A 72,089-nucleotide genomic window follows, 5' to 3' on the forward strand; every position below is an offset into this window, starting at 1 on the left:
ATCAGGCCGGAGTTGGGCTCTTTCAACCCGTACTCATCGAGCCACGCCCGAAACTACTCATCCGGGATTATTGATGCAGATGATCCTACATGAATGCAGTGGTGGTCGTCACCAATAACAGAGGCACTACTGTTAAATCATACTGTACCAAATCATTTCGACCAAATTTGGTAATTCAATACGGTATGTTACGGTATATGGTATCATACCATCGGTAAATACCGTATACCGTACTGTTAAACCGATTACCATTTTTTGTACCAAATTCTCCCGTATACCGTAAACTTTACACTTTAAACCCTAATTTGGAAGTTATACATCTTAGCATTGAACACAATTCACAAATAGCATTTTCTAGCCAATCTTGAAGTTTCTTTGCTATGGATTCTATCATATTGCTGCTGCAAAAACATAGTAATTGTAATTTAAGTACTGAATGAATAGAATCTCAAAAGAGTTCGGCCGGGGGGGGCGTCCCCACCCCACCGGGGGGGCAAAGGGGGGCCCGCCGCCCCCCCCCCCCCAAAAAAACAGGGCGCCCGCGTGAAAAACACTTTTTGAAAAATAAATTTTAAAAACTTCAAATTTTCACCTGTGGGCCCCACGTGTTTGTGTGGTGGGGAAGCCGTCGGGGAGCAGTTTGTGCTTCCCCGACGGGGTGAGGATCCGGACTCATCTCAAGAGCTGTTTCTTGGATTTTCCAGGCGAGCGTGGTCTAGATCCTACCCTTTATGTCAGGATAGCCTCAAGAGGGTTAACTCTTGGGACCTTTGGATCTATATTGAGAGTCATGAGGTTGTTGACATGTTTGCAATCTGCAGGGAAAACTTAAAGATATTTATCATATACATAGATAAACTGCCTACAGTAGTTCCAGATCCTGTCTTTGCCACACATGATTATCACATCGGTTGAGGGCTTTGGTTTTGGATGCTGGTAACACACTGTTGTACATAGAAGCCTGGTTATATATAAATGTCTTCCTCTGAAAACTGTAAATGTTGGTTATTTTTTCAATCAGGCTTTATGGTATAATTCCTTCTTTATTGGGTCATTGTAATTGAAATAGATTTTAATGAGTTATACAACACCTTGGATGATGGCTCAGGCTCTAACCACTTCATGCTTCAAGTGCAAGAAAATGTTTTTGGGTGCAGGGAAGAGAGTGGGCTTTATATCGATTTTCATACCGTAGTAAATTCTGAACCGTATACCGAACCGTGCCGTTTTTATAACAGTTTCATACCGTACCGTTTTTAAAATACCGTTTTTATACTGTACCGTATACATAAATACAGTACGGTACAGTTATGGTTTGAGGTTTTCAAATTCAATACCGTACTGTACCGAATTACCGATACCGTATCGAATCGACACCCTTGACCTCTGTAATTTAAGTGGTTGCTTATTCATATGAGTTTTCTTGTTAATCTAATTTCACATTAAACAAAAAAAAAGTTTGACCAATTATATTTGTGATAAAATAAAATTGACATATTAATTATTACTTAATTGATAATTTTGTTTTTTTTTTTTGTCCTAAAAAAAAATCTGACTATTTTCTTTTTAAAATTGCATTTGATGTCACTCCAACTCTTGAACCGCCATCTCGAGCTGGTTTAGTCGCCGGGCGGCCACCCTCCGCTTGCCAACTCAATTGAACGAGAGAGAATCAGACTCACTGCGAATTGCTCGACACCAGTAGAAAATCGAAAGCGAGGTAGTTACTGTAGTAGCTGACAGATCTCGACGCCGGAGGTGCGAGGGAATAGAAGACAGAGATGCTGCCTACCGTCTCGAAAGGGCGCTCGCCCACCAGCCTTCGCCATAATCCTGTATTCCCTCAGTACTTGAGGAGAATCATCAAGGTATATTTATTCTGTTTCATTCCTTTCATCGCAGATCCTTTCAGTTCCAATTGGATCACTCCGTCGTCTTTCAGTTACAATGTTTATATTTTCAGTATTAAAATTAAGTTAACAGAGTGAAACAACAGAATTCGTGGTGTAAAAACATGGATTGAAATTGAATAGGGGAAAATGGCATTTGACTTTCCTCAGTGTGCTGCTTTATTCCCATGTATACTATACTAATTCCTATCGAGCTATTAAGGAAGCTGTCCATCAATCATTTGGGCGTTTGGGTGGATTATGCTACCTGTAGGGTGAAGTCCTGTGATCCGAGAGATATGTGGGAAGGGAGGAGGTGGCTTATTAGCCCCGTCATTTATTAGATTTCAAGAAAGGGTATCCGTCGAGGTGCTGTAGTCAAATAGCATTTTTGTAGACATCATGGTAGAAAGTGATTTAAGCACAAATGCTGCTCATTTTCTATCATCATCTGATATTCAAGATTGGTGTGGGGCTGGAATGATGTGTAAGCATTATTTTGCCATTAGAACTGTCTTGGGTTGGGTTAAATTTGTTGGAAGCGTGTCCATCAAATCAAATTTGTAGATAATTTTTTTTTTTTTGGGGAAATTGGTGGCTTTATATTAGGAGGTGGGGATAGACTATTACATATACCACAGGGAGCATCGAACCTGTGACCTCTTCACTAAGAGGTTCCGGTTATTACCGATTGAGCAAACCTTTGATGGTAAATCTGTAAGTAAGTTGTTTATTATGGTGAAGATTTCATATTATATGTTGTGGTTGTCCATCAAATCCATAAACAAGTTGCTTAAGCAAACCTTTGATGGTAAATCTGTAAGTAAGTTGTTTATTATGATGAAGATTTCATATTATGTGTTGTGGTTGTCCATCAAATCCATAAACAAGTTGCTTACATGTGAACAACTGTGCATGCAATGATACTCATAACTAAAAAAGTTTATTATTGGGTGCACTTCCGACAATATCCCACTCAGACATTAAATTAGTGATCTCTGTATTTTGTTCCATGTTCTCAATGTGCGTTTCAAATACATTTTGTGACAAACTATTTGTCATTATATCTGATAAATTATTTGTTGATTCAATCTTAGCTTAGCTACAGTTAGATCACCTTGCCCCATGAGCTCTCTGATGAGATGATATTTATATTACACATCATTGATCCATATTCTGTTTGCTAGACTTCAAGCTGGATTTCTGGTGTAAATTAAATTTACATGCTCTCTGATAGCCATGATGTCTTCTTAATCCCAAAATGATCATCTTGAAGCGGAGGGTGCCCCCCCCCCCCCAAAAAAAAAAAAAAAACTCCTTATTCCCTTCTTTTTTATTAAGATTATTTAGAGAAGGTAAGAATGGAAGTCGTTCAAATGCTGCTTGAACACTGTAAGACATAGAACTGTCTCTCGCTGTTCACAGATCATACGTGGTAAAAACCACGGAAATGCTCTTTTTTTTGGGTCCATAAGCTCTCCTTGCAACTGTAAGAATTTCAAATGTATTTTTTCCCCCTTTAATATACACTAGTGCAGATAGTTGCCCCCAAAGCACTGATGGACCAATCCCTCTGTCATTACATTTTTTTGGTTCTTTTTCTTTTTTAAAATATTCGGAGCTGACTCTTTTTTGGAACTGGTATAGCAAACTTTGACCGACATTTTGGTGTCCAAGCAAGAGCTTGTGTTTTATAGCATCTTTTTTCTGATTTGTAATTTCTATTTTAAGGACTTAGAGTGAAATTTAGTTGTCCGTTAGTGTATTGGAAATAAAATTACATAATGAGTTTATCTGAGGCTAGCTCCTTGTTTGCCTGGATTCTCTCCATTAGGTGTTGCTAACTTGCTATTGTTATCTCATGTTGCTCTTACTGGTTCATTGCAGTGGCAACAAATGGATATCGAATACACTTTCTGGCAAATGCTCCATCTCTGTACCACACCAAAAGTTGTGTATGCATCTACCTTCTTTTCTGAAGTAAATTGTTTATTTATGCAACAATGATCTAAATAAGCAAGTGCATGCTTCTTTTATAAGCAAATAATAAGTCAAGTGACATGTAAAAAAGTCAATTGGTCAGGAAAGTAATTCATGAGAAGCGATGGCCGTGTCTGTGCATTCGGGAGCCAATGGGAGCACTTGTGTTAGCTTCATGTGGACTTTGTAGGGCCAGGATGTACATCCTTAACAGAGAACTCTTCTCCTAAGCCAGAGTGTGAAATCTGTTTGCCCTACTTAAACCATGTTATCGCACATATCAATAAGTTTTGATTCTTGGAACTACCAAACAACCAATGGGAGACATCCAATCAGAGATTCAGAATTAGACCAGACTCACAACTGACTGAAAAATTGAAAATTCAAAAAAATTCTCCTAAAAAGGAAAATAAAAGTTTTTACTGTTGCTGCTGCTCCCCCCCCCCCCCCCCAAAAAAAAAAAAAAAAGGGTCCAACCTCCTTACTATTGTGCTGTTTTTTTTTTTTGGAGCATCCCAACATTCACTTGTTAACCTTGAATTCCCCAAAAGCATGTAGAAGCTTTAATTGCTGTCTGAATTCAGTTAGTTTATTGGATACAGTTTAAGCAGAACAAAATCTTCTTGAATTAAGTGCTACATAAATGGTGAACCAAGTGCACAAGGCTCCTGCTGCTAAGCTGCTGAGGGTCTGGGAAGGGTCATGATGTACACAGCATCATTACCTATGCTTCCACAAAGAGGTTATTTACAGATTCAAACCTGTAACCTCTTGGTCACTGTGGGGCAATGTTTCCAGACCAATTGCTACATGGTTTGATTAAATTCCGAGGTTCATGACAGGTTCCTATATTCATTTATTTTTTCATTCAAGGAAATTAAGTAACAAGACTACAGATCAAGGGCCCCTTTATGTAATCAGAGATGTTGGTGTCTACAAATAAGTCATAAGTGTTGGGAAGTTTCATGTAAAGAGATATTGCAAGTGTTTATCTAACACTTCTATTGATTATCTTGTTTGTCTCTTTTGCATGTGGAACTGAACGATGGAATACAGCTACCAGCACACTAAGTTCCATAAGCGTAAGTCTGGCTGTTGTCCTTCACTTGTTATTTGGATTTGGTTGGACTTGATAAATGTTAATGCCTGTACTGTTTCCATCCTAACCTTTCTGCCTGTAAGTCTATATCTTCTGAATGCAACTTTTAGATGCCAAAAGATTCTGTACATAATTACTTATACATCTATGAACATCCCTTTTTTTGTTTCTCACTAAAGCTTTAAGCAGTCCTATTCAAATTGTAATTTCAGGAATGGGAAGGATATTGCAATTTTTTTGTTATGTTAAATTATTTATATGATGGAAATTGTTATTGCCAATATCATTATACTAATATAGTAGTTTCTAGATTCATTATACTCTTGAAACATACCAGTAGTATTATCAGTAAATTCAATACTGCTGTAGGAGAGGATTGAATATCTCAATGAGTCCCAAACAGGACCGTGGACAGGAGAATGGTCTAGCTCAATGAGGATAGTATTGGAAGGGCAGAATGCCTTGAGAGGCAGGTATAGGGTTTGGTTAGGGTGATGGAATAGGTTTGAAACACTAGGGACTCAAGGGTTTAAACAAGAATCAAATCAGAAGCAGGTTTCCCCTCTGCCAATTTCAGTATCAAGCCAGAGAACTGGAGTTCTTTATTATCATTTTTGGGGCATTTTTTTTTTTTTTTTTTTTTTTTTTTTGGGGGGGGGGGGGTGTTAGAGAAATCTGCACTGAGTAGGGTCTTTTGGGTGGTTGAAGAAAAGTAATGGTGGTCCTGATAAAATTAGAAGGTTAATTCAAAATGGAAACTAACCATGTCATAGCAGAATAGGCAACAATAATTCGTTTGAAGGTGGGACTTTTAATGACTTGAGAACTTGATTGGGATGGAGAACATCAACTAAATGCAACCCCTTGACTTCCCACTGAAATTATCAGCAGGATCAAACACCAATTCCTTCCTGTATGGATCAAGCACAACGAAAACTGCAAAAGAAGTAGACAAAAATAACAGGTGCCGTGATGATAGAATTGTGGGCTACGATGGCCCCTCTGTGTTGCTCTTATAGGTTACAATGAAAGAGAAATGGTAAGCAATCAAAGTGGATGGTCCCAAAATTAGAAACTTCCAATTTGATCCTTTATTTGGGTTACAAGACACTATCAGTCAAGCTGATGTGAACTGACTAATAACAACTTGTTATATAAATAAAATTCTTATTCTAATAAAATATGGGACACAACTTAAACTTGACCAACTGAACCACTTGGTTCATTGGTTTACTACAGGACTAAAATAAGGAAAGATACAAGGATATTTGCAGCAGATCCAAACTATTAATGCCACTTCACATTTTTTTCAAGCAGTTGTTGAACAAAAGGGAATCAATGAAACTACTTTCATGATAAATTTGCTTACACAATATCACAAATCTAGAAATGTTCTTTTTTTTTTTGGGGGGGGGGGGGGGTTGGGGTGGGCCATTCTGCAGCTGGAGCTCCAGGTGACATTTGCAAGTCAGCTTGTTAGACTAATCTAACCAATTTCAATTTCATAAATCATCACCACTGGATTCCTTTTCATCCACTTATAGTAAACAATATTCCTTGACTCTCCCAAGCCTGCGTCTTTGTGTACATGCTGATATGATCTGCTTGAAAATTTAACATCTGTCATGAATTGTATCATTGTATGATGTTTTAAACATTCTTATTGGCTGTTGATTTCAGAAACCAAGAACCAGTGGGCACGGGATGATCCTGCTTTTGCTGTAATATGTAGTCTACTCTTGGTTGTTGCAACTTCAGCTTATTGTGTAGCGTAAGCTCCTCTTATACTTGTCACTCATAGGACACGTCCATGGTAGAGATGAATACTTCTAATGTAGTACCGATTTAACAAGTTAAAACAGTACCACCACATAATAGTATTCTCAGGGAATGGAGTCCAGGGTTGGGTGAATAATGATATATTGATATGACAAAGTCAAGTGGTCATATTGGAGCAGAACTCCAATCCAGTTCTGTTGTAAGGGCGAGGAATCCTTGCTGAAAATTTCAAATCAATGCTATCGATGGATATGAAATTATGGATCAATCCTAGTTGCACTATAAGGGGAATCTAACAGTAAAATTACATGGCCACTCAATTCTGATAATACAACATATGTCAGCAATACTAAATCAATTGAATCTGAAAATTAATTCACCAATTGGATAGATGGTATTAAACTTGGAAAAGTGGGGCATAATTGGGAGAAATCAATAGAATCTATGAATTGATTCACTAATGAGATAGAGGGTATTAGACTCTGAAAATAGGGGCAGGGTTCGGAGATAAAATTATTTCCAGATCAGCAGGTCTGATCAAGGCCTGACTATGGTTGGAAGTCTCCTCGAGGAGGAATAACAACTCCTCAAAAGTTGAGGTGATCTTCCCCTAATTCATTTAAAGAAACATTTTCATATGAATTGCAGAAAACAAGAAGAATACCTACTTATTTAGTGGGGGAGAAGATGAATGAAGAAGAATAAAGAACAATATCTGAGCTGCTTGCTTTAAGGTGGTAGGAAGGATCAAAAATCAACCAGCATTAATGACACAAGGGGTCAAGGACTGAATCTGTAACTATGACTAGAAAACTATAACAAGGATGCTGACTCCAAACAGGAACTGAAACACTAAATAACAATTATAAGTTTATAATAACAAACTCTTCCTTTTTACAACTTTGGTTCAGTTTCTTTTCTTGCAAATGGTTACTCTAGAGGGTGATTTAATTTGCATATATTGCCTTCTTTTATTTACATAAACATGATTGCCCCTTGCCCATGTTCATAATTTAGCTCATGCTTACATCTGTTTCAGGTATGATCATAGTGTGGCTCATGCTGTTTTCACAGTTATATCAGTCCTGGTTTTTCATTTCTTCATAAGTGGAGTACTAGTAGCAACTTCTTGTTGGTAAGACTTACCTGTCAAGGACTCAAGATTACATCTCTTTTTTTTTTTCTTTATCTATTACCAAATATTGAAATAAATGATTTGAATTGATTCTCTTCTGCATGACTGTCTTTTGTCCCTCTATTTTGTGTTGGATGCTTTTAATTTCTTTTTCTAGATATAACTTGGGTTGATTACCAAACAGAACCTACCATGTGGGTAGATTTATCTTTATGGAGCTAGGGGGTTATCCTCCAGTGCAATAATTGAAAATTTAAGGTGCCACATGAATAATTGGGTTCAAGTATGAAGGTGGCTACTTCATGCAAAAATGCTGATGCTTAGTATCACCTGTAGTCTACCTCTTCTGTGATGCAGTTAAAGCACAATTCCTACCGTCTCACAGTCTCTCTATACCATGGTTGTATACATTGCACATTTGGTTTTGCACATTTTGGTCAAAATCAACTTATTGGGCCTTGCTTCAGACACCAATATAGGATGCGGTTCATTCCATGTGCTTTTGGAAGAACATGATTAAATGTTAGGTTAGTTCCTTACTGGTTGGTCTTTAATTGCTTCATTGCCTGCATCCTGGTGTTCATAAGAGCTTCCTTGAGTTTGAGTTCGACCAGCTTGGTAGCCATTTACTGAAGCTGCAAAATGTATATTGATGTGATTTGATTGGATAGGAGATAAAAAGGATGACATTGGATTAGTAAAAGCATGTAAACATTCTTTAGAAAGGAATCCAATAATTCTAACAGGACTATTATTTGGAGATCCATGCTTCTCGACAGCATTGCTGTTTTTTATCAGAGTCTGTTAATTATGTACCTGTTATCAGTTAATCTGCAAGGAGGAAGAAATGCATCAGACTCCTCTCCAGATGAGGCAGTTCAGAGCATGCTCGGGGATGTATGCGAACCAGCCCAGCCATCGGATGCTCAATGGGCACTCACTGGGCAGTGCCTGAAGAATTTGCTTGGCACATGCTTATACTTGGGAAATGGGGGATCTGTATTGATGATGCTAACACCAGGGGATTTGGCAATCATATTTATCATGAATACACACATAGTTGTTTTCTTCTTAGAAGGGTGGCTTAGTAGCTCATTACATGCTCTTGGCTGGTGGCACATCTAATTGTGCCACCTGGAACAATGATGTGACAATTCCATTCTATGGAATATCTTGGCAATGATTTGGAAATGCCGGTGTTAAATTTCAATCTCTTATTCAATCATTTACGGACGCGCATACATCCATGCACCCCCTTTCTGGTCCATGTAATCCTTTTGTTGGTCCTAGATTCTCATTGGTTTGTTTTTTTTTTTGGATGAAATAAATAATTAAATTAAACGAAACACCGAACTACAAGAAGGATCCAAAAGGGAAAGGATTAGAGAGAGGAATGGAATTGGGAGTTGAGCTCCCAGGAGACAACAATGAGCCCGTTACTTGGGGAATCAACAACCGGGGGATGGGTAATAGAGATAATCATAGCGGAAACATCAAAATGGATAGCATTTCAAATCAAGTCAATAGAGCGGGATTTGGACGACCAACGCCTGAGATTACGCTCCCACCACAGATGGTGGACCATGGCACATAAAACAAGTCTACTAATCCGGTCACAAATAGAGGTACCTGAAAAGTTACTCAAAACCCAAGAGCAATCATGATCAAACCAAAATGAGCAACGAGAGCGGGGCCAAATGGAAGCAAGGGCTTTTCTCCAAAGAGAACTAGAGAAAGGGCAAGAAAAGAACAGATGCTCAATGTCCTCAATACCATTCTCAATGGTTTGTTTTGTAACTTGGCATACTTCATCTGGGCTGATACTGCCATACTGGATACTTGAGCAAGGGGCCCTGGGTATATCTATCCATTAAATGTCAAGCTGACATTCTGCTTGGTAGAAATAGGTTGGGTGGGCCACCCCCAACCAACCAAATTTGCCCTTTAATTGCCTTGCCTTCTATTTGTTGTACAAGCTTTTTTCTTTTTTTGCTTATAGATCAGATGATTCTTTCTTAGTGAAGATCATCTTCATCCTCAAGAATAACAATTACAATAGGTATACCACATAATTTGGTTTGCACATGATCTGCAATGTGCAAGGTGGCAGATATCTGGTCTGCCTATCAAAGTGTCCTGTTAATGAGAACGGTATCTATAACAATACAATAACTATCAGTTGATAACAATAATAAAGAATCAAGTATTTAACCAAACAAATATGCACACATAATTGGTTAGGTTTCTTGAGGACTTAAAAACATATCATGAAAGTAGGTTTACCTCGGAATGATGTGTTTCAAATAATCTGCATTTACAACTGAGTTGAGTATATGCTTGGAACAAATAATAGAACAGGGCACTTCAGATTATATACAACTGAGTAGGAGAATTTTACATAATGCAGAGGAGACAGAAAATACTAAGAACCTTTGGTGATAAAATGACAAAGGAACTTGAGATATTTCGTTTGCTTTCGAAGTTTCTATCAAATCTGGCCACTTTTCAGTTATTTTAATAGTGCCCTCCTTGTGCCTGCAGGTACCTGACAAATGCTTATCTTCGTGAGGAGGTTGCAAACAGTCATGTGGTTGAGCAGCGGGTTGAATGGCAAGTCATGAATCTATACTCTCTTCTGATGCAAAATGTTCTAACTGAAGCAGCTTTTACTAATTTTGACTGAATGCTGATATACAGATAGTTCATTAACTGATGATCGTTTAAGTTTGAATGCATAATTTATTGACATTTCACATAACTTAATCTATGTTTATACACATCATAATTGCTGCTGGCCTTGAAACCTTTAGCTTCATTGTTTGAATATCAAAACTCACTCTAAGCAGTTGGGGTAAGGGAGAATTCAGTTAATTAGTTGCTGGTCAAGTTTTACGTTTATGTTTTATCACATTGTCCATTCCTATGAGATTATTTCCTTTAAATTAAAAAAGATATTGATGAAATAATTCTCATAATTTTTACTACCAAATTATGTAGGGTTATATATAATGCATTCTATACTCCTTGCAAGGATAGGCTTAGTTCATATTAATTGAATTGAAGAAATAGAACTAACATAGACCAAGGGGTACACCAAAAATGAGATAGGAAAAGGTGGTGACATAAGAAAGATGATTTGCTTTGGGTTGAGGCTTGGCCAGTTGAATGGGGAAATGGGGTCCATTTAGCTGAATTGCAAAAAGGCTTCTTTTGGTTGATTTGAACCAATGAAATAGGATTAACATATTAAGAACCTTGATATTTGAATCTCTGTGTTTGAGGGATGACTGCATACCAACGTTAGTGGTACAATATGTAAAGTGGCAGCAGAAACAGAGGAAATGATGAGAAGATAGGAAGAAGAAGAACAGAGGAGGCGGAAGAAGAAGATGGTTGCAGAAAACGTGGCAGCTTCCATAAGCTTGTAAGCCTCCAATCAAAACCCTTTTATTTATAGAATGGAAAGACTGATTTAGGAAACCTCAAACAGGCGAGAGAATCCAGCTACAAAAGAGGAAGCATGAATAAGAAAGGAAACACAGTATCCTAGGAGACTTCTGGCACTAAGTTGAGCTTTCTCTGGTATGAAAATTTTGCACTCTAACACAATATATCCCCCATGGAAAGCTACATAACGATCTCAATTGGTGTGACTCATAATGATGACATTGGTTGGTGAGCTTGACTCATAACGATGACATTGGTTGGTGAGTTTTTCTGTCCCAGTTTTTGTGCCATTCATTTTAATTTTCTGAGCTAGGTATAAGCTTACAATTTTACTGGCTTCCCTTATCTTTGGATTATCACTGTTTCCGTCACTCCACATCTCTTAGTAGGTGGATCTTAATGTGATGTAGGAGAAACCCTAGAAACTAGGGGACCTACAAAGTGGGCTACTAGACTCTTAGAATTAGACGCCTATTCTTGACTGATAGTAAAGAAAGGAATTTGCAGCACTTGAGTTCTGATTAATCATGCATGTAAGACAATTAAAGTAGAGAAATAAACACAATAAGTCCTACTGGTAAGCACAACTAAACAAGAATCAATAGGGAAACAAGAGGATGGGGATCTTGGCACTATAACACTAAATTGAATGCAAGGATATTAAGAAACTTAAAGAAAATAGAGCTGTCCTAATCAATATCAGATTTCTAATAAGGAATTCAATAATTAACAATGTAAAGGGAGTCTTAGGAAGTTTTTGTTTTAAACAAAACTATTGCCAAAGAATAAATGAGAAATATTTAGGAAGAGATAATGTTACCTGCTGATCCTGGCTGCAAAACAGGGGTTAGAAAGCATATAGGGACAGAAATAAGAGAAAGAAAAAAATATTTTGAGGTAGTGGTGAATCCTAGGGAAGGAGAAAAATATATTTTGAAATAATGGTGTATCTAAGGAAAGAGAGGTGGGTGATAGGAGAGAGGGAGAGAAAGAAAAGAAACAAAGAGAAGGGAAGGGAGACTAACAAAAGAAAACTAGACTGCCGTATAAGGGAAAGAGGGAAGAGAAAGAAGAAAAAAAAGAAACGAAGATTTTTTTCTGGAAAAAAAAAAAAAAAAAAAAAAAAAAAAAAAAAAAAGAGAATAACCGTTGGGTTGAAGATTTCCAAGAAAGAAACTAGGTCTTTTTTGAGAAAAAAGAGAGTAGATCTTTGTAGAGGAGAGCAAAGGGAATTTTTCAAGTGAAAAACAAGGGTGAAAAGAGGAGAAAGTGATTACCTGGAGAGAGAGGGAGAAGTGGTGGTTCCGCCAGAGAGAGAGAGAGAGAGAGAGTAGTGTGAGCTTCTTTTCTTTTTTTCATTGATTGCCAAAAACGAATTCCATACAAGGTTTAAATAAAAAAAATTGATTCCTCACAACCCTACATGTTTAATTCCCAAAATAACCCCAACTTAAGTTGTAAATATAACCCAAACTCAAAATAATTGAAAATTGGGCCAAAGTAGACTCTAGGCCTAGCCCATAAAGACTCAAACATGAAATTAAAATATTTCAATAGTAAACTACTACCCAACCCACTAAAACTAAGGAAAATAACATGACAAACTGCCTATGAGCAGTGTTTCTCATCGAACCATAGGATCCTAGCAACTTGATAACCTCCGAACTCATCATCCATCCACATAGATGCTGTCGTGGGATGATCTATATGTTGGCGTCGCTAGTAAACTCGGAACTGCTCACTGATGTCCTCATCATAATGTGTATGTAAAAGTGGATTGATCTAGTTCTAGATTTTGGTAGGAGATTTATTAGAAGCCAGTAGCCAGGATCTGCCATCAACAGTAATCCTGGTAGGCCAAAGATAGGTATTTGGGTCAAATTAGGGGTTATGGGGACTGCTGTGAGGGTTATGTCAAGTGTGGGGTAACCTATCAGTGAAGTTTGATGAAGTTTTGATGGTGGAAACTTGCTGAATTTAAGCTAAAAGAAAAACTATGTTTAGTTTCTGGTTTCAAGAGACAGTTGATGGATTCTTGGGCTTATAATGTGAATTTGGGGCTGCAACTTGGATCAATTTTCAGTTAAGGGATGGGAGTTTTCAGTCCTAATACTATAACAACAACAAGAACTTATCCCAACTAAATGGGTAAGTTACATGGATCCTTGCCTTCCAATCGGCTCTATTTGAGGACATACTAAATACAAGGCCTAAACCATGCATCCTTTCTCATCACTTCTCCTAAGGTTCTCGTAGGGCTGTCCCTAGTTCTTCTAATTCCTTCGATTTGAATTAAATCACTTCTTACAAGGGCATTTAAAGGCCTCACTTGTTCGTGGCTGTGCCACCTTAATCGACTTTCTTGTAACTTATCATTTATTGAAGCTACTCCCAAACCAGCTCTAATATGCTCATTCCTTACCTTATCCTTCCTAGTTTTGCCACTCATCCATCTTAGGCAATATTAGCATCCTCATTCTGCTACACTGAGTTTATCTATATGCTGCTTCTTTAGAGCCCAACACCATCACCATAGCTGGTCAACAACAAATTACTTAGCCTTACTGAACTTAGTGGGGTTGGCAAGATGGAACCAATGACAAAGTTAGCCTTAACTTTTCTTTTTCTTTGGATGAATGAATAATTAAATTAAAAGCCAAGAAGGAACAAAGGATGAAAAGGGGGGGGGGACCATCCTTCAAGGAGGAGACCGGAGAGAGGAGCAAAGACCCCAGGAGAGAACAATGAGCCTTAACTTAGCAAGGGTCAAAATTGATTATTGGTTTGGTTTGGGTCAAATCTTAGGCTTTTGAGGGAATTACTAAGATGGGTTTTCTAGAGTTCGGAGGGATGGATGGAGGGATGGAGCTGAAAAGTAGATTGAGTTCTCCGAGGGGGCAGGTGAGTATTTGATCCAAATATGGTGGTTTGATGGCTGGAGTGGTCTGTGCAGGTTTTGGGTCTTGAGAATGAAGTCCAGATTGATGGCAGGCCAGGGTTTATGGCTTAAAGGACTGAGCAGGAGAAGTTCAAACTTACTATAGTTGAAGATCTTCACTGCTGGTTTGAACTTAAAAATTGAATCTTCAACTTGAAGGAGGGCTTCCACTACAATTACTTGGGCTTTATGCTTTAAGTTGGGAATTGGATCAAACACCAATCCAATTTATCTTGATCAAACACAAGACGGACAACCAAATGAATGGCAGAGTTGCAGAGCAGGCAATTTTAAAAAATTCTGAGGTCGGGGGGGGGGGGACAATTCTCTACTTAAATATGGCCTTATAGTTCCTATGCAGCCTTTGAGCTCTTAGGCTGTTTCCGGAAACAAAAAATTTCCTTCGTAAATATGTGGAAGGATGTGGAATCTAAGGACAACTGTAACATAATAGTCCCCAAGTAAAAAAGGAAATACTTCAAATAATTTAAATTGAACCACTGGTTCAAGCCTGCAAAATTTGTCCAACTTCTTATATAAATACGGAAGTAATACTACCAGTGCTACTTGTAGTACCACGACACTTGGACTGCATTTTCTTGTTGTTCTTCTTGCGGATTCAGTGGTTTCCTTGTTTTAGGCTTTTTTAGAATTAGCAATGAATAGATTGTTATTTTCTGACTCCTTGCCTCACCTTGTTTCCTTTCTCTGAAGGCTGTATGCATTTGATGTGCACTGCAACTCTTTCTTCCCATTCTTCGTCACGCTTTACGGTAATTGGTAATTGGTAATTGGTATCTGTTTAATATGAGAAATCTGAACTAATTTTTTGTGCCATGATGTTAATTCTCTTTTGGTTGTGCCAGTGATCCAATATTTTTTATCGCCTCTCTTGGTTGCACATGGTTTCTTCCCGGTGTTGCTTTCGAACCTGCTTTTCATGGTGGCAGCCACTTATTACCACTACCTCACCTTTTTAGGATATGATGGTAAGCAAATCCCCTGGGGTTTATTTATACACTTAGGGGAAAATACTGGGTTAAGCTGGGGGGATGGAAGACAATGAATTTTGCCTCAGCCTCTCCTTGGCATGGGCTTGTACCATTTCTTGCCTTCACCTATATAGTTGCAACAAAAGTTCACCTTGGTCGGATGATCTATTGTATGACAGTGAAGGCTCAAAGAAACTGTGTAATTTGGGTAATATAATCAGTCTAGATGGGCGTTGCAGAAGAGATTTCATTTATCCAATCTGCCCAAGAGTGGGTCTGGCTAGAGAAAATTGCATCGTCCTTCCATATTTTGCTCAGGCATTTCTTCTTTAATTAGTTTTACTTTATGAGAGTACTATTGAATAATACTCTTGAGGCTCTGATTGTGGTTTGTTGGATGCACTGCAGTACTGCCGTTTCTGGAGAAAACTACCTTCTTCTTGTACCCGATTAGTCTTATCATTTTCCTTACTTCTCTCAGTAAGTACATAAACTATTGAATTGTATTTTGTCCAGTAACATAAGGCTTCAGATAATCAAACTATTTCTTGCTTTGCAGTGATTGTCGGTGGCTTCAACCCCACAAGATATGTTATGAGCATTTATTTCAGTTAGCAACTTCTGATGTCATCGTTGCCCCCAACAAAACATATTGCCATAGGTAGCTGAGGGAAGTGACTGAACAGAGAACAGAGGGAGCATGGGGTTGGTCTGCTCTGAAAGGAATTTTGTAAGATTATTTTACATGTAAAGAAAAAGTACCCAATCCAAATTTCATATGATTCTAATTGTTACCTTGTGTTTGGATAGATTAGAGTGCCATTGTGAACTTTTAGCATATGAAGGACGAGCAGTGTCTGATTAACCCCTAACTCTGGACCAGCCCCCCTTGCCCAAGGAGTGTAAAATGAAAGAAGAAAGAGCATTGTGTTCATGCCATAATTTGGGATGAAGTGCAGGATACAAATGTCGTGTTTTAAGATGCAGAGTAGCATTCTTCTATGGTTTCATTTCCCAAAAATATCAAATCTAACACTAAGAAAACGTGACCCAAGAAGATTACTGACTTCCTGAATTTAAAATCTCAAATGGTATGAGGGAGGGTTGCCTTTAATTAAATATAATTAGGTTTATACATTATAGGTATATCTAAAACATATAATCCTCATTTGATTCTTAAGAGCGTTTTCTAAGTAATTAGAAGATGATTTAATGAATTGCCATCATAAAAAATTGTCATTATCTTTTTGCATTAGGACAACAAAACCTGTCAAATCTTACCATTGAGAATTAACATGCGTTTAAGGGAAATGACAAAAGGCACAGCCTAGGACATTAGCAATTCAGAGGCAATAACATCGACATTTTAGCTCAAACTTGAGTGCCGGTCGTGGCCGTGCGTTTGCAATGGACCGAAACTACAACCTCGGGGAGGTTTTATATAATTAATATAGGCGGGGCTTCACTCCTGGCTCCAAAAGGATTCGAATTCTAACCTCCTATATGAAAGCGTTGGTCTTTTGCCAATTGAGCCACCCTTTAGGGTTAAGTGTAAGGCTTTGCCTTGACTAATCCAGTGTTCGACCCGAGTTGCACACTTGGCTGTGGTGGGTGAGTCTCCCAGAAAGGGATTTTTACATCCACAAGGGTTCGATCGCACCTTACTTAAACGCGCTTCAAGTGTGTTTTTTGTGGATGAAAATAAGTGAGTCTGCCCCCTAAGTCTCGGCAAAATTCTAGTCCAACCTTAACTTTGTCTATATTACTCATGCCCCCACAAGGTTTCGATTCAACCATTTGGACCGACCTCTTATAGCACCTTACTTAAACGGACCAAGCTGCTTCCAAGTGTTTTTTTATCCATGTTCGATCTTTCTTGTCGCCAGATAGTTAACATAATAACAAATCTCTGAGGAAGCAACAAATGCTATAAATCTTTTTTTTTTTTCGTCCAACAACAAATGCTATAAATCTAAAGAGATCGTGTCCGTCTCCGGCACACTTTCCTCACAATCCCCTAAGCTTGTGGGCCCCACTCTCTAAACTGGTTAGATGATAAAAAAAATAAAAAAAAAAAAAAAAAAAAAAAAAACGGGGGAGCTTTTGGCCGTGCGCAAGGCGGCAACGGACAAACGGATCAACTGAGGGTTTGAAACTTGAAACCTTCACTGGCATTTGAGAGGGAAAAAGAACCGGCAATTGCAGCTATCGAAAGCAGCAGCTGAAAAAGTTTAGTTTATTTTGTACGAATTTTCTTCTTCTTCTTCTTCTTTTTCTAGCCTCCCTATCTGGTGTGGGAGATGGGGAGTTCGAACACGGCGGTGAAGGACGAAGTAGCTTCAGATGGCGATGACAGCAACGGGCAACCCTCCGCTTCAGATCCCGGCAATTTCTCCGAGCAAGAGAAAGTCCTTGCTTTCCATGGCCCTCTACTATACGAAGCGAAGGTACATCTTCCCTCTCTTCGCCTCGTTGGCTCGCTATCACATCTTCCTGTCATTTACCTACTCATCATCTGTTGAGTATGCTGACTCAACGTTACTATGTGTTGATATCCTTGTTTTTGCGTAGCGTTTCACCAAATACCGAATAATATATTCGGTTGAATTCCGAAAACAACATACAGAAGAAAGTTGAATCGATCTTGATTGGAGAAGAATAATAATTTACTTAATAGTTTGCTGCTTGAATTTTGCCCTAGCTTCCCCGAGAATCCATACATCCACCCCGTTAGAAGACGAAGAGCTTGAATAGGAAAGAAAACGCGTTCTGCGACAAAAGAAAGTTCTTCTAGGCTTAAGATTACTGGACATGCTAACGATGAATTTTCTGTGAGTAGTATGCTGCATTGTTGATCTTAGAAGTTTGAAAATTGTCACGAAGAATGAAATATGATCTTGGAGTGAAGCTAGAAACCGAACTAATCCAATTAATTTCTGTTGTTTATATGGAGGACTTTAACCTTAAACTGAATTGATAGTATACAAACAAGAATTAATGCATCCCTGCTAACCTGGTTGATCAAAAAACTTAAGAAAAATGTAAAGTCAAATCAGTATACTGCCTTTTATCTAGAAAGGCCATATGGGAAACAATTTCTTAATGACCGAACTTTCTTTGGACAAGTGCTCATTTTAACATAAGTAACTTAAATAAGCTTGCAATTACAGGTGAAGGGGAGGCCCAAACAGCTTGTCTACCAAAAGCCATTAATGACTGAAAATTAGAAATAAGTAGTGTCCCTCCTGTACTTAAAGATTCAAAGATATGGTCTGATTTACTACTTGCTTTTATTTTCTAGGTTCTAAAGGTTGAGTTTCGAAAGAAGGAATGGAAATACTATGTTCATTACCTTGTAAGTACATTTTCTTTTCATTTTTTCCTCTCCACCTAGTATTTGTTTGAGCACTACATACATAGTCAATGCATTTAATAAGTGAAAGCATTATCTTTTATTCCAAGTTAATGGATTAGAAGTGGTGACAGACGTTCTCATGTCAGTACTTATGTTGTCTCATTTTTGTTTTGCAGGGCTGGAGCAAAAAGTGAGTATGCTTATCTGGTCTGTGCACTATTACTAAAGTAAATGTAGGGTTTTGATTAATGTCCTAGGGCAAGCTAGCATGGGATTTTGACTTTGTGTTGGATATCTGTTGAACATCTGCTTTTCGTGTTCTGATTAATGACCGAAGGCAAGCTAGCTTAGGGTTTAAACTCTGTATTGGTTTTTGTTGAACATCTTTGCCTAAAATACTTACGCATTCTACAATTTGTGTTCAAGTCTCTGCTTTTCTATTCTCCTACCTGAGATCTTAGACTTTTTTAGCTCTGCAGACAAGTATCAGTAATTGTATTTGACAATTAAGTTTAACTTGACAGGCTACTTAAATGTCTGCAGTTGTGATACAGACGTGCCTACAGTTACTTGTCCTAAACATTCGATATAGAAACTGTATGGTTCTAAATAGATCTTGCATTTGGTGAGAAAAATACATTAGGTTTGGATTGATTCATTTTGCACTGGGAATTAGGTCCAATGTGCTTGCCATGTCTTCCAAATCCTTTAACTGCATAGAGTTCTTATTTTAAAAATAAACAATGATTGTTGGTTTGTAAGCCGTAGTGGAATAATAACTAAATGAAAAAAATGGGACAAGAAGACATCCTTCCTACCAACACTCAACACATTGGAAGAGGTAAGACCGTAAGGATAAAAGTTGTCTTCTTGGATGGGGACTTCCACATCCACGGTAAATTGTTCAGAATTTTAGAGAATGGTCCACTAAGCACTTTATTAAGAAAATCACCTGTTGAAACAACCTTTGGATGCTACTAGTATAGAATAAGATCACATAACATCTGATCAGTTTGATTCCTGTTTTCTTACGTTTCAGATATTGATAGCCGGCCTTCATCAGTTTATCTTATAAAAAAAATTTAATTGGTCCTAAATAAAGGTTTTGATAAGAAGGGAGTTGAAAGTAGGCCTTTCTAAATGATGGTACTTTAGGCAACCAGAAGAATAGAGGACGTAGTTAAGAATGTAGAGTTGATATATCTGGTGAACTTGAATGGATGCATTCCCAATGCTTTGCTCCCTCCACAAGTATTTACTGCACTTATGAGCCTGTGGTTTATTTTGTCAACTAAGTGCCGATGGTGAAATATCCAATACAGATTGGGGACTCAAGGCTGGCACTGGTGCAAAATGTGCTTGAGGTTGCCCCATTTGACTCCACCCTGCCCAGGATCCTTTGAAAACAGGATCTGCAGTTGGCTACAAATTTCCCAATTTTAGGGTGTAATATCAACCCTCGTATTGTCTGCGAATTATTGTTTGCTGGTCCCTGGATAACTAAAAAAATATGGTTTCCTGGTTCCAGAAGAACCTAAAGTGTTATGTTTGTTTTGATTTGCAGGAAGCAGTTTGAACTTTGCCCCCCCCCCCCGCTTTTTCTTTTACAATAGTGACTCTTTTATGATTTCTAGCCTATAACATTTTGTGGATTTCAAAGCATACAGAGATACCATAACAGTTTATTTCTATATATTCAATTTATGTGAGAAGATTGTGCCACTTGCTTTGTTTCTGTTGGTTTTTTCAGTGACAGGCTAGTGTACACACTGCAGTCTAGTAGCATTATTTGACCAGTACTCTTCTTACTCTATAAAATTTGTTAACATAATTCTCAAGGTTACTGGGGATAAAAGAAGCTTAAATTGTGTGACTACTGCGTCTGCACCATAATATTGATCTATCATTAACTATTTGTGTTTTGACTTACTCATCAACAGTTGGGATGAGTGGGTGGCTGTAGATCGTTTAATGAAATTTACTGACGAAAATGTCCGGAAGCAGAAGGAGCTTGAAAAAAAATCGGGTACAGATAAGAGTCTTAAGGCAGGACGTTCAACGCAGATTAAGCCTAAAGGTTCTACAGGTTAGCTGTACTCCTCTAAGTTGTTTGTCTGAGGTTGTATTGACTCTTGTGCTCTTTTCCTCTCGATGTTGCATGTTTCTTTCATTTATTTGTTTAACCTCCATTTCACCTAAACATTATTTGCATAATAAGCAAGTCATTACAATGAAAAGGAAGAAGAACCACAAGAAGAAGAGAAGAGCAGAGTGGGCTAGAAGAAGAGAAGAATGAAGAAGAGGGGAGAGGGGTTGCACATAAAACCCTCCCCCTCACATAGCAATTTATTAATGAGCAAGTAGGATTAGAATTTTTTCCTAAACTGAGTTACACAGAAAATAGAGTAGATATTACTTGACAGGAAATATAAACTAAGGCTAAAATGGAAACTATACTAGACTGAATTTACTTGTTAACCGAGCTGCAAAAATTATAAGCATAGGCCAAAATAGAAAGTAATCTCGCAATCTAGTAACTAGAAGCTAAGGAAATAAAATAAAATCGTGGCAAAATAAAATCAGCTCTTATCCAATTTGGAATTTCTATAGCTGTATGAATTATGATACTGAACACTCTACAACTGTAGTTTATTTGCCTTTCCTCCATTGCTTTTATAAACTTTAAAGTATTTAATGTTTTTCCATTAATGCTTTCGATTTGAGTAATCTAAAACTTCGGCGGGCCCTGGAGAACCTAAATAGGGGCTTCACCCTCATGATCACCTTTGTGTGTGTGAGAGAGAGTAACACTAACTGCATTTCAGGCTATGAGTGGCTTGAAAAGCAACATAACAGGAACAATAGGTGGACTGTGGACCGGTGAAAGTGGAAGTTGTGGGAACTTATCTACTGTTACCCATATGCCTTAATTAATCGCCCCAGCTTATGAGTTCATCGAAGTGGCTGATTCTTTTTTGCTGGATATGTTTAATCTTAGTAAAGGGAGAGATATGTGTTATATAACATTGTGCAGGGGCAAATGAAACAGTTTATGAATTTTATCTTCTAGAAGTGTCAATAAGAAAACCGCTTAGTTACCCAAATATTTTCATCTTACTGTATTCATGATCTGCCCATTCAGTCTTTTTATCTATTCCAATTCCTAGGAAGCTCAGATCTGAAACCAATTTGATGTTTTTACATTTTATATTTTCATACCTATTGTTTTTGTGATGCTATATATGTGTTCTTGTTTCTGCAGATGCAAAACTGGACAAAGAGGACCTTAGGAACTATGGTAATTTGGTGTTCTGTACTAAAGAATTTATTTATTTATTTGGAGTTTGGTTTCATTTTATGTTGTTTTGTCTTAATATGTTCATGACTATCCTGCATTACCTTGAAGTACTTTTTTCCTAAACAATTTCCAACGTATCCTGATCTTGGCATCACTAATATATAGGATATACTATCTCAGTTCATATTCCTTGCTGGCTTCTTGGATCTTCATTTATATGTTTGAAAATTAATAATGATTAGCAAGTCATGGGAGGAATAGAATTGGCAGGCGATTGGATGTTGTCCATTTTTTTCCCCTTCGCTTCTTGTTTGTGAGAAAATTATTCCTCGATCCTTGTAGGGTAGTTGTTTTATTGTCTTTATTGAATTGTGTTGTCTGGTGTTATCCAATGTAAAAATTGCAAGTGAAAGAATTGAAATAGCTGATTTATTTCTTGAGGATTCTGTTTACTGATAGTAGATACATGGAATCATATTGCAGTTGCAAGAGGCAAGAAGAGGAAGAGTGACTCTGGTATTGAGGTGCGCTTTGATTGTATTTTTTTTTCTTCATTTAGTCATTTGGTATTTGTGTATTCCTTCAGATCTAATTCCTAGTCTAATAACTTTAGGTAATTTTAACTAGTGCTTGTTAATTATGCATACTAGATAATTGTGGATTTACTAAGGTAGATGTCAAGGTCCTAGGCATTCCAGACCTTGTATTTAGGCCCCCCACGAACACTCACCTAGATACCTTGAAGACTATCCTTATGGTTAAAAACGTTATCCTATGGCTGTCACTAGTGCTCATATCGTCTACTGTAGGTAGGTAGTAATTACATTGATCCCGTAGCTTGAACATTCAATTTAGTGACCAGCCGATCTGTGTGGATTGGTGAGTTAGTGCTAAAATATAATTTTTTCTTAAAAAAATACAAATTGCAGAAAGAGACTAGGGAGATACTGAATTGCGTTATTTGAAAGACAGATTGGAGATGTATACTTAGTAAAGGTCGTTTTTTGGTTTACTTTTTGGGGGAGGGGCGGTTTGGGGTTTGAACTTGAGAGAGTCTTTTTGGCAGAGGAGAGGGAAATGAGGTTGTGAATTTACAAGAGAATCATGACATGCTGATGTTGAGAAGTTGCAGTGATTGAGAGACTCATGAATGTTCACACATGCATATACATGGGGATAGATGTTTACCAGGTAAGGTCTGCTGGTGGAAAGGAGGCTTTTGTTTTGGTAGGGAGGAACACATTTTAGGGGTTAGGATCCCCCTAAACCTTATCTGAGTTGAATCAGACACCCTTCCTAGTAGGTCGGTCAACTTCTCCAATTTACTGGTCTGATCAGCAAAGTCAAAGATCTTATTGATGGGGATTAGATAGGATGAGTTCTGTTAGAAAGCAAGCATTAAATAATCAAAACAGCAGCTGAACTTGAACAAAGAAAAGAGAGAAAAAGAAGAAGAGAAGAGAGATGAAGAACTAGTAGAAGAGGCTTGTGATTCTTGCTTAAAAGTCTAGAATCATAGAACAATTTTATTTATAGCTTCTAATGAATCTAATACAACTTGAGAAACAAGTAATTGTCCTCTAGAAAAAGGAAATAGAATATTACAGCTTTAGTAACTTCCTAACTCCTAAAATAGAAAGTTCTGAAAATAGAAACTACCACCAAAATAGAAACTATACTTTCTAAAAACTCCCAAAACTTATGTAGCAAGACGCCCACATTAGAAATAGAAAATATAATAAAAACAATAGCATAATACTATTCACGTGAACAGTAAAAACACTGTTCACGTGAACAGGAACGTGAACAGTAAAACTCCCAAATTTACATATACTTCAACAAGTTCTTAGTATAGGTTACACTCCATTTAATGAGATCCACCAAGGAAAGCTGAAAGCTGAAAGCTGAAATAAGTCCAAAGTAAGGTCAAAACTCAGAAGTCAGCTTTATTGGATGGAGTTTAAATTCTGTCCAGAGATAGGTTGATGTTAGGTTCACCCACTCAAAAGACCGTGATGATTCAAGATTTAACCCAATTAGAGAAATACAGAATACTAAAATCCGGAAATTTAACTCAAAATATGCAAAATTCTAGATACTTACAATATGAGATTCAGATATATGTTACTATTTTATTCGAGAAACAAGTTCCCATAGAATGTTGAGAGTCATGGCTAACTAAATGCTATGAATCTGGGAAAGTAAAAGGGCATCAAGCTCACACGACAGTCAAGGTCAACCTAAATACCTAATCAACGTCCTGAACACCCCAAGAGATATTTCAGATCCCACAATTAGATTAGGACCAAGGAATTAGCCTTGGAAGCATAGCATCCGCCAAGGATAAAGTTCAGCAAGACAGTGAAAGAAATGGAAGATAGAAGAACCCATGAGCTTCTCACTCCAAATAATCAACCAGTACCTGCTGATCTTTGGACCTCTTGCCCTCAAATGAATCCCACACTCCATGAAGAAGGTAGTATTCTGTTTATTTATCTAATCATGAGAAGCCAATTGCTTTACAAAAATATTAACTAAAAAACTGATGAGCTAAGATCCTGATAGGAATATAAGAGGTTTCTGTTCAGCGAATAGGAAAAGGAATTAAAAAACCAACAGAGGACTCTTGTGGGAGTCCCTTTACAACTATATATATAAAGAACTCAAAGAAACAATCAAAGAACTACCATAAGCTAGCCCATGACTTGGATAAACAACAGGCCCACATTGGGCTGGACATTTGATGCAGTTTTGTCTAAGAACAGCCTCACGTGTAGGGATCCCAGCAACATTAGTTTAGGATCCCCTACACCTAGCTAAATCGTGGGCTTAGCATTATGCTATTTTAATTTTTAATTAGCCTTCTAACTTCTACTTAAGTCTTAATCGGAGTTGTGATCCCATTAGGATGATGAGAATGATCAGACAGATGAGGAGGATGATGTTCCTCCTCGACAGATGGAGGTCGGGGGTCCTTCGCATCAGATTCCAGAGATACCACCTTCAGGTTCTCAGTTGTCCACGATTGTCTCTACATTGGAGAGGATAGAGACTCGCTTGATAGCGATGGATAGTAGATTATCATGAGTTGAGGACGAGGTCCGTGCTTTCACCGATCGTCACAGTTCAGGATCACAGAGGCGATCACGTAAATAGATAGTTCTAGGATTTTTTATTTATGTTGACTCCAGATGTACTTATTTAGTTTCATCTTGTAAAACTTTTCTAATCAATTAATGAAATTTAGATGTTTCACTTGACTTATTGTACATTATGAATTTCATCTTTCGAAAGATAATGTATGTTTGTTTCATTATGGTTATTGTGTGTTATTCATACTTGATGTATTATACTTCATTTTGTTCAAGTATCTAGTTTGATGTTTTCTATTATCCACTCTAAGAGAGTTGGATCACTTTTGGATCTATGCCCCGAAGATGCTCCACTAATGTGTTTTCGTGGCTAGGATTGTATGAAACTTTGGGCTATGATACCACTTTGTCACATCTCCCTAGTCAATACCTTATCTGAATACTAGGAGGTGTGATCCACAGTCCCGAAGATCAAGTCTCAACAATCATCCTCCCACATAACACAATAGTACAATCATGAGCAAGAATAAATCATTGTATTAATTTAATTAAAAGAATAATCAAAGTATGGATCTTAGAAGGATCTCAAAACAATATCAGAGTAAGGAAGTGATACCAAAATAATCAGAGTAAATGTTTGCAGAAGTAATACAAATAGTCAAAGTGTGGAAGAATAGTCAAAACCAAAGTATTACAACTGAAAGAAATAAAGAAGACTATCAAACTAATCTGTCTCATAATGGTTCTTCTTTTTCTATTTTCACCTTCTTCTCCGAAGATTTGTATTCTTGTAACTTGGGAGTTGATGTCAAGCTCGTAATCCCACCGGCGAGCAAGGCAACTTCTATCACTGTTGATTGGAGCCATGATAGAATTGCATACCGGTACTCGAGTTGCACCATGAGCTACTATCAACTCCCATTGTTTCCTCAGTTGCATAATATAAGGAAGGGACTTCCGAACAGGGGCTCGGGATCTCTTCACCTGCAAAGTCATCTGAAACTAACATTGTCCCCGAAGTGAGCTCAAAAGAACTCAGCGAGTAGTTCACATACAAATAACAATTATAATCCAATTCAAGAACATAGTATGATGCAATATGATATGAGACAATATGCAAGGATGCAAGTAACTTTAACAAATGTTAGTCTCTAATGGCGGACATGCATTAAGATAGAACACTAGCCTCCTTTTGGAAGGTCTCATCATCACTCTGATCTTTCACGGACTGTCTACCTCTTTTGGGATCACGGGCAACCCTCTTGGACTATCACCATGGTTGGGGGTTTAGGTCACCGCTCTCTTACCACACCATGTGGTATGAGTACTGGCGCGTGTCAGGGTCTAGTGCAAGTTATCTACTGAGTCACATCAACTTAGGGTAAGATATTTTCCCTCATGCCTCTCATAATCGGTTCCGGTATCCTTCCCCCTAGAGTCATCATATCCTATGGCACCAACCAACTCGTACTACGGACTCTTAACCCTATTGGTCATCCAAAAATAATAAACGGGAAGCTCTTATGTGTTCTCACGGATTGTCTACTGGTCTCGAGTGCCTATGAGCCTAGACATTATTATAATGCGACCCTACCAATGAATGACCCTCATAATCTGATTGTGTCATCTCACGAGTTGGCTACTAGTTTTGAACGCCTACAATCCCCATTGTTGCCACAGGTCATTCGGCCTCAATATCCACGCCGATAGGGTGTGATATGATATGGTTTCTAATCAAACACTTCTAGACATCCTAGGTATGACATCCAGTAATCATGAAAAGCGCCAAAGGGCATCATAGGATTGTGTCCCATGCCACCTCCACTGATGTCCTAAGACAGAAACACCCAAAAAACATTCCCTAATTCACAATCACAACCTAATTATTCACATTACAATATGATTCCAAACACTTCATCATGTCATAATTCATTCTTATTCCAAACATTCACATATCTAACAAATATGCATAACATCATTACTAACAATATTCTCAAATTATAGAGGCATATAAAAAACGGTGCTCTGAGGTTTGGTCCAGGTCATTTTTAGTCCGATTTAAGTTTCCTTTTGCATATGGCTCCCCTGTGGTTTTAAAAAATGATTAAAAAAGGACACCCTTAACAAAAATAATTAGTTTAATAAAGTTTGTGACAAAAATACCCTTGTGTCCTTTGGACTTCTTTTTATTATTTTAGTTTTAATTTACTAAAATATATACTATCAAACTAAATAAATAATAAATAAACAAATGAAAAGTTTTTCTAAATTAATTCCCTCGTAAAAACATAGTTTGAAAACAAAAACGGTGCTCTGCAACTTCACAACCAAAGGAGGAAGACAAAGAGTTTCCTTCAAATCCATCATTTGGCACTTCAATACAGGTTTTGATCTTCTCCTAAAACCCTTGTTCAGTTTGAAAGCAAAGAACGGCAACTCTGCAAGACTGCAACTTCACAATCAAAAGAGGAAGACGAACAGTCTGCTTCTAATCCTCGTTCAGTTCTGATTTTTTTTATTCTTAATTTTCTGTTCAATACCGATTGTCTACTGAGTTTAAGGAAGAGGCTGCTTCTAGAGCTTTAGGTTCGTACTCTTTACATCTTTCTTAGGATTCAATTTGGTTATTCCAGCCAACTATAAGATCAAAACTATTATTTTTAACCTGGAGTACCTTGAGATTGATTACTCTGTTGTAGTGTATCATTCTCAGATATGGCCAAAAGTGAGATTGCTGCTCTAAAATGAGCTCTTCAAGCTCAACAACAGCTTCTGCAGAAAGTCTACAAGGACCTTGAAGAGGAGAGAAAAGATCCAGACGCAGCAATCCATGATTTTGCGTCTACAAGGTGAAAAGGGTGCAGAACAGATGGAAACTAGTCAATACAAAAGATTGATAGAAGAAAAGATGCATTACATAGAGTAATGTTTATAACTCTTTGAGGATCTCATGTATACAAAAGAAATGGAGATCGCTTCTCTAGAGCTCCAAATTCAATCTTACAAATATAAATTACTAAACCTGGATTTCGTAATCCTTGTGAGATAAAATGAAATTCCAAGGCAATCTGTATTTTCGGAGAAATGAAGTTCAGAGCTTGGTTTTCTTGGAAATGTAAGAAGTATGCACGAGTGCTTTTGGTTGACAAACTCCATGAGAAATTTTTAACATGAGATGTAACAGGCAAGGAAGAGACTGTTCGTCTTCCTCCTTTGGTTGTGAAGTTGCAGAGCACCGTTTTTGTTTTCAAACTTTGTTTTTACGAGGGAATTAATTTAGTAAAACTTTTAATTTGTTTATTTATTATTTATTTAGTTTGATAGTATATATTTTAGTAAATTAAAACTAAACTAATGAAAAGAAGTCCAAAAGACAGAAGGGTATTTTTGTCAAAAGAATTATTAAACTAACTATTTTTGTTAAGGATGTCCTTTTTTAATCATTTCTTAAAACCACAGGGGAGCCATATGCAAAAAGAAACTTAAATTGAACTAAAAATGACCTGGACCAAACCTCAGGGGGTCCAGATGAAAATTACCCTATCTAACAAATATGCATAACATCATTACTAACAATATTCTCAAATTATAGAGGCATATCAATCATGTTTTAAGTCTTAAAAACAACAATATAGAACATGCATTCAAGTCATATTTCAAATGAGAATGTAACTAAGGTTATATGTAAGTGAACGTCCTCACCTTGTTGTTGATTCGAAACTTTCAAAGAGTAGATCAAAAGATGAGTTCAAACTTGCCAAAAGGTCCTAACAATATGATGATTCAATGTTAGGAACAAACCTCAAAGGTTAGAAGATGAAAAGAGGGCAAAACTAGGCATTCTGTTGTCAGCAACAAGGTTGGTTGCTTGGGGCTACTAAGCCAATCGACCAAGGCTGCAGCTGTGTACGGACAATAAATCCTAAAATCAATCAAAAACTCATTGTTTGGGTTCCAAACCACTCCAATATACTAGAAAATTCTGAAATCATGGTAGGACATTATCTAGTATGGTTTAGGCATTAATCATGGCCAAAGGAATGAAAACCAAACGAGTCCTATATTAGGTTTCATCCGAAATCAAACCGAAGATTCATGGATAGACTAGAGTGAATGGAGATACACTCTAGGTAAAGAGGATGGTAGAATAAGGTCTGAAAACATTGTAGAATATGATCTAACATGGATTGAAAATCAGACTAATCAAAGAGAATAAAAATCACAAAGTTTTATACTAGGTCTTTACTGAAAGCATACCATGAAATTCACGGAAGAGCTAGAGTGAACCTCCGTTCACTCTAGAACTAAGAGAATAGAAGAATAGGTCATGACAATAGATTTAGACCTTCTTCTAGGTCTCTACAGTAGGTAGAAACAATAGAGAAAATAGAACTAGAAAGAAGAGAATGAATGCTAACATTGCAGAAGAAGAATTGTCGGACGGAAAACTTGACGGATGCTTCCAAACCTTCCTTCACCTTGGAGAGGGTTCTCTAGAGTGTCTTTGATGGTCTCTGAAGGCTTTAGAACATAATGACACTTTTTAGAACGAAAAATAATTAATTAGGGCTTCAAAAACCTAATTTCCTAGAAGTGACAATTTTGCCTCGAAATAGGCTTGGTCACCTGGGTGGGTTGGTCACCCAAGGCAGGCTGCCAACTTGATCCTTTTGGTCAAAAACTGTATTTTGGTGCTCCAAAAGCCCTAACTTCATCTTGGGTCATTTTCCAAGTTATAGAAGGGTCTTACCTGGTTTTTTAGGACCTTCCACTTGTGTAATTACTGTACTCTTGATCCATTTACCAAGTCCGTCAACGTTCAAGTTAGTTCTTCTTCTGAATTCTGACAAGGTTCCTAACTTAGCATCATCTCCATCTACTTCTATTGGTTCAAAGTCAAATCCAATGGTTTCAATTTGGATGACCCACAGTTGCCTTCTTCCCGCACTCCTGGTTTTCGGACCTACAATATGGATTTCCGGGTTAGGGTTATGAGGGATTTCACACAAACCCTAATTTTGGGCCTAGAATTCAAGCCTACGCTAGCGATTGTTGAAGCTATAGATTTATTCGAGCTAGGCTTGTGTCGAGTGGTATAGAGTTGGATTGAGGAAAGATTTGAACTGTAAATGGATAGTCAAAATCCGTCTCCAAATTTGCATTCATATTTGTTTAAGGTTGTTTGAATCCAGAATTATTCGTACCCAAAAGTATCGGATAACTTCTTATCGGATAGGATACTATCTGGTTAGAGTAATATATATAAGTGTCATACATATGATACTATCTGGTTAGAGTAATAAATATGAGTGTTATATATATATATATATTTGTTTTTAAAAAACATAATATGTTTGAATATTAAATGGTATCTCACCAAGTGAGATTTTGACCTTCACTAAAGTTGAACCAGTTAAGCCTAATTAATAGGTTGAACTCACCCTAAACCCCATCATTTATCCATAGCCAATTGGCCAAACTATGGAAAAACCATTAGATAAAGCCTTTTTTCCCCTTTTAAAAAGGGCTGATAATTGGATTTGGAAACTGGTAATTGGCAACCAGAAAATTGGAAATGAGAAATCAACAACCAATAATTGGATTGTTTATCAAATCGGATGCTTATTAGATATTCGATAAAGTTCTGGATTCAAATTCGGATACCTTCTGTAAATTTTCGCCGGATATCGGATCGGATTCGAATAACGGTTTTGCTTATTGGATTTGGATATAGATAGTGGTGTATCCGAGCCAAGTACGATCCATTTACAAGTCTAGGGAAGATTCTATCTCTTCCCTTTCTCATTCCTATTCAAATTTTTGGTATACTAATTGTGTCAGGCCACATCACCAACACTGATCTACTTAAGCTATACTGTGAACTAGCTGAGTATCAGGAAACAAAAAAATTGATGACAGTTATGAAGCTACGGTTGAAAGACTTGAGGCAAGAGTTGAGAAGAATGAAGCTTAGTTCGACAAGTTTGTCAAAGAGACTTGTAACCTTTGCACTGAAATCCTTGGGTTCATGAAGAAAGTCGACACCCAAATTGCAGCAAGAATTTCTAAGTCAACTTCTCGAACTCGGTGGGTTGAAGACGCACCACAAGGAATTTCTTTTACTTCAAGTCCTCAGGAAGTTCCACGACTGTTCTCGGAGATTCTAGAGTTTAGTGGTGAAAAGGGGTTAGTAGAGTTCTTGAGTGGCTCACAAAAGTTGAAAGGATTTTTGCATATAAATTCTTTCCGGATGAGAAGAAGCGTGAGCTCCTTCTTACCAAATTTACAGGGCATGTATATTCCTGTTGGGATGATGTTTTACATTTGAGGTTAGTTAGATGCCTTGGATAGTTACTGGTTGGGAGGTCATGAAGTGGATACTGAACAAGAAATTTATTCCTCCTATATATGAGGAATTGTTTCATGAGCTTGTCAACCTCCAGCAAGGCACTATAAATGGGACACCTACCCATATTAGAGTTCTACAAAATATCCTCAAGGTGCGGACTTCAAGTAACAGGCAAGCAGCGGGTATGAGATACATTAGCAGGCTGAATACAGAAATCCAATTGGAGTTGGCTAACACTGCTTCTAGTTTCATTGATGTCCAGCAGCATATGCTAAGATAACTGAAGTGAAATACATATATCTAAAGTCAATGATCCGGATTCCTTCAGCCTATAAGCCACCAGTAGGGATTGAAGACAAGAAGCCTGAGCCCCATATAATGGAAGAAAAGAAGCTAAGTAATAATAATAGCAATTTTTGGCTGAAAAACATTGTGCGTCATAGTTGTGGAGAGGAAGGTCGGTATAGCAATAAATTCCCCAATAAACTTCACTCCATGAATATCACCGAGAAGCAACCAACAAAAGATGGTGATGCACTAGTTGTAGATCTCTGTGATGCTGATGAGAATGCCTCGGTTATGAAGTTGAAGCATTTTCTGCCAACCTCACTTCATTCTCTACTGGGCTTGTTGATAAGGCTCCCCTCTTCATGTAAAGAGGCAATCTACTGCATGGTGATACTTCTAACAATGTCCACACAATAGTTGATACTTGATACAGGAGCAGAAGCCAATATAACCTTCCACAAAACCGGTTATTCAAGACCATTCATGTGTAAGGTTTTGGAGCCACTTCCTGAGAAGAAGCCACTGCAGTAGTCTAAGTATACCTACATTTTGGCCTCTATAGTACTGTGTGCCCTACCTAGTCACCTCTGTGATGCAATGTGACATCCTTTTAGGGTGAATTTGGCAACAACGTGCTGGTTCTCTATGATGGTGCATGGAACAGTGTCAAGGTTAAGCAAAGGGGTATACATTCCTAATGGTGCCCCACGGCCACAGATTGAAAGACATCCCATGACAACAACCATTTTCTCCTTCGATTATTAGTCACGCTACTTGTGGGTTTATGAATCAAGATATGTGTTACCTTATCAGCGAGATAATTACATGGGCACCTTGGGTCTGCGACCTAACTCAACGGAGTCAAGCTCTTTCAAGTCCAGGAGAGTTGATGCTGTTTGGTTGTTTAAGAACAGCCTCAGTTGTGGGTTATTCCTCCCTAAACCAGCACCATTATGTGTAGGTCAGGTGTAGGGGTATCCCCTACAACGGCAGCTAAAATTGTGGGTTTAGGATTCTGTTTTTTAATTTTAATTAGCCTGTCAACTGTTTTATTTAACTCTTAATTGGAGTTGTGATCCCATCAGGAAATCATTGCTGTTCACGTGAACAGTAACTCTAGTATTAATTGAGTCCTAGTTTTTATTTCAGTTCTAGTTTGAGTTGCAAGTCTTATGTCAGCCAATGTGGCTCTATATATTGATGTAATAGATTTGTTGAGCCCATGTTTTGATTGACAAAGGTTTATTTTGAGCGTTGTTGCTTTCTGATTTAGTGTTGCTATTTCCTTTTATCTCTCCTACAATTCCCCTAAGCTGTCCCACGATCTCCATTGATGAAGCTTCAAGATTGCTGAAAATCTGCGAGTTGAAGGATTAAATCAAGCATCCCATGGTCTGTTCTTCAATAACAGTGACTTCTTTTTTCTTGTTCCCAGTCCCTTTCTCCTTTCACATCTTTTTCTATTTTTCTTGAATTTTCGGACTCTTTTAGGGCCTGTTGTTTACATGAGTTTGAAGATTTCAAATATTTAGAGATTTCAAATCTGTGGAGTCATAATTTATAAAATTAACTGTTTGGTTAACCGAATATGTGGAATAAAATCTGTGAATTCATCTGTGATTTTTGTGAATGCGCAAAAGTTTAGCGTTTTTATAGTAGGGATGAAATCTATGGATTTCACCCTATACCCATAAATCTATAGATTCACGTTTTTAGTGTAAAAAGATGAATCTCTAGATTTCATGAATCTAGAGATTTTCACAACCAAACGGGTATAAATCTTGCACTCATAAATCCAGAGATTTGAAATCTCTAGATTCATGTAACCAAACAGGCCCTTAGAGACCCAAAGTTCAAGGTCAGATCTACACCAATTTAACCATTAGATCCCTTGCAAATTTTAGGTACCTCATCTCCTCAGCCCTAAGGGACCTACCAAATCGAAGATCAGCTAATCCTTGTTATTGAGTCCCTATTTTCCCTCCAAAATCAAGAAACCTAATCTCTTCCAAACCACCCATCCAAAATCATTGAAAGTTGAAGAGATTATTCTAAGGAACAAAGTGTAAATTTCTTTCAAGTTTTATCCCTTTCCCCTTAGTTTTCATCCCATCTCAAGTCTACCCCATATCAAGGAATTTATCAACCTCCCATGGGATGGACTGAAGTATCCTTCATACCCTAAATTTCCTTCCTTCTCTAACCGTCAATATGCTTCAAACAAACCAAACCCCAACCCAGGAACTAGAGCACAATTATTAGGAACCAAATGAGGAAGAACCTCCCATATACCTAACCCCAAATCCTAGTTTTGGGCTTGCAATTCAAGTCTAGCCCTAGAGATGCTTTAAACTTCAACCCTATTCAAGCAAGGTTGCATAACATTGAAGAGGCCCAAGCTGCGTATAACAATATAGGCCTGTTTGGTTTCTTCTTCCGTCGTGACCAATTTTAAAACTCCCTTAATCACCTATCCTAGTGGTGGGAGTCGAGAAATGAATCAGTCAGGTGCATGTTTGATGCTGAGTGGATCTGTCAATTCTTTGGTTGACTCTCAGTCCTGCAAGCAGAATGCCTCCAAAAATCTGGCAAAGCTTAGAAGTCTGGAGGATCTCAAATCTGGAACTTTTGACATAGCTTTTTCTTTAACATTGCATGAACTACATGGCTTACTATATCTAACAAACCTATTGATAAAATTAGACCTTTGTGCTCTTCAGGAAAATTTGAACATAGGTTGAAAACTGGTTTAAATTTAAATTGATTATGAATATTTTCAGGGTTGGATAGAACTCAGAAGTTTGTTGGTCCCATGGGGTTGGGAATTTGTTCCATCTGTCTGTGATGTAGTTGAATGTCTCAAATATGAAAGATTAATCTACTGGATGAAGATTATAGAATTTGATGATGAAATTGCTTAAAGTTTCAAGCTGCTAATAATTGTTAGGACCATTGTGGCATGGTCCTTTTCAATTGGGGATTTGTACTATCTATGCTATGATTGACTGCTTTCAAATAAGACATGGTTGATTTATTCTTATATTATGATTGTGTCAATTTTCATGTGTTCTGGGGGTTGCATTCTCCTTGAACGGTTAACTGGTTTGCCTTCTTTCTTATGTTTGATTGGTTGCAAATGGTAATTTGGTGTTCACTGTTGTCTGCGTAATTCTTAGGAGAAGGATATTGAATCAATGGAGAAGGTAGTGAAGATCCAAATTCCATCAACTCTAAAGAAGCAACTAGTTGATGATTGGGAATTTGTCACTCAACTGGGTAAGGTATTTATATTCTATGATACTTTCTTTACTTTCTGATTATTTATGCAATATGTGATGCTGAATGGTGATGTTTCGATTAAGTAGCGTATCATCTTTGTAACTATGACATTATCTTTGCTATTGTATTTTTATTGTGTCTATGGAACTTTCTGCTTTTGTTTTCCTACGGAGTTCTATGTCTGGTACCAAACAAAAAGCATTATTTTCTTTTCTTTCTGGAACTTACTAACTTTATACAACTCCAATACTTGTTAGAAGCATAGTAAAAAATTCGAGGGAAACTCAAGTTTTGACCAGGTGAAAATGCGAAACTTAGGTGGAAACTTGAGAAATTTCGAGGAAACCGAGGACTTTTCCGTACAAGTTTCGACAGGTTTTAGAGAGTATAAATAACCGTATTTAAGCTAATTAGAGTATAAAGAACACATTGGTTGTATTTTGCTAAAAAAATCAATGTAGATATGTCATTCAATGTACATAACATCAATGTAGAGTTGTCCGAAAAGTACATTATAAACTTAACTACTTAAGCACATAACATTCAATATATAATTTATAACTTCAAAATAGTTGACAATAAAAGGAAAATACAACTTAGTACTAAGAGGAGTGCCAATAGTGGATTCATCCTGTGAGCTGAGTAGTACTATGCCTGTAACATCCTCTCCTCCAACCAACGAACATAGACATCCCATGACATTTTATGCATATGGTTGTCAAGGTATTCGACAACTGTAACTTTATGAGTCTGGTCATTAACATGCTTAAGATAACCAGCCTGAGAGAATACACACTTTGAATAGGGAAGTCCTGATGGAGGGGGTATTTGTCGTGGTATTTGGGGAAACATGAAATAAACAAAAAAATTGAAAATTTGGGAAAGCTACAAAATTTACAGGAAGAAGTCCCAAATTTCCATGAAATTTCCCAAGTTTCCCATGAAATTTGGTAATTTTTTTTCTCATGAACCAGCTGGTCCAACTGGGTTGAACCAAGTTTCTACAGGTTTCAACAAGTTTTGACAAAATTTCGATAGTTTCGGTCGAAACTGAGGACTTTTTTCCGGTCCTCATAAGTTTCGACCGAATTTTGTGCCATGGTTAGAAGATATTATCTAGTTAAGTAGTATTTCAGGCTTTGAGGTTAAGGTAATCCAATTTAATAAGTTGGTTGAGTCAAACACAACTTGGTAGAGATGATTGATTGATTATGAACTCAAAAAGAAAAGGGAAAAAGAAAGAAAAGAAGAAGAAGAAGAAAAGGCAGACCATCGGGGTCTAGCATAACTTTAGAGGGAAAGATAGAGATGTGGAGCTGTGTGGTTGAACATGAAGGTATTTCTTCATTTTGTATTCTAAGGACACATCACTTCTTGCAGCATGCTCTAACAAGTGTTTTGAGAACTCGTAACTGATTGGAGATGGATTTATAGAGTGGAGCATGTTAATGGAATCCATATATTAAAATGCTCTATGTCCTTTTTTGTTGTTGAAGTCATGGTTCAAGATCTCGCTCTCGTTCTCGCCCCTTCCAAAAACCGAGATCTCAACTGAGTTGGCGAGATCTTGGTTGAGATATACTCTTTTTTTGGGGTCAACTCGATGGCCCATCTTGGTGGGTTTTAGGGTCTGTGTTGGGCTCAAACTTGGTAGTTAGCTTAATTTATCCTTCTAAACACACTGGTGGTCTTAGATTTGTGAGGAAAAAAAACCCCTAAATATGAGTTCTAAGTTGAACCTAAGTGTGAAACCAACATGTTGTAGGATTTGGGAATGCAAGGTTATACAAAATGTAATATAGGACCTTTAAAGCTTATTAATGAAAGTAAGTGTATCAAATACATCAAATAACTTAAATGTCATCAAAATTCCATCCATATGAGTATCACAATCTTGACTCTCGAGAATAGAATAATAAAATTATACAACTATTAGAAGTTCTATATAAGTCATAACTCATAAGTTCATAAGACAAGCGTAGAATGATTGATCTTCCTTTGGTGTTATATATGTGCTAAGAGTAGTTGCAAGTGAAAATCTAGCTGAAATCTGCAAAAAATCTAGTGAAAATTGACAGTTTGAGCAAAATATAGCGAGACAGGCGAGATCTTGAGCAAAGACATGGGAATCTCGCCCTTCATCTTGTCTTGCCTTCTTAAACAAGCGAGATATCTCGTGAGATTTCAAACCATGGTTGAAGGTGCATTCTTCTTTTAATTCTCAGGAATTTTTTCCCATCTAGTTAGGTACAATATTTTTGAGGGTCAGAAATGGGCATCTGTATACTGTCTCCTGACATTTTTCAAACTGGATGTACTTAGAGGCTTATAGCAGCATTTTGCATCATCCATTTGCATTCTAAAATGGAGATTATGCTTTCAGTTTCTTACTTATATCTGTTAGCCAGTGGTTATAGTTTTATAGGTCTCAGATCACTGATGATTCCAATAAGAGCAGAGTAGATAGGGCAGTTAGAAGTTAACATTCTGTTCATCCACTGATTTCAGGCTTTATGAAAAAAACAAGCTAGCCTTCTTTTTTTTACCCCTCTTTGTTTTCTTTTGTTTTTTTTTTGGGTTGGGGGGGGGGGGGCAACCAGATTCAGCTGGGGAGTATAGTTTCAAACCAGACCCTACTAGACTCAAAAGAGCCTTTAAACACTTTTAGTAAGCACATGTGAAGCAATAAAATGAGGCAAATATCTGAGAGATTCTCAACTCCAATGGTCGGACATAGCTTCATTATACAACCACTAGGAAACTCAAAAAACCATAAGGCACTAGTCTCAAACAAACCAAAATGTTTAGAACCATTTCTCAGGCAAAAAAGACAGATGGGGGAAGGAGAAGCTGGTGATAACTTGAAAACAAGGGAAAAACTGAGTTGGGGAGCACCGGCTCTCTGAAGTATGGGCAAGATCATTGGAGGGTTAAAGAACACTGTAGGGCGATTCAAAGGAGAAAAATTGGCAAAAACTGGTTGGCAGTAACATGCCCATGGCTGGATTTGTAAGAGATGGGTTTGAATGTCTATTTCTTCATAGGAGGTGCTCATTTGGTTTCTGCATGGTCTCCATTCATGCTCCTTGCAAAATTTCTTAAGATAAGTATCCCTTGGAATCTCTTTATAACCTACTGTTCCCAAAAGATATAGAGAGAGATGAACAGGAAAATAACTAGACTCTCAAACCAACAGTCTGTGCTCTGATGCCAAGTTGGAAGCTAACATACGTAAAGGTGTAAGAAGGTTTAAGAAAATGATGGAATGTTGTGTTAGTTGCAGTACCGTTTCCACCACTTCTATGTTGGTTCACTAATAGTAAGGAGAGAAATTGCATGCACCTCCCTAGCATGGTAAAAGGTTAAAAGGACAATATAAGGTAACTATACGATAACAAGGAGTACGGTCCCCATACTAAAAATAATGAAAAAAAAAGAAAGAATAATTGGAATAATTTGGATTGGGATCATCCTTAAGATGGTATCTGGCTGGACCCTGCACAAATAGGATCCAGACATGATATAATATATATCATATATGCCATACTCTAACAAGTAGACCATAGTTCAATCATTTCACTTCCTCTACCTTGTGATGGTTCATATGTCTTATGAGCTAACGGTTACACTTTACTTTTATATCGACTTTCAGATGGTTAGAGTAGAGTTATGCATTTTAGAGAAGTACCAGTCATTTGCCACAGTATGGGAAGCTATTAAAACCTGTTTGTTTGTTACTATGGACAATTATTGTTTTGTTAGGTTTGAAGCCTGGCAGTCTCTCAGTTATGGTTCAGGATTTTGGAAATTCTTGGTTGAAAACTATGTAGCGTTGTTGCTTTTTTCTCAATGAGCTTGATGATTGGGATGGTTTAAACCAGACTATTGACATCAAACAACATATTTCACTGGGTTCTCTTTGTTCTATGCATTCTATGCACTTTTAGTGTCTGGTCTCTCTTATTCTTCCAAACAAAAATGAAAATTCATCTCGTAATGTGTGATAAGTACTAGTTAATTGTATCATTCCATTATATTTATATTGATTTAGCACTTGATGGTTATTGATTATTTGGGAATACCTTGTTTCAGCTTGTTAAGCTTCCACGTTCTCCTTGTGTTGATGATATATTGAAGAAGTACCTTGACTACAAGTCCAAGAAGGACGGCATGTAAGTTTCACATGTTATTGATGTTGCTGTTGTTTTCTGTGCGTCGTTACCATTTGTAGCTTTGTGATTTCTTGGTCACGTGATCCACTTTGATTGCTATCTCTATACATGCTTGGGCATATCTTGGCATTCTTTCTTTCTTTCTCTATTTTTTTTTTCTTTTTCAAAACAACATTTTTAATTCTCCATGCACCCTCAAAGTTGTTTGATTGTTAGCTTTCTTTTAATAATTGAAGAAACATGATACATGAGTTAATATTTATTAGAACCCTTTGGGTCATCGAATCCCCATTTCCAGTATGAAAGGATCAGATCATCTTTCATACATGTTACTGTTGTATTAATTTAAGCAAGTAGGTGTTGTACTACCTTTAAAATCGTTCTTTAACATGGCCTTCTTTTGGAAAAATAATAAAATAATGCATGTGATGAGGTGCAGTGTAAGCTCTAGGCTCTGAGGCTTTTCTTATATCTATTGTAATTTTTGTGCTACTGTGTTTTCTTTTAGTTTATTCCACACACAATAGCACACCATTACCAATCTTTCGAAATCAAAACATAATTCAAAGAAAATGCAACAATTTACTACATAAAAATGTGTCTCCTGATATTAAGGTTTCTTTTCTTATCATGAAAATTGCTGATTCCTGTATACTGGTTGTCTTTTACCTTACATATTTCTTTTTACAGATGTGCATGTTATGACGATTATGCTTATCATGCTCTTTGGGTATGTTTATAGGATAGCTGATTCGATTGGAGAGATTTTGAAGGGTTTACGTTGTTACTTCGACAAAGCATTGCCAGTAATGCTTCTTTACCAGAAAGAGCGTCAACAGTATCATGAAGCAATTACGGATAATGTTTCTCCATCAAATGTATATGGTGCTGAGCATTTACTGCGCCTCTTTGGTATGCTCATCGATAAATTCCTGTATACAGAGTTATATTGTTGATGTGATCTACTTGGCATAAGTCTAGTCAATTGCTGGTATTGGCTAATTCTTTCTGCAGATGTATGCATGTTTTATCTTTTGGCAAATCAGCTTTTTGACTACGAAGAGGTGATAGCCCCCAATCTTGGGCTTTTAGCTTTATGAATTATTCTTGTTCCCAGTTTTATATATTTAAAAAATAAAATGCTGATGGAGAATCCCGAAGGTCACTTTTTGGTTCACACATGCTCAATTTCATCTCAGGTTTCATCTCAGGGTTTTGGGATTCCCCCCCCCCCCCCCCCTTTCTCTTTTCTTCTTGTCATCTGGAAACTTCATTTATTGAACATCTCATTCCAGCTTATTCCTATTGTAACGGTGGATGGTAAGTCAAAACTCCAACTAGAAAGATCTCTGTGCCCTTGGAGATTTTCTTTATTGCTTGTAAATCCTGTTGGTTAGAGCTATTTTATACAAGGATGAGATACCATATCTACAAATGATCCCCTAGACCCTTTTTGTGGGAACACATGTAGACTTCAATGGTTTCTAGTTTTCTTTTAAAATTTTTGATGGATAATGAGATAAAAACAGAAATTAAAAGAACATACAGATGAAGGGCAAGGCCCCAAGAACCCTATAAGGAACGACACAGTTGGATATGAACCCAACTACAAAGTCTTTATTGGTCCCCATTCCCAACAGCCGATTTATCTGCAGTTGAATCGGATGACTGCGATCCCCAGGTCCATGGCACTCCATGTGAATGTATGGTTTTTAACTGCTGAGTCACCTTCTATAATAGTCTACTCATCCTTGAGAAATTGCAATCTCCATAGTCTTAGTAAATGCCTTCAACCCCGCTGCAAAAGAGTCTGCCAAGTTGCAGGACCAGAGTAGACTAGCATATTGTACCCTTTGTTATTCTGAACACCTTGCTAGGTGCTAACAGCAGCCCATGATAGATGCTGGGAAAACAGCTTTTTCCTTATTATTTCCCTTTTTTCTTATTGTAATATCAAAATTTTGAACCCCCTCCCTCCCTCTTCTTTTGACCTGTATGTCATTCATCAACTATTCTCAATTTTCTAATCTTTCTCTGCATATAAATTGACGGCCAAGCCATTGGTAGCAAAAATATTAGAAAAGCATAATGTGCTTACTATTCTCCTTGTTTTGGGTCCAAGTTCCTGCAAAAGCTTTTCTTCTCCTTCCTTGTGAACTCTTCTCTTTTCTCTATTTATCATCATCTCTACGAAATAGGTGATTATTATTATTATTATTATTTTTTTTGAAGGGGGGGGGGAGAGAACTAGGTAGTCCTCTCTCTCCTCACTTCCCCCCTGTAAAAGCAGACACACCATTGCTAATGAAAATTTTAAGGTTTTTGTTTTCTGTTTCTCGTTTGTGACAGTACATTCATTTGCTGCCAATGGAGGATCATGGAGTGAGAAGGTGCAATGAGTGAAAATATTGGGTTGGAGAGTTTTTTCATTGGGGATATGAAAAGGTTTCTCATTTTTATTTATTAAGATTTGACGAAGTCGGGTGGAAGATCTAGTAGTTGTTTTCGCCTAGGTGTCTTCTGTCCTGGTGGGCTTCATGACTTCAGTACAGAGGTAAATGATATTAGGGGATTCCAAAGGGACCGAGATATTCCAGTATCCATGTGTATATAGGACCATATGTGAAAGGTGGTGTGTATATTGCATTTAGATTGGTGTGAACCAGTAAAGAACTGGGACCTTGGCACAACAGTAAGGTTGCTTTATCACAATGTAGTGGTTATAGGTTTGAATTGGTAAACACCCTTTCCTTGTAATGGGGTTCAGGATGTGTGCCTATTGACCCTTGCCAAAGCCCACATATCTAGGAGTCGTGTTTTCTTGGTATGCCCTTTCATAATGATGTGAATTAATTTATGCAAATATTTTAGTCTATGTTTGGTGTTGCATGTACACTTTTATTTTGTTCAAATCTTGTTTATTTTTGCCTAGCTATTCAATTTTCCCATCATTGCTTAAGTTCCAGATTATATTTTTGGGGGAATAGTTTATTTTCTTTTGATTGTTACATTCTGCTTAGTTTCAAACTTTAACCATATATTTTGAACTTCTTTGGCTGTTGCAGTTAAATTACCTGAACTATTGAACTACGCGAACATTGAAGAAGAAACACTGGCGCGCTTGCAGCAGAAGTTGCTTGAGTTTCTCAAGTATGTTTATGTGGTTTTTCTTTCCCTTTTCTATCTGTTATATTAGAACCCTTTGGTGGAGTCAGTTGTTCATATATATGCTAATTTATCTTTCATGCAAACGTTAGTATCATATCTACAGCATATTTTAAACAATTCAAATTTGTAATTATGGTTGGTGTGTCCCTTTCTTCTGCTCTTCTTTTTTTTTTTTTTTTTTTTTTTTTTTTTTTGGGTCTTGGGGATCTGTGTAGTTGACATTATTTGTTGCAATAAGGCTGAGTTGTTGCTGTACTTGAAACAGTTTGAAAAGTATGTTGGTTCGTTTTGGCCAAAATTTCTAAATTTTGGCAATCCACCTCAATGAGAACAGAGCTTAAATTTTCACCAGAAAGTCTCAAGCTGTTGAGTATGTAACATTATTTTAGTAAGAGCTGGCTGCTGGTCATTACTTGGATATTACCATGATAATACATATTTACTCTTCTGAACCTGTAGCAGAAAAGTTTACTGGGTAAGGGTGGGAGAGCTGAAGAAGCAGGAGTTGAGGCTCACTGGAGGTCTCTTTCTCCTCCTGAGTCAAATCTCTTTCTTCCCAGTCATCGATACTGTAAGGGGGTAACAATGGTTTCATTCTATGCTTCAGACCAGATACATACATGATAAAATGTGACTTATTTTTAGTATCAAGTAAAATGTTCTCATTTGCACTGGAAATAAGTTATGGTTAACATGTATTCTGTCTGAACTTGGTATTCTACTAAATTCAGCTAGCTACAACCACTTGATATTTTCCCCTTATTAACCTGCTGCCTCTGCCCAAAGTGGAAGTTTCAAGACCGAAATATAATTCAAAGAGAACCAGCAGACCTTGGAGCATTTCATCATGCAGGAGACCTTAGAATGTTGAAGTTCTAGAGCTGTGCTACTAGGAAGAGGTGGTGGGCATGGTTGTCAAGGCTTCGCTTAATCGTCTGGGCAGTCTCTGCCCAATCAAAGCGACCGTCGTTTTTTTGAAGACAATAAAACGGTCGCTTAAGTGTTTGAGTGGGCGCTTCGATCACCCAGCCACTGGTTTATTGGCGCATTCCTTTTTTTTTTTTTTTTTTCCCTTCCTGTTTTATTCTCTGTGATTCTGAAATAGCATTTCTTCTTTAAGATTCTGATGTTGGGGTTTTTTTTTTTTAAAATTTTTTAAGTTACTTTTCCTGGTTATCAACTGGAAGTAAATGCATAATGCCCAAGTTATTTATTCAGCAGGTGTGTGAGTTACTTTTTGTCTCCGAGTAGGGTTGTTTAGTTGTTTTGATAATTTGGTTGTTAAACTTTGAAGTTTGATTTGTGACTTTGATGTTGTTATATTTGAAGTTAATGACTTAGTTACATTTTCCAAATCTTATATACTGATTTTATGAATGAACTTTTCATTGAGTTTGCAAAATGTTCCATGTTTAAATGCTAGGAAGTTTATGTAACTTTTGATATTTGGGTCAAATGTCAAAAAATTAACACTAGAATGCTTTGACCGCTTAGTCATCGCTTTATTGTCGCTTTAGTACCTGGGAAGCCCTCCGTCGCTTTGTCGCTTTGACAACCTTGGTGGTGGGAAAGCATTAGATTGATTAGGGGCTAAAAAACTAGGCAGATGTTCTAGTCTGATATTGACCAGGGAAAATAGAAATAAGACAAAAGAGATGACCTTGCATTCTCACAGATACCAAAGGGTAGTGCCATGGCCAAACTTCTAGCTTGGTGCTGTAGAATTCTCTGAATGTATGTGTAGTATGCATGCTGGTAGCAAACCCCAAATCCAAAATTACAGACTGAACATTGGTTATGTTTTTTAAGGGAAGATTTTAGGGACACCAAGATAATTGGCAAAAAGCATAGACCCCAAAGTTGTGCCAAATCAGCAGCCAATCCTTTTCCTTTGGAACTGTTGGTTAGAGAAATGACAATTGTACTGCTGGTTGTATTGTTTTGTCTTATAATATAAAATGACGAACAGAGGCAGAAGATGGAACTCATAGAAGATTAAGGGCAATTTGGGAGTTATGAAATTATCTAACCATGATTTAACAGAATTTGCTAACTAGTGTACTATTATGCACATTTAATAGATTTTAGTGGGTTCATTGTCAATTTGGCATAGTTTTGGGGTGTTTCTGCATTTCACCAATTATCTTGGGGTGTTCCTAAAATTTCCCCTCCTCGTTTTCTAGACATCTCCAAATAGCATATTGTAATGGTACTTGCCATTCACAAGCAGATAAATAAACATCTTCTCCTTTTGAAGTAATTATGGTTTGCTTTTTAGCGTGTCCCAACTCTATTGAACCTGCTGTTAGTGCATATACACCCTTACATGTCAGATTTTTACAGGATTTCTTAAGTGAAATAAAGAAATTATTGGAACAATTTGAACAAGGATCTGGTTATACCTCTGATAGGTATAGAGACACACAGAAATTAAGGACTGTCAAATTCATTTAAACTTATCTTGCATTGTAGTTGCATCTTTACTTCCCAGGTGAAAATTTGTTTGCTGATGCGGAAGTGGTTGGGTTGATACAAAGTAGTATGAAGTGGGTTATATATTATTACAGAAGGAGCAGCCTGAAGACCAGACAGTTATACGGGCTTACCATAAAGCTGCACATCTGGCCTTACAATGATTAAAAAATATCTCCCAATGATTGGGTACTGTGATGCCACAATTGATCTGACATAGACACATAGTACTACACAACTGATCTGGACACACACAGACACAGTATTCCACCCTATATGGACTTCTATAGGGTCAATTTATCTGAATGAATCTATGCATCGATTGAGATTCTTAAGGCCACACATGGAAAGACTCATGCATTGTTTATCTTATTGTGCAGGTTTATGCAGAAGAATCAGAGCACCTTCTTCCTTTCTACATATGACAGCTCCAAAGGTTCTGAAGGAAGTTCTCGAGATCAAGACTAAGCTGCAAGATGCTGCAATCAGCCGTATGCAATATGACCAAATTGCAATGGCATTGAAACAGCTTTGGTGGATGTATTCACGTGTATCTGGTTGTTCTTAAAGGTTCCAGCAGATGGTGGTGTATTTTTGTTGTTGTGGATTCACTGGAGTTAACTGTATTTTTTGTAATGATTAAATATATATATACTTGGTTGGGAGCAGCCAAGGTTCATACATGATCTGCTGAGACATGCAATGTTTGTGCTGCACATTGTTAACTTCAAGACATCACTGAAGTTCTCAGTGGTGCTTACCTAACAGATAGGGACAACATGCTCTCTCGAGTTAACTGCTGAACATAATATTTATGGCAGAAATAGGCTTTGTATAGGAGATTTGGGTTGTTGCATGTGGTATAAATGGCCACGCTGTTTCGCGGGAAGAGAGTTAGTAATGCAGGAGCATGTTGCGGTGTTTTAATTTTTTGTCAATTTTCCGGTTCGCAATGCCGAGACTGAGTTCATTGTTTTTTATGGTATGTATCGCTCTTAAGCCAGGCATCACTAAAACTAAATCGATAAATGGCGAACTCAGTAAACCTGCTCTAACTGTTGACTGGTTTTCTCGGTTAGATCGGACCTTGCTTTTTAAATGTGCAGGACGTTAAGCGGTACATCTTGGATGTAGATTCAGATTTTGGCCGAAATTTTAGACTTTCAGATCTTGTGGTATCATTGATTAGTTGTACAAGATTAATTCGAATATTTTTAGGGTAAACATCTATAACTTTCTTAATTAATTCGTCAATTTTTAGGGTAAGCATCTATAAGTTTCTTCATAAATTTTCTTTAGAAAAAATTTATGTAAATGGACACATAGATTAATACATCAAAGGAAAAAAATTATTACAATAAAACAATTGACGTCGCTCCTAGCTTGGAGAAGTTCCTTTTTCCAAATTTAAGTAGACGCTGAGAAGGAAATACGTTTTTAAGTTATATAGGAAACATAATATTATTGTTTAAAGTTTAAACCAGTCACCGGAAAACACAGAAGAAAAGAGTATTACATTTACATATTTACATGTATCATGCAGGCTCAAATATCCTAAATTCTCATGAGAAGAAATTGCCTTTTTCATTTGGATAAGCGATGTAATTATGGTTAATACTTTAATCATCCACCAAGTTTGCTGACGATCACATCCACGACGAACCTGTATCTAACATCGTTCTTCTCCAACCTCTCCATGGCTTTATTCACATAATCCATCTTAACTACTTCGATCATTGATGTCAAACCCTTTTCCTTGCAGAACGCTAGCATCTCTGCTGTCTCGTGCATGCTTCCTATAAAGCTCCCAGTGATCGACTTCCTCCCTTTCAGAATGGAAAAAGAAAAAGGATTAAAGAAGCAGAAACCCATATCACCATCACAGTTTCAAGCCAGAGAAGTTAGAAAACAAAAAGTGGGAAAGAGAAGGGACCTTACCGAGCATTACAAGGGGAGAAACGAATTGCAGAGGGGTCGAAATAACACCAGTCAAGATCAATTTGCCATCGACCTTCAAGAGAGAGAGGTAAGGCTCGAGGGGATGGAAGACAGGAACTGTGTCGATGATGTAGTCGAGGTTGTCAGCTGCTGCTTGCATGGCTTCAGTATCAGAGCTAACGAGGTAAGCATCAGCTCCCAAATGTTCCATGGCTTCCTGTCGTTTCTTATCAGAAGAGCTTATCACAGTGACATGGTGACCCATCGCCTTAGCTATCAGAACCCCCCATATGCCCAACCCCTCCAAGACCCAAAATTCCTCCTCTCACCCCACTTCTGTTGTACCCAAAATGCCTCAATGGACTATAAGCTGTCAGCCCTGCACACAGAAGCGGCGCAGCTTGTTCTGCCGCCATCCCTTCTGGTATCTTTACTGCAAACGTAATAAAAACTCAAATCTTGTAGATTAGTAGAATACTTGAGATGTAAAGAACAAAAAAACCAGATACTAGTTATTTACTTCTGATCGACGACCATGGCACCGGCAAAACCTCCCTGAGTTGGTTTTCCGTCTGAGTATACATCATTGTAGGACCAGATCTTCTTATTGCAATATTGTTCGATGTTTGATTTGCAAGGAGAGCACTGTCTGCAACATCCGACGAGGCAACCCACCCCAACTCGATCTCCTACTTTGAACTTGGTCACATCAGAACCAACTTCCATTACTTCACCAACCACCTCGTGGCTTTTGAGAAATTAAAAGGAGACAAACAAGTTAGATACTTGAGCAACCAAATATACGAAAACCCATTAATGGCGAGGAGTGAGGAGTGAGGTAACGAGTAGTCGAGTACCCAGGAACCATGGGGTAGTTGGACATGCCCAGATCATTCTTGATTTGATGGAGATCGCTGTGGCAGATCCCACAACAGATCACCTTGATAAACACATCTTCTGGACTTGTGTTCCTATTTTTTTCGATCAACAAATTTTGCAAAAGGTTAGATGGGTTTCAAAGAGGTAATACAGAATTAATTTAGATTTGAATCGAAAACATTTTCGTGTTGTACCTTAGAGTGTAAGTGTAGGGCGACAGAATCCCTGATGGGTCTCTTGCTGCCCACCCTGTTGTCGTTCTCTCCTTCTTGAGGGTACCCATTTTTCTCTGGATTGAATTCTCGAATTTGAGGTAGGTGGAGAGGGATTTGAGCTTCGACTTCACTGATCAGGTAAGAACAGGGAAGAGAAGCCAAGAAAATCCAATTAATAGCACTAAAGAGTAAAGACAGCGTAGCGAAGCTGCGCAAGTGCGGTAGGTAAGATAAGGTGGCGATACATCACGATCCTTCCAAATCCACATTTTCACCATTAGCTTTGGATCCAATCCACTAGATCACCAACTACGGAATCGGCAAATAAATTCTAAATTTCCAATACCCATTTCCAGAAAAAACATTAACCCACAAAAACTTATTGCGATGCAATGTGATGTGATTTCTAAATTCTAAGGAATTGAAGGAATTGATTGCGTAATGGAAAGAAGCATTTGTCACATAATTCATTCATTTTTTTTTTTAGTAAGGTCACATAATTCATTCATATTGATAGAAAACTTGGATACTCATCTTAGGTATCTTATAACTATACAATATTTATTTATTCATATACACATATATATATTTGAATAAATGACGAACAGAAAGAGCTGTGAGTTTGGTATTGGGAGCTAGTGAATGTCACCGCAGCGGCTTTGGCCGGTTCTCTGTGGACCAATGCTGGCGGGGCAGGGCGCGGCTTTGTAGCCTCGAAGAGCACCATGGTTTGGAACAGAACTCAGCTTCCGGGGAAAGGCATGGTAGTGGGGATCGACACTGTTCCATGGAGCAGCTTTAGTGAAGGAAAAGATAAAGCTCGCCAAGAAGAGATAGAGAAAGAGGAGGAGGATCTGAGGAGACTTGAGATGATCTTTACCCATTGTTGTCTAATGTCTTCTCTCTCTCCGTGTGGGCTTTTTCTCCTTTGTCAGCTATGTAAGTAGGGCTGTGAGATGTGAATTTGTGAAATGGCTTGGTATTTAGAATTCTAAAAGTACGGTAAAAGTGACTGTAAAACCTCAAATTACGGATGGATCTCCTTACTTGATTCGCCTCATTTAATGGAGTGAGACTTGAATACTTGAATGCTGCGCATTTAATGTGCAACACTTACTGTAATGGTCGAGATTTTGATCTCGACCGTCTATCTCACAAGTGGTTGAAAGCATTTAATGTGCAACACCAACCGCCTTTAACGAGTCTCACAAATAGTTTCATTCTTGTCCATTACGGGAAGCATGTGGTCAAGGGTTGTTGCTGTAAGACTAATTTCACCATGTAAAATTTATAGGATCCATTTCGAGGTCTAAACGCATTTAGATGATCTTTTTTTTAGGTGGACCATCGTCAAGTAGGAATGGGTGGTGTTCTGGATTTCAAGTCCTTTCAAAAATAATTGGTTGTAGGCCCGTAACTGTTTGGAGGTCATGTATTGCTTTTTATGGCTTTTTTTTAGGCATTTTGATAATTTTCTTCGAAGTAGAGTTTTTTTACATGTAACAATTTATACTCTCTTAGCAGGATTGAGAGGGTAGTCGTTTCTACGTTGTAATATTTTTCATCATTTCATCATAATGAAACACCTCATGTGCTTGACTGTCGATGTGTGACACTCTTATATTTAAATTTGTGATGTTTTTATATTTATGCCAAAAAAATTACACTAAAATAGATCATTTACTACTTACATTTGCACAAGGCATCTTGGGAACACAGATCTAAGAGCCAAAGAGAGGCAAGCATGATGTCTTACTTGCAACTGACACGGCTCACCGAGCTAAAGAATCCGCAACCAAGTTATATGGTTGAATCGCTAACAGCTCATGCATGGGTATATATCTTATTCTTTAAGATATTTAATAATAAATTTGCTTGAATAAATGACAAATAGGAAGAGTTTGTGAGTTTGATATTGGGAGTCAGTGTCCGACACCAAAGCAACTTGGGCCGGAGCTCTCGGACCAACGCCGGGAGGGCCAGGGTGGGCTAATGCGGCTTGGCTCAGCACCAAAGGTTAGATCCACTTTTTGGGGTGATCCAGTTGGTAAGTTGTTCAATCCCTCTTGGTTCTGATTCTGGCTTTGCTTAGGGAAAATGGCCTCGTTGTCGGGATCGGCAAAGATCCACGGAGCAGCGTCAGTGAAGGAAAAGACAAAGGTCGCCAAAAAGAGAGAGAGAAATAGGAGGAGGAGGAGGATCTGGGGAGACTTGAGATCTTTAACCATTGCTGTCTAATGTCTGTGTCTGCTTTTGAGCTTTTCTCCTTGAGATGTATGAATTTGTTACTTGTCAGCTATGTAAGTTAGGCCGTGAAGTTTGAATTTGTGAAAAGGCTTTGTATTTATATACTTTAAAAGTGTGAGAAGTCAGTGTTAAGCCTTGAATTCAGGGTGGATCTCCTTACTTGATTCCCCACCTTAACAAGCTAGACTAATAGGTTGACACCAACCCATTTTGTGGTATTTGTAGCATGAAACTCAGACATTAAGTCATCTAACACCTCTAATTAGCACCGAGAAGCATGGGCTCAAGGGCTATTGTGAGAAGATCAATTTTCACCATGTAAAATGTTTTGGGAATTTGATTAAAGATCTAATTAAACATATTAAGATGATTGCCTTTTACGTTGACCATCGCCAAATAGGTATGCATCTTGCTCTGAATTTTGAGTTTTTTAAAATGATTGGTTGTGCTCCCCTAACTTTTTGGAGGTCTTGTCTTACCTTTTTCAACTATTTGGTATATGACACTTAGGATTTTTCTCTTATAACTACTTATATAGTCTCTTTACACGGCTGAAAAGGGTAGAGAATCATCTTGGTATTATAATTCATCTTTTTCCTCATGGTGATGCTTTTGCTTTTTTCAACTTTTGGTATGGGCACTTTTGCTTATTTTCTTTGAAATATGGTTTTTTGCCTATAACTACTTATATAATCTCTTTACAAGGTTGAAAAGGGTAGAGAATTAGTTTACCATTCATCTTTTTCCTCACAGTGGAGCACTACATCTGCTAAGGGTGTAATCTTCAAGAGAACCACGTAAACAAAGCATTCACATGAATTTATTAAATGTGATGACATTCTTTTTTTCTTTGTTATATGTAAATAAATTTATACTAAAAAAGTTATATCTAGATGGATTATTATAATTCTTTACTATTTTGAGACCCTACCTACTTCCTTCTCTCAAATTGAGCTTTTGAGACTCTGAATATTGTTGTGGGAAAGCGTACACTTTTATCAGTTTATGGACATACCATGCACGCGACAAGATCGTTGAGATGAGTATCTAAAGGGAAAAAATCATTCATTTTCAACGTCCAAATATATTAATGACCTGTAATGCGTTTTTTGTCTTCCCCACCTGTGATCTTATTTGCCAATGAAAATTTGTTTCATGAATAAAGAAGCCTTTTCTTTTTATGAAGGTTAAGAAGATTTTAATATGAACACTTGGATTTTCCTTTCAACCTGAGTCCAGCCTTAAAAACTTAGTCAAAAATTGTATGTGGAGTAGGTTAACATGAGAAAATGTTTAGATTGTAATGTGCAAGTCTACATTTCTTTTTTCTTAAAAACTCAAATCATGATGAGTTTTAATCACTTTTTATAAATGATAAAGTCAATTACTTTGAAATTGAGCTGAGCAAATAATCAAGGAGTCCTTTCCTTCACTTACTGATGTGATTTCTACTTTCTTTTTTGCTAGTTTTCCCATATAGCTTTCCTAATCTACAATTTATGCATATTCATTACAATGAAAAAAGTAAAAAGATGTGACTTGCCTCGAACCAGTATGATAAGAATCATAAGATCCAGTCGTCAAGTTTTCTGAATGGCGAGTCTAGTGAAATTATGATTTTCCAAGAATGTATAACCTAATTGAAACAATTTGTTTTTTTCTTTCTAAAAGCTAAAATAATTCAAAAAATTTGTATAGGATCTTACATATATGAGCTGCTAAATTCATAGAATTTTTATATGATCTAACATGAGCTACTGATATGGCCTTCACCAGACATCGGGCAACATTTCTTGATAAGGCGGTTTGAAACTGTTTCTCTCGATCTCTCTCGTAATTGAATAAAACTAATAGATGATAAATTCAAAGAAAGTAAATTTTATTGAAGAAATTATAAAACATTCAACTTAGAACTTCATTTACAAAGTCCATTAAGAAAAAAATATTCCTAAAAATCTAGAGCTCTAAGATAATATAGACCTGAAAAAAGAATGAATTATTTGTGTGTATTAAGCACACCCATGCAAGGGTTGTCAATCACAGTTCTCGTATATATGCTTATCCTATACTTTAACAGTATGAATATCATGTATTTGAATAAATGAATGTGAAGTAAGAGTTTGAGATTTAATTGGGAATCACTAGCTTGAACCCATCAAGAGTAGGGCTTGGCCTGGAAATCTTCTTCCCTCCAAGTTTGTTTTCATTTGTGAATCTGTTATTAATGACCTGCACCAGGAGCGCTAGGTGCTGAAGTCTTCTTTCCTCCAAGAGTGGTTGCATTGAACTTGTTTCCTGCACCAGGAGGGCTAGGTCCTAATGAAGTCTTCCTCCCACCAAGCACGTCTACATTTGTGAGCTTGTCACCACCAGAACCAGGAGGACTAGGCCCTGAAGCTTTAATCCCTCCATTGATGAATTTATTTCCTGCACCAGGGCCGCTAGGCCCTGAAGTTTTAATCCCTCCATTGATGAACTTGTTACCTGCACCAGGAGGGCTGGGTCCGGAAGTCTTCTTCCCTCCAAGTGTGTTTGTATTGGTGAACTTGTTATTTTCACCTGGATTTGGGTCTACCTTCTTGACCTCTCTGAGAAATTGAGCATTAGTAAGCTTGTTTCCTGAACTAGGGCTGTAGGGTCTAGAATTCTTCTTCCCTCCAAGACTGGTAGTGTAGCCATGGCCTTCACCACCATGGCTTGGACCCGACTCCTTGATTGCTCCAAGGGTCAACCCATTGAAGAACTCATGGTTCTCATTGTTGAGGGGACGAGCAGCTTCGTTGAAAGAGAAAAGAAAGCTTGCCCGGAAGAGGGTGACAAACAGAAAAACGAACAGAGAAGATTTGAGCTCTCTTGCCATGTCTATGTTTCTTTGTTCTAACACAGCGGTGGCTGTCCTTAGTTTCTTGCAGAAGGGTCTGTAAGGAAGTTATACAAATTGAGCTAGTAATGGGTTTGCATTTATAGTAAAACTAACATGGATTTCGTTTTGACTTGGGAAAAAGAGAATTTTGATTGTTGAAACACGTGTAGGTAGGCGCTGATCACTTGCACCGTCACCTCCGGGGTTCGAGTTCTGACTGATACAAGGAAGCATCGTGTGAGTTACACCAATTTGAATGACTTCGATCTCGCCTACCCTCATGAAAGAATTCAACTCAGAATCTCAGACAAAACAAGAGAACAGAAAGAGGTTACCGTCCAAAACTCAAATAATATTTTTTTCCAGGATTTGAAAATTGAAAATATCAGTTGGAACTTGAATATTAAAAGTTGGAAACCGTCAAGTAGCAGACGGCCGTATAGATCGAAGAAATATAATTAAGTTGGAAGTTGGAATTTGCATGTAAAGTCGCTGCTGACGAACTATATGATACAAAAAATATATTTTGGGAAACATTGGAAGGAAGTCTAATGAGGTAAAGACACGAAAGGGACCAAATTCACTAGTAGATGGATTTATGCTAAAAAAAAACATTATATTTAGATGGATTATTATAATGCTTTACTCTTTTTATATGAGCTTTTGAGATTGTGGCCTATGATGGAAGGTATCAGTATTAAATTTGTACCTTGGCCTCTAAGGAAGAAGATTTAGATTCCACCATTGACCCAATCAAAGCTACCGTATTACGTATTACAGAGATGGTGAATATTGTTGTTGGAAAGTGTACACTTTTATGGAGATACCATGCATAGGACAAGATCACTAGATGAATATTTAAAGAAAAATAAATCATTCCTTTTCAGCATCATAATACATTAATGACCTGTAATGCATGTTGTCTTCCTCACTTGTGATTTTATTTGCCGGTAAAATGTGTTTTAAGAATGTTATAAAGAAGCCTTTTCTGGGTTACAAAGATTTTAATATGAACACTTATATTTTCTTTTCAACCTAAGTCAAGCCTTAAAAACTTAGTCAAAAGTTGTATCTGGACTAGATTAGTATGAGAAAATATAAAGATTTTTTTTAAAACTCAAATCAGACAATCTTGGTGAGTTTTAGTCACTTTTTATAAATGATAAAGTCAATTACTTTGAAATTAAGTTGAGTAAATAATGAAGGAGTCCCTTTCCTTCACTTGCTCATGTGATTTCTACTTTCTGTTTTGTTAGTTTTTCCATATGGTTTTATATAATTTATGCATATTCTACAAAGAAGAAAAAAATGTGACTTGCCTCGAACCAGTATGATAAGTTCATAGAAAAGTATATTTTATTAAAGGAATTATAGAACATTCAACTTAGAACTTCATTTACAAAGTCAATTAAGAAAAAGAAATAAACTCCTAAAAATCTAGGGCTCTAAGATAATGTAGACCTGAAAAACGAATGAATTATTTGTGAGTGTTAAGCACACCCATGCAAGGGTTGTCAATCACGGTTCTGTATATATTCTTGTCCTACACTTTTGCAGTATGAGTATCATGTATATGAATAAAGCAAGAGCTTGGGATTTAATTGAGTATCACTAATTAGAACCCATCAAGAGTAGGGCTTGGCCTGGAATTCTTCTTCCCTCAAAGTTTGTTTTTATTTGTGAATCTATTATTAATGACCTACACCAGGAAAGCTAGGTGCTGAAGCCTTATTCCCTCCAAGTGTATTTGCATTGGTGAACTTGTTTACTACACCAGGAGGGCTAGGTCCCAAAGTCTTCTTCCCTCCAAATGTGTTTGCATTGGTGAACTTGTTTCCTATTCCAAGGGGGCTAGGTCCAGAAGCTCTAATTCCTCCATTAATGAATTTTTGACCTGCATCAGGGACGCATGGCCCTCCATCGGTGAACTTGTTACCTGCACTAGGAGGGGTAGGTCCGGAAGTCTTCTTCCCTCCAAGCGTGTTTGCATTGGAGAACTTGCTATCTTCACCTAGGTTGGGGTCAAGAACTAGGCTGCTGGGTTTAGGATTCTTCTTCCCTCCAAGACTGGTAGTGTTGCCATCATGGCCTTTACCGCCATCGCCTTCACCACCATGGCCTTCACCACCATGGCTTTGACCTGAATTCTTGATTGCTTCAAGGGTCAACCTATTAACGAACTCATGGTTCTCATTCTTGAAGGGACGAACAGCTTCTGTTAAAGAGAAAAGAAAGCTTGGCCAGAAGAGGGTGATGAGCAGAAAAAGGAATAGAGAAGATTTGGGTTCTCTTGCCATGTCTAAGTGTCTTTGTTGTCTTGGCTTAGTTTCTTGCAGATGGGTCTATTGTTTTGCAGGTGTGTAAGGAAGTTATACAAATTGAGCTAGTAATGGGTTGCATTTATAGTAATTTCGTTTTGACTTGGGAAACAGAGAGTTTGAATCGTGGAGTAAGGTGCTGGTTGTTAGATGTTAGAAACCGCAATCGCAGACGAACTAGAGAAAGAGGAGAGGATCTCGGGAGACTTGAAATCTTTACCCATTGCTCTCTAGTGAAAACGGCTTCCTATTTAAAGTTTAACAAAGTGGGATTTGAATGCTGCGTATTTAATGCGCGACACTGAAGTTGAACCGCCTTTAACAAGTCCTACTAATAAGTTAATTCTTGTCCATTACGGGAAGTATGCGGTCAATGGCTGTTGTTGCAAGACTAATTTTCACCATGTAAAATTTATAGGATCCATTTCGAGGTCTAAACGCACATAGATGATCTTTTTTTTAGGTGGACCATCGTCAATAGGTATGGGTGTTGTTCTGAATTTCGAGTTCTTTAAAATAATTGGTTATAGGCCCGTAACTGTTTGGAGGTCATGTATTGCTTTTTAGGGTTTTTTTTTTTTTAAGGCATTTTGATAATTTTCCATGAAGTAAAGTTTTTTCACGTGTAACAATTTATAGGTTCTTAACAGGGTTGAGAGGGGTAGAGAAACGGCTAGGTTGTAATATTTTTCATCTTTTCATCATAATGAAACACCTCATTTGCTTGGCTGTAAATGTGTGACACTCTTATATTTAGATGTGTGATGCTCTTATATTAATGTCAAAAAATTACATTAAAACAGATTATTTACTATTTACATCTACACAAGGCATCTTGGGAACACAGATCTAAGAGCCAAAGAGAGGCAAGCCATGTTGTCTTACTTGCACCTAACACGACCCACTGAGCTAAAGAATAGGCCTCAACCAAGTTATTTGAATAAATGACAAACAGAAAGAGTTGTGAGTTTGGTATTGGGAGTTAGTGTCCGACACCAAAGCAACTTGGGCCGGAGCTCTCTGGACCAACTCCGGGAGGGCAGGGTGGGCTAATGCGGGCTGGATCAGCACCAGAGGTTAGATCCACTTTTTGGGCTGATCCAACAGGTAAGTTATTCAATCCCTCTTGGTTCTGATTCTGGCTTTGCTTAGGAAAATTGGCCTCGTTGTCGGGATCGGCAAAGATCCATGGAGCAGCATCAGTGAAGGAAAAGGCAAAGGTCTCCAAAAAGAGAGAGAAATAGGAGGAGGAGGAGGATCTAGGGAGATTTGAGATCTTTAGCCATTGATGTCTAATGTCTCTGTTTGCTTCTGAGCTTTTCTCCTTGAGATGTATGTATTTGTTACATGTCAGTATGTAAGTTAGGCCGTGAAGTTTGAATTTGTGAAAAGGCTTTGTATTTATATACTTTAAAAGTGTGAAAAGTCAGTGTTAAACCTTGAATTTAGGGTGGATCTCCTTACTTAATTCCCCACCTTAACAAGCCAGACTAATAGGTTGACACAAACCCATTATGTGGTAATTGCAGCATGAAACTCAGACATTAAACCATCTAACACCTCTAATTAGCATCGAGAAGCATGGGCTCAAGGGCTATTGTGAGATGATCAATTTTCACCATGTAAAATTTTTTGGGAATCTGATTACAGATCTAATTAAACATATTAAGATGATTGTCTTTTACGTTAACCATCGCCAAATAGGTATGCATCTTGCTTTGAATTTTGAGTTTTTTAAAATGATTGGTTGTGCACCCCCTAACTTTTTGGAGGTCTTGTTTGTCTTTTTCAACTATTTGGTATATGGGTACTTAGGATTTTTCACCTATAACTACTTGTATAGTCTCTTTACAAGGCTGAAAAGGGTAGGAAATCATCTTGGTATTATAATTCATGTGGAGCTTTTGCTTTTTCAACCTTTTGGAATGGGCACTTTTGTTCATTTTCTTTGAAATAGGATTTTTCACCTATAACTATTTATATAATCTCTTTACAAGGTTGAAAAGGGTAGAGAATCAGGTTGGTATTACAAGTCATATAAACCTCATAGTGGAGCACTACATCTGCTAAGGATGTAGCCTTCGAGAGAACCACGTAAAATCTTATCTCAGCTGTGGGTGATGTTGCCCTGTTAATCTAATAAGAACCAATAGAATAATAACAAAGCATTCACATGAATTTATTAGATGTGATGACATTCTTTTTTCTTCGTTATATGTATAAAAATTTATACTAAAATTGTTATATCTAGATGGATTATTATAATGTTTTACTATTTTGAGACCCTACCAACTTCCTTCTCTCAAATTGAGCTTTTGAGACTCTGAATATTGCTTCACTAATCTACAATATATGCATATTCATTACGATGAAAAAAAAATAAAAAGATGTGACTTGCCTCGAACCAGTATGATAAGATCCAGTCGTCAAGTTTTCTGAATGGCGAGTCCAGTGAAATTCTGATTTTAATTCCAAGTATGTATAACATAATTGAAACAATTTGTTTTTTCTTTTCTTTTCTAAAAGCCTAAAAGAATTCAAAAAATTTGTATATATCTTTTATATATCAGCTGCTAAATTCATAGAATTTTTATATGATCTAAGCTATTGATATGGTCTTCACCAGACATCGGGCCTCATTTCTTGGTAAGGCTGTTAAAAACTATTTATCTTGATCTCTCTTGTAATTGAATTAAACTAATAAAACTAATAGATGATAAATTCAAAGAAAAATAAATTTTATTTAAGAAATTGTAAAACATTTGACTTCAAAATTCATTTACAAAGTCCATTAAGACAAAAAAATTTCCTAGAAATCTAGAGCTCTAAGATAATATAGACCTGAAAAAAGAATGAATTATTTGTGTGTATTAAGCACACCCATGCAAGGGTTGTCAATCACAATTCTCGTATATATGCTTATATATACTTTTACAGTATGAATATCATGTATTTGACCAAATGAATGTGAAGTAAGAGTTTGAGATTTAATTGGGAATCACTAGCTTGAACCCATCAAGAGTAGGGCTTGGCCTGGAAATCTTCTTCCCTCCAAGTTTGTTTTCATTTGTGAATCTGTTGTTAATGACCTGCACCAGGAGCGCTAGGTGCTGAAGTCTTCTTTCCTCCAAGTGTGCTTGCATTGATGAACTTGTTTCCTGCACCAGGAGGGCTAGGTCCTAATGAAGTCTTCCTCCCACCATGCACGTCTACATTGGTGAGCTTGTCACCACCAGAACCAAGAGGACTAGGCCCTGAAGCTTTAATCCCTCCATTGATGAATTTATTTCCTACACTAGGGCCGCTAGGCCCTGAAGTTTTAATCCCTTCATTGATGAACTTGTTACCTGCACCAGGAGGGCTGGGTCCGGAAGTCTTCTTCCCTCCAAGTGTGTTTGCATTGGTGAACTTGTTATCTTCACCTGGGTTTGGGTCTACCTTCTTGACCTCTCCGAGAAATTGAGCATTGGTAAGCTTGTTGCCTGAACCAGGGCTGTAAGGTCTAGAATTCTTCTTCCCTCCAAGACTGGGAGTGTAGCCATGGCCTTCACCACCATGGCTTGGACCCGACTCCTTGATTGCTCCAAGGGTCAACCCATTGAAGAACTCATTATGGTTCTCATTGTTGAGGGGACGAGCAGCTTCTGTGAAAGAGAAAAGAAAGCTTGCCCGGAAGAGGGTGACAAACAGAAAAACGAACAGAGAAGATTTGAGCTCTCTTGCCATGTCTAAGTTTCTTTGTTGTTGCACAACGGTGGTTGTCCTTAGTTTCTTGCAGATGGGTCTGTAAGGAAGTTATACAAATTGAGCTAGTAATGGGTTGCATTTATAGTAAAACTAACATGGATTTCGTTTTGACTTGGGAAACAGAGAATTTTGATTGTTGAAACACGTGTAGGTAGGCGCTGATCACTTGCACCGTCACCTCTGGGTTCTGAGTTCTGACTGATACAAGGAAGCATTGTGTGAGTTACACCAATTTGAATGACTTCGATCTCGCCTACCCTCATGAAAGAATTCAACTCAAAATCTCAGACAAAACAAGAGAACAGAAGGAGATTACCGTCCAAAACTCAAATAATATTTTTTTTCCTGGATTTGAAAATTGAAAATATCAGTTGGAACTTGAATGTTAAAAGTTGGAAACCGTCAACTCGCAGACGGCCCGTATAGATCGAAGAAATCTAAATAAGTTGGAAGTTGGAATCTGCATGTAAAGTCGCTGCTGATGAACTATATGATACAAAAAATATATTTTGGGAAACATTGGAAGGAAGTCTAATGAGGTAAAGACAACGAAAGGGACCAAATTCACTAGTAGATGGATTTATGCTAAAAAAAAAAAAAACATTATATTTAGATGGATTATTATAATGCTTTACTCTTTTTATATAAGCTTTTGTGATTGTGGTCAATGATGGAAGGTATCAGTATTAAATTTGTAACTTGGCCTCTAAGGAAGAATATTTAGATTTCACCATTGAGGCAATCAAAGCTATCGTATCACGTAGTACGGAGATTGTGAATATTGTTGTTGGAAAGTGTACACTTTTATGGAGATACCATGCATGGGACAAGATCACTAAGACGAATATTTAAAGGAAAAAATATCATTCCTTTTCAGCATCATAATATATTAATGACCTGTAATGCATGTTGTCTTCCTCACTTGTGATTTTATTTGCCGGTAAAATGTGTTTTAAGAATGTTGTAAAGAAGCCTTTTCTGGGTTACAAAAGATTTTAATATGAACACTTATATTTTGCTTTTCAACCTGAGTCAAGCCTTAAAAACTTAGTCAAAAGTTGTATCTGGACTAGGTTAGTATGAGAAAATATAAAGATTTTTTTAAAAACTCAAATCAGACAATCTTGGTGAGTTTTAGTCACTTTTTATAAATGATAAAGTCAATTACTTTGAAATTAAGTTGAGTAAATAATGAAGGAGTCCCTTTCCTTCACTTGCTCATGTGATTTCTACTTTCTGTTTTGTTAGTTTTTCCATATAGTTTTATATAATTTATGCATATTCTACAAAGAAAAAAAATGTGACTTGCCTCGAACCAGTATGATAAGTTCATAGAAAAGTATATTTTATTAAAGGAATTATAGAACATTCAACTTAGAACTTCATTTACAAAGTCAATTAAGAAAAAGAAATAAACTCCTAAAAATCTAGGGCTCTAAGATAATGTAGACCTGAAAAACGAATGAATTATTTGTGAGTGTTAAGCACACCCATGCAAGGGTTGTCATTCACGGTTCTGTATATATTCTTGTCCTACACTTTTGCAGTATGAATATCATGTATATGAATAAAGCAAGAGCTTGGGATTTAATTGAGTATCACTAATTAGAAACCCATCAAGAGTAGGGCTTGGCCCGGAATTCTTCTTCCCTCCAAGTTTCTTTTTATTTGTGAATCTATTATTAATGACCTACACCAGGAAAGCTAGGTGCTGAAGCCTTATTCCCTCCAAGTGTATTTGCATTGGTGAACTTGTTTACTACACCAGGAGGGCTAGGTCCCAAAGTCTTCTTCCCTCCAAATGTGTTTGCATTGGTTAACTTGCTTCCTATTCCAAGGGGGCTAGGTCCAGAAGCTCGAATTCCTCCATTAATGAATTTTTGACCTGCATCAGGGACGCATGGCCCTCCGTCGGTGAACTTGTTACCTGCACTAGGAGGGGTAGGTCCGGAAGTCTTCTTCCCTCCAAGCGTGTTTGCATTGGAGAACTTGTTATCTTCACCTAGGTTGGGGTCAAGAACTGGGCTGCTGGATTTAGGATTCTTCTTCCCTCCAAGACTGGTAGTGTTGCCATCATGGCCTTTACCGCCATCGCCTTCACCACCATCGCCTTTACCACCATGGCCTTCACCACCATGGCTTTGACCTGAATTCTTGATTGCTTCAAGGGTCAACCTATTAACGAACTCATGGTTCTCATTCTTGAAGGGACGAACAGCTTCTGTTAAAGAGAAAAGAAAGCTTGGCCAGAAGAGGGTGATGAGCAGAAAAAGGAATAGAGAAGATTTGGGTTCTCTTGCCATGTCTAAGTGTCTTTGTTGTCTTGGCTTAGTTTCTTGCAGATGGGTCTATTGTTTTGCAGGTGTGTAAGGAAGTTATACAAATTGAGCTAGTAATGGGTTGCATTTATAGTAATTTTGTTTTGACTTGGGAAACAGAGAGTTTGAATCGTGGAGTAAGGTGCTGGTTGGTAGAAGTTGGAAACCGCAATCGCAGATGAACTAGAGAAAGAGGAGATGATCTCGGGAGACTTGAAATCTTTATCCATTGCTCTCTAGTGAAAACGGCTTCCTATTTAAAGTTTAACCAAGTGAGATTTGAATGCTGCGTATTTAATGCGCGGCACTGAAGTTGAACTGCCTTTAACAAGTCCTACTAATAAGTTAATTCTTGTCCATTACGGGAATTATGCGGTCAATGGCTGTTGTTGCAAGACTAATTTTCACCATGTAAAATTTATAGGATCCATTTCGAGGTCTAAACGCACATAGATGATCTTTTTTTTTCATCTTTTCATCATAATAAAGCACCTCATTTGCTTGGCTGTAAATGTGTGACACTCTTATATTTAGATGTGTGACACTCTTATATATGAGCTGCTAAATTCATAGAATTTTTATATGATCTAAGCTATTGATATGTTCTTCACCAGACATCGGGCCTCATTTCTTGGTAAGGCTGTTAAAAACTATTTATCTTGATCTCTCTTGTAATTGAATTAAACTAATAAAACTAATAGATGATAAATTCAAAGAAAAATAAATTTTATTTAAGAAACTATAAAACATTCGACTTCATAATTCATTTAAAAAGTCCATTAAGACAAAAAAATTTCCTAGAAATCTAGAGCTCTAAGATAATATAGACCTGAAAAAAGAATGAATTATTTGTGTGTATTAAGCACACCCATGCAAGGGTTGTCAATCACAGTTCTCGTATATATACTTTTACAGTATGAATATCATGTATTTGACTAAATGAATGTGAAGTAAGAGTTTGAGATTTAATTGGGAATCACTAGCTTGAACCCATCAAGAGTAGGGCTTGGCCTGAAAATCTTCTTCCCTCCAAGTTTGTTTTCATTTGTGAATCGTTATTAATGACCTGCAGGGAGCGCTAGGTGCTGAAGTCTTCTTTCCTCCAAGTGTGCTTGCATTGATGAACTTGTTTCGCACCAGGAGGGCTAGGTCCTAATGAAGTCTTCCTCCCACCAGCACGTCTACATTGGTGAGCTTGTCACCACCAGAACCAGGAGGACTAGGCCCTAAAGCTTTAATCCCTCCATTGATGAATTTATTTCCTACACTAGGCCCGCTAGGCCCTGAAGTTTTAATCCCTTCATTGATGAACTTGTTACCTGCACCAGGAGGGCTGGGTCCGGAAGTCTTCTTCCCTCCAAGTGTGTTTGCATTGGTGAACTTGTTATCTTCACCGGGTTTGGGTCTACCTTCTTGACCCCCCCGAGAAATTGAGCATTGGTAAGCTTGTTGCCTGAACCAGGGCTGTAAGGTCTAGAATTCTTCTTCCCTCCAAGACTGGGAGTGTAGCCATGGCCTTCACCACCATGGCTTGGACCCGACTCCTTGATTGCTCCAAGGGTCAACCCATTGAAGAACTCATGGTTCTCATTGTTGAGGGGACGAGCAGCCGTGAAAGAGAAAAGAAAGCTTGCCGGAAGAGGGTGACAAACAGAAAAAGAGAGAGAAGATTTGAGCTCTCTTGCCATGTCTAAGTTTCTTTGGTTGACAACGGTGGTTGTCCTTAGTTTCTTGCAGATGGGTCTGTAAAGAAGTTATACAAATTGAGCTAGTAATGGGTTGCATTTATAGTAAAACTAACATGGATTTCGTTTTGACTTGGGAAACAGAGAATTTTGATTGTTGAAACACGTGTAGGTAGGCGGATCACTTGCACCGTCACCTCCGGGTTCGAGTTGACCGATACAAGGAAGCATTGTGTGAGTTACACCAATTTGAATGACTTGATCTCGCCTACCCTCATGAAAGAATTCAACTCAAAATCTCGGACAAAACAAGAGAACAGAAGGAGATTACGTCCAAAACTCAAATAATATTTTTTTCCTGGATTTGAAAATTGAAAATTGAAAATATCAAGTTGGAACTTGAATGAATTAAAAGTTGGAAGTTGAAACCAGTAAAGTCGCGCGATGAACTATATGAACAAGAAACATTGGAAAGAAGTCTAATGAGGTAAAGACCACAAAAGGGAACAAATTCACTAGTAGATGGATTTATGCTAAAAAAAAACATTATATTTGGAAAGTGTACACTTTTATGGAAATACCATGGATGGAACAAGATCACTAAGACGAATATTTAAAGGAAAAAATATCATTCCTTTTCAGCATCATAATATATTAATGACCTGTAATGCATGTTGTCTTCCTCACTTGTGATTTTATTTGCCGGTAAAATGTGTTTTAAGAATGTTGTAAAGAAGCCTTTTCTGGGTTACAAAGATTTTAATATGAACACTTATATTTTCTTTTCAACCTATGTCAAGCCTTAAAAACTTAGTCAAAAGTTGTATCTGGACTAGGTTAGTATGAGAAAATATAAAGATTTTTTTAAAAACTCAAATCAGACAATCTTGGTGAGTTGTAGTCACTTTTTATAAATGATAAAGTCAATTTCTTTGAAATTAAGTTGAGTAAATAATGAAGGAGTCCCTTTCCTTCACTTGCTCATGTGATTTCTACTTTCTGTTTTGTTAGTTTTTCCATATAGTTTTATATAGTTTATGCATATTCTACAAAGAAGAAAAAAATGTGACTTGCCTCGAACCAGTATGATAAGTTCATAGAAAAGTATATTTTATTAAAGGAATTATAGAACATTCAACTTAGAACTTCATTTACAAAGTCAATTAAGAAAAAGAAATAAACTCCTAAAAATCTAGGGCTCTAAGATAATGTAGACCTGAAAAACGAATGAATTATTTGTGAGTGTTAAGCACACCCATGCAAGGGTTGTCAATCACGGTTCTGTATATATTCTTGTCCTACACTTTTGCAAGTATGAAGTATCATGTATATGAATAAAGCAAGAGCTTGGGATTTAATTGAGTATCACTAATTAGAACCCATCAAGAGTAGGGCTTGGCCTGGAATTCTTCTTCCCTCCAAGTTTCTTTTTATTTGTGAATCTATTATTAATGACCTACACCAGGAAAGCTAGGTGCTGAAGCCTTATTCCCTCCAAGTGTATTTGCATTGGTGAACTTGTTTACTACACCAGGAGGGCTAGGTCCCAAAGTCTTCTTCCCTCCAAATGTGTTTGCATTGGTGAACTTGTTTCCTATTCCAAGGGGGCTAGGTCCAGAAGCTCTAATTCCTCCATTAATGAATTTTTGACCTGCATCAGGGACGCATGGCCCTCCGTCGGTGAACTTGTTACCTGCACTAGGAGGGGTAGGTCCGGAAGTCTTCTTCCCTCCAAGCGTGTTTGCATTGGAGAACTTGTTATCTTCACCTAGGTTGGGGTCAAGAACTGGGCTGCTGGGTTTAGCATTCTTCTTCCCTCCAAGACTGGTAGTGTTGCCATCATGGCCTTTACCGCCATCGCCTTTACCGCCATCGCCTTCACCACCATGGCCTTCACCACCATGGCTTGGACCTGAATTCTTGATTGCTTCAAGGGTCAACCTATTAACGAACTCATGGTTCTCATTCTTGAAGGGACGAACAGCTTCTGTTAAAGAGAAAAGAAAGCTTGGCCAGAAGAGGGTGATGAGCAGAAAAAGGAATAGAGAAGATTTGGGTTCTCTTGCCATGTCTAAGTGTCTTTGTTGTCTTGGCTTAGTTTCTTGCAGATGGGTCTATTGTTTTGCAGGTGTGTAAGGAAGTTATACAAATTGAGCTAGTAATGGGTTGCATTTATAGTAATTTCGTTTTGACTTGGGAAACAGAGAGTTTGAATCGTGGAGTAAGGTGCTGGTTGTTAGAAGTTGGAAACTGCAATCACAGACGAACTAGAGAAAGAGGAGAGGATCTCGGGAGACTTGAAATCTTTACCCATTGCTCTCTAGTGAAAACGGCTTCCTATTTAAAGTTTAACAAAGTGGGATTTGAATGCTGCGTATTTAATGCGCGGCACTGAAGTTGAACTGCCTTTAACAAGTCCTACTAATAAGTTAATTCTTGTCCATTATGGGAATTATGCGGTCAATGGCTGTTGTTGCAAGACTAATTTTCACCATGTAAAATTTATAGGATCCATTTCGAGGTCTAAACGCACATAGATGATCTTTTTTTTAGGTGGACCATCGTCAATAGGTATGGGTGTTGTTCTAAATTTCGAGTTCTTTAAAATAATTGGTTATAGGCCCGTACTGTTTGGAGGTCATGTATTGCTTTTTAGGTTTTTTTTTTTAGGCATTTTGATAATTTTTCATGAAGTAGAGTTTTTTCACGTGTAACAATTTATAGTTTCTTAACAGGGTTGAGAGGGGTAGAGAAACGGCTAGGTTGTAATATTTTTCATCTTTTCATCATAATGAAACACCTCATTTGCTTGGCTGTAAATGTGTGACACTCTTATATTTAGATGTGTGATGCTCTTATATTAATGTAAAAAAATTACATTAAAACAAATTATTTACTATTTACATCTACACAAGGCATCTTGGGAACACAGATCTAAGAGCCAAAGAGAGGCAAGCCATGCTGTCTTACTTGCACCTAACACGACCCACCGAGCTAAAGAATAGGCCTCAACCAAGTTATTTGAATAAATGACAAATAGAAAGAGTTGTGAGTTTGGTATTGGGAGTTAGTGTCCGACACCAAAGCAACTTGGGCCGGAGCTCTCTGGACCAACTCCGGGAGGGCAGGGTGGGCTAATGCGGCCCGGATCAGCACCAGAGGTTAGATCCACTTTTTGGGCTGATCCAACAGGTAAGTTATTCAATCCCTCTTGGTTCTGATTCTGGCTTTGCTTAGGAAAATTGGCCTCGTTGTCGGGATCGGCAAAGATCCATGGAGCAGCGTCAGTGAAGGAAAAGACAAAGGTCTCCAAAAAGAGAGAGAAATAGGAGGAGGAGGAAGAGGATCTAGGGAGATTTGAGATCTTTAGCCATTGATGTCTAATGTCTCTGTCTGCTTCTGAGCTTTTCTCCTTGAGATGTATGTATTTGTTACATGTCAGTATGTAAGTTATGCCGTGAAGTTTGAATTTGTGAATAGGCTTTGTATTTATATACTTTAAAAGTGTGAGAAGTCAGTGTTAAACCTTGAATTTAGGGTGGATCTCCTTACTTAATTCCCCACCTTAACAAGCCAGACTAATAGGTTGACACAAACCCATTATGTGGTAATTGCAGCATGAAACTCAGACATTAAATCATCTAACACCTCTAATTAGCATCGAGAAGCATGGGCTCAAGGGCTATTGTGAGATGATCAATTTTCACCATGTAAAATGTTTTGGGAATCTGATTACAGATCTAGATGATTGTCTTTTACGTTAACCATCGCCAAATAGGTATGCATCTTGCTCTAAATTTTGAGTTTTTTAAAATGATTGGTTGTGCACCCCCTAACTTTTTGGAGGTCTTGTTTGTCTTTTTCAACTATTTGGTATATGGGTACTTAGGATTTTTCACCTATAACTACTTGTATAGTCTCTTTACAAGGCTGAAAAGGGTAGGAAATCATCTTGGTATTATAATTCATGTGGAGCTTTTGCTTTTTCAACATTTTGGTATGGACACTTTTGTTCATTTTCTTTGAAATAGGATTTTTCACCTATAACTACTTATATAGTCTCTTTACAAGGTTGAAAAGGGTAGAGAATCAGGTTGGTATTACAAGTCATATAAACCTCATAGTGGAGCACTACATCTGCTAAGGATGTAGCCTTCGAGAGAACCGCGTAAAATCTTATCTCAGCTTTGGGTGATGTTGCCCTGTGAATCTAATAAGAACCAATAGAATAATAACAAAGCATTCACATGAATTTATTAGATGTGATGACATTTTTTTTCTTCGTTATATGTATAAAAATTTATACTAAAATTGTTATATCTAGATGGATTATTATAATGTTTTACTATTTTGAGACCCTACCAACTTCCTTCTCTCAAATTGAGCTTTTGAGACTCTGAATATTGCTTCACTAATCTACAATTTATGCATATTCATTACGATGAAACAAAATAAAAAGATGTGACTTGCCTCGAACCAGTATGATAAGATCCATTCGTCAAGTTTTCTGAATGGCGAGTCCAGTGAAATTCTGATTTTAATTCCAAGTATGTATAACATAATTGAAACAATTTGTTTTTTCTTTTATTTTCTAAAAGCCTAAAAGAATTCAAAAAATTTGTATATATCTTATATATATGAGCTGCTAAATTCATATGAACACTTATATTTTGCTTTTCAACCTTAGTCAAGCCTTAAAAACTTAGTCAAAAGTTGTATCTGGACTAGGTTAGTATGAGAAAATATAAAGATTTTTTTTAAAAACTCAAATCAGACATTCTTGGTGAGTTTTAGTCACTTTGTATAAATGATAAAGTCAATTACTTTGAAATTAAGTTGAGTAAATAATGAAGGAGTCCCTTTCCTTCACTTGCTCATGTGATTTCTACTTTTTATTTTGTTAGTTTTTCCATATGGTTTTATATAATTTATGCATATTCATTAAAATGAAGAAGAAAAAAAATGTGACTTGCCTCGAACCAGTATGATAAGTTCCAGTCGTCAAGTTTTTTGAAAAACTAGTCTGGTTAAAATGATTTTCCAAGTATGTATAATATCATTGAAACAATTGGTTTTTTTTTTTTTTTTTTCCTTTTCTAAAAAGCCTAAGAGAATTCATAAAATTTGTATATGATCTTTACATATATGAGCTGCTAAATTCATATATAGAATTTCTATTATGATCTAACTTGAGCTACTGATATGGCCTTCACAGACATCGATCCTGCCACATTTCTTGATAAGGCTGTTTGAAATTGTTCATCTCGACCTCTCTCGTAATTGAATTACTAAACCAATAGATGATAAGTTCATAGAAAAGTATATTTTATTAAAGGAATTATAGAACAGTCAACTTAGAACTTCATTTACAAAGTCAATTAAGAAAAAGAAATAAATTCCTAAAAATCTAGGGCTCTAAGATAATGTATACCTGAAAAACGAATGAATTATTTGTGAGTGTTAAGCACACCCATGCAAGGGTTGTCAATCACGGTTCTGTATATATTCTTGTCCTACACTTTTGCAGTATGAATATCATGTATATGAATAAAGCAAGAGCTTGGGATTTAATTGAGTATCACTAATTAGAACCCATCAAGAGTAGGACTTGGCCTGGAATTCTTCTTCCCTCCAATTAAGTTTCTTTTTATTTGTGAATATATTATTAATGACCTACACCAGGAAAGCTAGGTGCTGAAGCCTTATTCCCTCCAAGTGTATTTGCATTGGTGAACTTGTTTCCTACACCAGGAGGGCTAGGTCCCAAAGTCTTCTTTCCTCCTAGTGTGCTTGCATTGGTGAATTTGTTTTCTACACCAGGAGGGCTAGGTCCTAAAGTCTTCTTCCCTCCAAGTGTGTTTGCATTGGTGAACTTGTTTCCTATTTCAGCGGGGCTAGGTCCAGAAGCTCTAATTCCTCCATTGATGAATTTTTGACCTGCACCAGGGACGCTTGGCCCTCCGTCGGTGAACTTGTTACCTGCACTAGGAGGGCTAGGTCCAGAAGTCTTCTTCCCTCCAAATGTGTTTGCATTGGTGAACTTGTTTCCTATTCCAAGGGGGCTAGGTCCAGAAGCTCTAATTCCTCCATTGATGAATTTTTGACCTACACCAGGGACGCTTGTCCCTCCGTCGGTGAACTTGTTACCTGCACTAGGAGGGCTAGGTCCGGAAGTCTTCTTCCCTCCAAATGTGTTTGCTTTGGTGAACTTGTTTCCTATTCCAAGGGGGCTAGGTCCAGAAGCTCTAATTCCTCCATTAATGAATTTTTGACCTGCACCAGGGACGATGCGCCCTCCGTCGGTGAACTTGTTACCTGCACTAGGAGGGTTAGGTCCGGAAGTCTTCTTCCCTCCAAGCGTGTTTGCATTGGAGAACTTGTTATCTTCACCTAGGTTGGGGTCAAGAATTGGGCTGCAGGGTTTAGGATTCTTCTTCCCTCCAAGACTGGTAGTGTTGCCATGGCCTTCACAGCCATGGCCTTCACCACCATGGCCTTCACCACCATGGCTTGGACCTGAATTCTTGATTGCTTCAAGGGTCAACCTATTAACGAACTCATGGTTCTCATTCTTGAAGGGACGAACAGCTTCTGTTAAAGAGAAAAGAAAGCTTGGCCAGAAGAGGGTGATGAGCAGAAAAAGGAATAGAGAAGATTTGGGTTCTCTTGCCATGTCTAAGTGTCTTTGTTGTCTTGGCTTAGTTTCTTGCAGATGGGTCTATTGTTTTGCAGGTGTGTAAGGAAGTTATACAAATTGAGCTAGTAATGGGTTGCATTTATAGTAATTTCGTTTTGACTTGGGAAACAGAGAGTTTGAATCGTGGAGTAAGGTGCTGGTTGTTAGAAGTTGGAAACCGCAATTGCAGACGAACTAGAGAAAGAGGAGAGGATCTCGGGAGACTTGAAATCTTTACCCATTGCTCTCTTTCTCTCTCTCTCTCTCTCTCTCCCCTTTGTCAGCTATGTAAGTATGTAAGTAGGGAGATTTGAATTTGTGAAAAAGGCTTCCTATTTAAACTTTAACAAAGTGGGATTTGAATGCTGCGTATTTAATGCGTGGCACTGAAGTTGAACCGCCTTTAACAAGTCCTACTAATAAGTTAATTCTTGTCCATTACGGGAAGTATGCGGTCAATGGTTGTTGTTGCAAGACTAATTTTCACCATGTAAAATTTATAGGATCCATTTCGAGGTCTAAACGCACTTAGATGATCTTTTTTTTAGGTGGATCATCGTCAATAGGTATGGGTGTTGTTCTAAATTTCGAGTTCTTTAAAATAATTGGTTATAGGCCCATAACTGTTTGGAGGTCATGTATTGCTTTTTAGGGTTTTTTTTTAGGCATTTTGATAATTTTTCATGAAGTAGAGTTTTTTCACGTGTAACAATTTATAGTTTCTTAACAGGGTTGAGAGGGGTAGAGAAACGGCTAGGTTGTAATATTTTTCATCTTTTCATCATAATGAAACACCTCATTTGCTTGGCTGTAGATGTGTGATGCTCTTATATTAATGTAAAAAAATTACATTAAAACAAATTATTTACTATTTACATCTACACAAGGCATCTTGGGAACACAGATCTAAGAGCCAAAGAGAGGCAAGCCATGTTGTCTTACTTGCACCTAACACGACCCACCGAGCTAAAGAATAGGCCTCAACCAAGTTATTTGAATAAATGACAAATAGAAAGAGTTGTGAGTTTGGTATTGGGAGTTAGTGTCCAACACCAAAGCAACTTGGGCCGGAGCTCTTTGGACCAACTCCGGGAGGGCAGGGTGGGCTAATGCGGCCTGGATCAGCACCAGAGGTTAGATCCACTTTTTGGGCTAATCCAACAGATAAGTTATTCAATCCCTCTTGGTTCTGATTCTGGCTTTGCTTAGGAAAATTGGCCTCGTTGTCGGGATCGGCAAAGATCCATGGAGCAGCGTCAGTGAAGGAAAAGACAAAGGTCGCCAAAAAGAGAGAGAGAAATAGGAGGAGGAGGAGGATCTAGGGAGATTTGAGATCTTTAGCCATTGTTGTCTAATGTCTCTGTCTGGCTTCGAGCTTTTCTCCTTAAGATGTATGTATTTGTTTTATGTCAGTATGTAAGTTAGGCTGTGAAGTTTGAATTTGTGAAAAGGCTTTGTATTTATATACTTTAAAAGTGTGAGAAGTCAGTGTTAAACCTTGAATTCAGGGTGCATCTCCTTACTTGATTCCCCACCTTAACAAGCCAGACTAATAGGTTGATACCAACCCATTATGTGGTAATTGCAGCATGAAACTCAGACATTAAATCATCTAACACCTCTAATTAGCACCGAGAAGCATGGGCTCAAGGGCTATTGTGAGAAGATCAATTTTCACCATGTAAAATGTTTTGGGAATCTGATTAAAGATCTAATTAAACATATTGAGATGATTGTCTTTTACGTTAACCATCGCCAAATAGGTATGCCTCTTGCTCTGAATTTTGAGTTTTTTAAAATGATTGGTTGTGCACCCCCTAACTTTTTGGAGGTCTTGTTTGTCTTTTTCAACTATTTGGTATATGGGTACTTAGGATTTTTTTTTCCTATAACTACATGTATAGTCTCTTTACAAGGCTGAAAAGGGTAGGAAATCATCTTGGTATTATAATTCATGTGGAGCTTTTGCTTTTTCAACCTTTTGGTATTGGCACTTTTGTTCATTTTCTTTGAAATAGGATTTTTCATTTATAACTACTTATATAATCTCTTTACAAGGTTGAAAAGGGAAGAGAATCAAGTTGGTATTACAAGTCATATAAACCTCATGGTGGAGCACTACATCTGCTAAGGATGTAGCCTTCGAGAAACCACGTAAAATCTTATCTCTGTTGTGGGTGATGTTGCCCTGTGGATCTAATAAGAACCAATAGAAGAATGACAAAGCATTCACATGAATTTATTAGATGTGATGCATTCTTTTTTCTTTGTTATATGTATAAAAATTTATACTAAAAAGGTTATATCTAGATGGATTATTATAATGTTTTACTATTTTGAGACCCTACCAACTTCCTTCTCTCAAATTGTGCTTTTGAGACTCTGAATATTGCTTCACTAATCTACAATTTATGCATATTCATTATAATGAAAAAAATAAAAAGATGTGACTTGCCTCGAACTAGTATGAT

General features: G+C 37.5%; 2 protein-coding genes and 1 pseudogene across 3 annotated transcripts; 2 read left to right on the plus strand and 1 right to left on the minus strand.

Annotated features, from left to right (window-relative positions):
* The first annotated feature begins 1,596 nt into the window (after positions 1-1,596).
* LOC149017146 (uncharacterized) lies at positions 1,597-16,683 on the plus strand. Its single transcript, XM_089151473.1, has 10 exons — positions 1,597-1,868; positions 3,777-3,844; positions 4,926-4,951; positions 6,649-6,739; positions 7,787-7,882; positions 10,424-10,492; positions 14,982-15,040; positions 15,134-15,256; positions 15,668-15,739; positions 15,819-16,683. The coding sequence occupies exons 1-10, from the start codon at positions 1,782-1,784 to the stop codon at positions 15,872-15,874; spliced, it is 747 nt and encodes a 248-aa protein (XP_089007599.1). The 5' UTR covers positions 1,597-1,781; the 3' UTR covers positions 15,875-16,683.
* Positions 16,684-17,344: 661 nt separating this feature from the next.
* LOC149017147 (MRG family protein) lies at positions 17,345-45,897 on the plus strand. The gene is made up of 11 exons (XM_089151474.1): positions 17,345-17,706; positions 18,561-18,614; positions 18,791-18,804; positions 20,555-20,700; positions 21,877-21,912; positions 22,396-22,436; positions 34,818-34,922; positions 39,013-39,092; positions 39,835-40,004; positions 42,158-42,242; positions 45,113-45,897. The coding sequence occupies exons 1-11, from the start codon at positions 17,560-17,562 to the stop codon at positions 45,198-45,200; spliced, it is 966 nt and encodes a 321-aa protein (XP_089007600.1). The 5' UTR covers positions 17,345-17,559; the 3' UTR covers positions 45,201-45,897.
* Positions 45,898-46,127: 230 nt separating this feature from the next.
* On the minus strand, positions 46,128-47,338 carry LOC149017148 (putative cinnamyl alcohol dehydrogenase 1; annotated as a pseudogene). The gene is made up of 3 exons (XR_016172788.1): positions 47,191-47,338; positions 46,671-47,103; positions 46,128-46,558 (listed from the first exon to the last, which is right to left on the minus strand). The product of XR_016172788.1 is annotated as a putative cinnamyl alcohol dehydrogenase 1 (transcript).
* Positions 47,339-72,089: the final 24,751 nt, after the last annotated feature.

This window comes from Hakea prostrata, chromosome 4 (genome assembly GCF_041222555.1).
Source record: "Hakea prostrata isolate BN-2017 chromosome 4, UWA_Hpros_2, whole genome shotgun sequence".
NCBI lineage: Eukaryota > Viridiplantae > Streptophyta > Magnoliopsida > Proteales > Proteaceae > Hakea > Hakea prostrata.

Excerpts from the sequence above, each read along its gene's own strand:
- LOC149017146 (XM_089151473.1), top strand. The coding sequence starts at position 1,782 with ATGCTGCCTACCGTCTCGAAAGGGCGCTCGCCCACCAGCCTTCGCCAT. Across the intron at positions 15,041-15,133 it reads ATTCTTCGTCACGCTTTACG|TGATCCAATATTTTTTATCG; the intron begins GTAATTGGTAAT and ends TGGTTGTGCCAG. Across the intron at positions 15,740-15,818 it reads CATTTTCCTTACTTCTCTCA|TGATTGTCGGTGGCTTCAAC; the intron begins GTAAGTACATAA and ends CTTGCTTTGCAG.
- LOC149017147 (XM_089151474.1), top strand. The coding sequence starts at position 17,560 with ATGGGGAGTTCGAACACGGCGGTGAAGGACGAAGTAGCTTCAGATGGC. Across the intron at positions 17,707-18,560 it reads CTCTACTATACGAAGCGAAG|GTTCTAAAGGTTGAGTTTCG; the intron begins GTACATCTTCCC and ends TTTATTTTCTAG. Across the intron at positions 40,005-42,157 it reads GCATTTACTGCGCCTCTTTG|TTAAATTACCTGAACTATTG; the intron begins GTATGCTCATCG and ends TGGCTGTTGCAG.